At 38.1% G+C, this 72,089-nt stretch overlaps 3 protein-coding genes, 1 long non-coding RNA gene and 1 other non-coding gene across 6 annotated transcripts in view; 3 read left to right on the top strand and 2 right to left on the bottom strand.

The window, feature by feature from the left end:
• Positions 1-2,468, top strand: part of LOC127084947 (tryptophan synthase beta chain 2, chloroplastic) — a 3,961-nt gene extending 1,493 nt beyond the window's left edge. Inside the window, exons 2-5 of the mRNA XM_051025480.1 lie at positions 1-132; positions 1,151-1,593; positions 1,685-1,779; positions 1,982-2,468. The exon at positions 1-132 is cut by the window's left edge and continues 225 nt beyond it. Of these exons, the coding sequence (XP_050881437.1) occupies positions 1-132; positions 1,151-1,593; positions 1,685-1,779; positions 1,982-2,157 (846 nt within the window). The 3' untranslated portion in view covers positions 2,158-2,468. The remainder of the gene's footprint in view (positions 133-1,150; positions 1,594-1,684; positions 1,780-1,981) is intronic.
• Positions 2,469-47,338: 44,870 nt separating this feature from the next.
• LOC127080869 (uncharacterized) lies at positions 47,339-47,848 on the bottom strand. Its single transcript, XM_051021158.1, has one exon. It carries the CDS (start codon positions 47,846-47,848, stop codon positions 47,339-47,341), a length of 510 nt encoding a protein of 169 aa, XP_050877115.1.
• A 654-nt stretch (positions 47,849-48,502) lies between these two features.
• LOC127080868 (uncharacterized) lies at positions 48,503-48,907 on the bottom strand. The gene has a single exon (XM_051021157.1). It carries the CDS (start codon positions 48,905-48,907, stop codon positions 48,503-48,505), a length of 405 nt encoding a protein of 134 aa, XP_050877114.1.
• Positions 48,908-48,962: 55 nt separating this feature from the next.
• On the top strand, positions 48,963-49,069 carry LOC127089703 (small nucleolar RNA R71). The gene has a single exon (XR_007791261.1). It is a non-coding gene; the product is annotated as a small nucleolar RNA R71 (small nucleolar RNA).
• A 10,488-nt stretch (positions 49,070-59,557) lies between these two features.
• LOC127079899 (uncharacterized) lies at positions 59,558-61,577 on the top strand. 2 transcript variants are annotated; one of them, XR_007787991.1, is made up of 3 exons: positions 59,558-59,656; positions 61,024-61,199; positions 61,318-61,575. It is a non-coding gene; the product is annotated as an uncharacterized LOC127079899 (long non-coding RNA). The 2 variants fall into 2 exon arrangements; XR_007787992.1 differs by lacking the exon at positions 59,558-59,656 and adding an exon at positions 60,716-60,803 and having other exon boundaries at positions 61,318-61,577.
• The last annotated feature ends 10,512 nt before the right edge of the window (positions 61,578-72,089 follow it).

The raw sequence follows: 72,089 nt of genomic DNA, 5'->3' as shown, positions 1-72,089 counted from the left end.
GCTGGTCAGCATGGAGTTGCCACGGCAACTGTGTGCGCTCGGTTTGGATTGGATTGTGTTGTTTATATGGGAGCTCTAGATATGGAAAGACAGGCCCTTAATGTGTTCAGAATGCGCCTTCTTGGTGCCGAGGTATGTTGGTTAGCCAATGACTACTTGGTTATAGGTGTTTGTGTGAATGGATAAACGAATGATCTTCTAAATGCCTTGATCTGATAAAGGTGATACGTTTTGTGTCATCTCTTATAATATGAAAATTCATTCGAAACTTTCCTTATGTTCGATGCTTATTGTTCACGGGAATTTTGTCTAAACATTCCTAATTGTCATATGAGGTAAAACATTTGGTTACTAAACATAGGCTTTGTTTGGATAAGAAATTTGATTAAGAGTTTATAGAATAAACAGTTCTAACATCAGTACTTATGTATAATCTATTTCAATAACAAAAGATAAAATAATGTAAAACTGTTTTCATATAAATTATAAGTTATTTTCATAAGATATCATACATTGTTTATGGAAATAAGCTGAAAACAACTTATCAAGATGTTATAAGTTGTTTCCATAAGCTCTATCAAATAATCTTCAAGTGTTGATACCAGTAGATAAATTCAAATAAGTCAGTGTAAACTGACTTTTAGTATTGAGACGGACTTTGATGTATTTACATTGGAAATAGTCCTGGGAAAAGCAGTGTTGTCGACGGCGGATGGCGGAGAGCCAAAATCCCACCATACCGTCTGCTTTGCAGCGCGGTTATAACGGAATATGGCGGATAAACGTGCAATATCGGCCAATATTTACCATTGCGGCGAGACCGAAAACACCATGTATATTTGCCATATCGGCCAATATTTACCATTGCGGCGAGGCCAAAAACCACTGTATATATTTTCCATAGTGGCCATGGTGCCGCTATTTGATAACACTGGGGAAAAGGCATCTTATTAAAAATGCAGGGTTTATCTGTTACTATACACGGTGACTTAAAAATATTTGTTTGGCCATTTTAATATAAACTTGCTTTTGGTAGATTCTAATGGCATTGAGTGATTCATGTAATTAAAATAAAACATTGAGATTAGACTTGGTTGTTCTGTAATGTGTTTATTCGTTGAGCTTGATACTTAAATAAATTGTAATGTAGGTGAGAGCCGTACACTCAGGAACTGCCACGCTGAAAGACGCTACATCAGAAGCTATACGAGATTGGGTGACTAACGTGGAGACAACACATTATATTTTGGGTTCCGTTTGCGGGCCACATCCATATCCCATGATGGTAAGAGAGTTTCAAGCAGTGATAGGGAAAGAAACAAGAAAACAAGCATTGGAAAAATGGGGAGGGAAGCCAGATATTCTGGTAGCATGTGTTGGCGGTGGTTCAAATGCCATTGGTCTTTTCCATGAATTCATCGACGACAAAGATGTTCGGTTGATTGGAGTGGAAGCTTCTGGATTAGGCCTTGAAAGTGGCAAGCATGCCGCCACGTTAACAAAAGGAGAAGTTGGAGTTTTGCATGGAGCAATGAGCTATCTTTTGCAGGATGACGATGGGCAAATAATCGAGCCTCACTCTATTAGTGCAGGGTAATCCATAGTGTTGATATTCGGTTAGCATTTCTCGTTGCCTTTTTAGATTTCGGTATTCCGATTTTCATTTCTTGTTTTCGTTGTATAGGTTGGACTATCCCGGGGTTGGACCAGAGCATAGTTTCTTGAAAGATGTAGGGCGGGCTGAATACTACAGTGTCACTGACGACGAAGCACTCGAAGGTAGGATATTGTCTATCTCAGTTTCTTATGAAAACAGCTTATAGATTATATGAAAACAATTGAGTTTAGTTTTATTATTTTAGTATAGAAATAGCTTATGCATAAGCACAAACACTTTTGCTATAGAAAGTTCTTTTTTCTACTAGCTGCATGCATGTTTGTACGTTGTTTTTGTCTCATTTCGGTACTTCTGTATCTGCAGCTTTTAAGAGATTATCTCAGTTGGAAGGCATAATTCCAGCTTTGGAAACATCTCATGCTCTGGCTTATTTAGAGAAACTATGCCCTACTCTTCCAAATGGAACTAAGGTTGTGGTTAACTGCAGTGGTAGAGGGGATAAGGATGTTCATACTGCTATCAAGTACTTGAAAATTTGAAACTATATATGATTGAGTCTCCACGCGGCATAGTTGAACAGTTCAGCTTTTGATATTGAGATTGTTCTGAAGTTTCATGAGTTTGAAGAGGATCGCTCGTGAAAGAGCTCGTTTAGGAATAGTTCAGTTTGTGGAAACCAGTATATGGCTAGGAATTTTCTAACTGTTGTTACCATTACCAGGCATTGAAGGATACTGTTATTGTTATTTTGTAAGAATAAAAGGTAAAACAATTTCTGTTTTGTTAAAGTATCAGAAAATGTAGAAAATTGTAAATGCATTTTGGTTCAGTTGGTTAGGATTTTTATTCATATTCAAATTCTACTACCTAGGATACATGTGTAAGCTGCATATAGGCTTGTTTGGGGTGATTGAACTTATTTGTTTGCATATAGGCTTGTTTGCTTATCGAAAAATTAAACAAAGGTACGTGATAATAAAGTCACTCAATCCATTCCTTTCCTGCCTTTATCATGTGCTTCTTAGAGACCTTATGGAGAGGAATCTTTTGACTACCTGTTGTGAGCAGTGATAATGGATATTTATGGGCTCGAGTACTACTCTTTCGCCATCCGTCTCGTTGATAAATATGATATTTGTGTGTGATTCATATTTGTGCGAGGATCTATCCGACAAATATCGGTGGATTTTAATATATTCGGGAATATTTATGGGTATCTATAGTTACTATTAGTTAAATAATTAAAAAAATTATTATTAACTAAAATTTGTATAAATATATCAAAATAGTTTTAAATTTGTCACATAATAATATAAAGTTTAAAAGTATTTTTAGTCCCTTTATTTTAAATTTTTTTCGCTTTTAATTTTGCTTTGAAAAAATTCAGTCTTTTGATCTCTCTATTTAATTTTTTATGAGATTTTCTTAGAACATTGTCAATAAATAATTAGACAATGATAATTAATTGAGCTAATAATTTTTTTTTTCAAGGCAGTGCGGTTCGAATCTATACCTTATGTGAAGTTGGCATAAGCAACGACAATGGTGACGGCAAGGACCTACCAGAAATGTGAGTCGTCATGGAGGATTTATGCTGCTCCAACCAGGTGTTTTCGTTCTTTATTCTTTAATTTCTTTATACCGTCATGTTTACTTTTCATTTCTTGGTTAATGGTAAAAACCAACTAGGTCCTGAAAAAACCAGATTTACCAGGAAGGGTGGTATCTTAGGTGGTGGAATTATTTGAATACGAAATCCAATATATGCCCGGAGGAAGCATCAAATCTTAGGTACTGATTGATTTTTTTACATAATTCAATTTGCTAGTAGGCGAGGGGCTTTCCTCACACAAACACTATTAATGGATGACATCTCTAACTTAAAGGAAAGTGGTGTCAAGGACAATATTGGAAGGATTGGATAACTTGTTAATTAAACAATCGTTGAACTTTGAGTTCAAAGCTAGAAACAATAAAGTCGAGTATGAAACCCTCGTCGTCGGCATGGTCCTCACCTTAAAATGGATGCGTCAAATCTAAAGGCTAAAAACAACTCCCAATTTGTGGCAAATCAAGCATCCGGAGAATATCAGGCAAAGGAGCCTTAACTCATCAAATATCTAAAAAATGTATGTGACTTACCAGAATGTTTCAAAACTTTTGAGATAACTAGGGAGTAGAATTTCAGGCCAAACCTTCTTCCAAGCTTGCCAACACGAAAAAGAACAGGGCCAAACCACATTGTAATTTAAGAGACTCTCACCACCCTCAGTATCAAGGCGGATGAGACTGTAGCGGTAAATTCATGATCATCAAGCTATAGATAAGCTAGAGATCAAATAACAAGAGTCGCCACCGCGCTTTTATTGTTTCCAAGGGAAAAGGGAAAAAGTACGAACAAAACCCAAAAGTAAGAAGTTTTCAAATCAAAACTAATAAAATGTCAGAGATTACAGGTAAGGGGGTTGGTTACACAGAGGGAAGGTGTTAGCATCCAAAGTGTCCTAGGTACTCCTAGGGAGCCCTTTTTGTGTGCATATGTATTTTTGTACAAAATGATGTTTACAAACAAATAGAATGGGGGGATGAGAAAAGAATTCATTAATTATATTTTTGTGTTTGACAAGACCTTCGGTCTTGTGCCTACGTACCAACATAAAAAATGAGGGATCAAAACCTTGTAGTTCGTGATACAAATTTCAAAATGGATGCATTATTTTTAATAAAAATTAAGTTTGAAAGGCACAAAGGCCTAAAAATGGTTTGAATGAGTTAGTTCTTTTTTGGTTTTTTGAAAGTTTAAGTCAAGTATAGTTAGGTCTATTTACAAGTTTGATTTAAGAAAAGAAGTTTGAAAATGCAATGGCATAAGGCCAAAGTTTCTATTTTTTTGCAAAAGTGGTCAAAGTTTAGAACAAAAGTAGTTCACACAAAGAAGATTTTAAAAAGGGGAGGGAGATATTTTGAAATTAAAGAAATGAGGAGAAGATGAAGAGATTATCCTATGTACAAAATTAAAAGTTTAGAGTTGAAAAGATCTGACCAAATGGGTAGCAATCCAATAAACAAGAATGTCAATAGAAACCCAGAATTCCCTTGGACTTTTAGAATCAAGCAACACACAAATGCACAAATATATTATCTTGAAGAGCAAGGTATCAAATAAAGATGACCACATCCAAGCTTATCCATTCCATGATCTTCTTCAAAGTAGCCCATGTAATAGATGAATTCCACAAGTCACAGGTTCAAAATAACAGCTTCACAATGATCATATTGCAGATGAACTCAAAAGGTCTTCAAAGATGTATCAGATGAATTTCAAATTGCAAGCACTTGGTTCTTCAACAAGTTGGCATTGGCCAAGTCCATTAGCATAGGAAGGTTGCATAAATTCTAAGGCCATTTGTCCAAGATCAAGCCAACAATCCACACAAAAGTCTTTTAGGGTTTTTGTTGTTATTATGTACATTAATGGTCAAAGACCACACAAACAAGCAAAGTATTCACAAACAAAATATATCACACAATATGGTCCAAATGGACAAAGTAAAAATTGCATTAACATAAACAATTAGAATGATATGAACAATGGCAAATGTATAAAAGCTAGAATTAAATGGCATTAAAGTAAAGGGCTTGAAATTAAAAGTTAGTAGTTAATAGGTTAGAAGTTAGTATTGTTTTGCTTTTGCTTTTTAATTGAAGTCATTCTTTGGAGAACACTCAACCCACTTATCACAAGCATGAATCCTTGAGCCAAAACATCTTCCAAAGGAAGGAAAGAAGACCAAGTTTCCACACAATACCATGAAAGAGAGGAGACTTACAATCTCACTAACTAGAATGCTTATACCTTTTATGTCATAAATTTAGCGCTATGTTAAGCAATCGTAATTGGACTTATGTAGAAGTCGTAACTATTTGAGGTCGGGCAATGAAATTTCGGTGTTAATGCATGTTAGAGACATAGTATAATGGACTATGCTCATGAAACATACCACACACAAAAAGAATATGCAAAAGGTGTGGCCTAATCTCATCCATACTCATGTCAATTTTTCAATCAACTAGCCTTAGGATTATGAGATATCATAGGCCAAATAGAATGAATGAATGAAGAAAGGGAATAAGATGAAGTGGGAGGGGAATGGATCAAAACACAAATTGGTCAAAGGAGGACTTTTACCAAATTAATATCATCCATTCATTTTGGGAGATGGAATGTACATTCCATCAATCCCCTAAATCCAATGATATTAGTTTGACAAAGTCAAATCAACCTTGACCAATGCCCAACAACAAGAGTCAAACATAAACAAGTCATCACAATTGGTCAACAGATTTATTTTGGCATTTATTCAAATTAAAATACTAAAATAGTGCATTTAAATTAAATATGGTTTGTCCAATTCCTAAAATCCCATCAAAACACCAAAGAAATGACCATGAGATTTATCATAGGTCAAACAAGGTCAAAGGACCTTGGAGAAAATATTTCATAATTTTTGGACATTTAAAATTATTTTTAAACAATTAAAAACAAATGCAAAATCAATTAATTCATGAAAAATATTAATAATGATCCAAAAAATAATTTTAATTCAGAATATGAAAGGAAAAAATATTTGAATTTTTTTGGTGAAAGTCCCATATTTTTTGGATCAATATTGAATTTAATATGAATTATTGAAAATAATGCAATTAAAATATCAGAAAAACGTGGACCACTTGATCTCCCTCATTAATTGAGGTGGCAGATCAAGTGGCCAGAAACGCGCTATCCACGATGGGCTCAAGTCAGCGCGCTACATAGTTGGTAATCACAATAGACGCGTGAGATTAAAACAAAATAACAAGATCATGTGGCTGTGAGACATGCCAGCGCATGACCGGAGTTGTATCTCTGGTCTTCTTCTCCGGTGGACCTCACCGGGCTGGTCCACTTTCAACCATCACCAAAATTAAAAACAAGGACATGATTTTAAAGTAAAAATGGTACTGAGTTCGAATCTGGCCTCAATTCACTCTAACTCCAAGTATATTGAGAGATACATGGAGTTGAAATTTGAGATACATGAACTGAGTTGCTTCGATTTGGCCTCTAAGCAACTTAATCTTCTTGCCTACATTGGTAGGACTTCAGACAACCAAAGAATCAATAGAATTGAGCAAGAATTAGAGAGAATCAAAGAGATCAAAATTTATGGAAAATACCTTAAATGGAGGTCTGGATTCAACTGATCTTGCTCTTGCTCGTGCTTGATCTCACTCCAAATGCTTGCATAAGAAGGATTGAATGCTCAAAAGGCTGTGGATTCCTGGAGATTTGAATTTCAAAATAGTGGAAATTCAAACTCAAATTCAAGTGAATTTCTCAGGTTTATCCTTTGCAATGTGAGGGTTAGAGTTAGGGGATCAAAGCTGGCGCGAATGTGTGTCAATTGCTGAGCATATGAGGCTCTATTTATAGCTGAATCCATTGTTTTTTGCACACTTGAATTCACTTTCCAAATTTGGTCATTGATGATGCATGGGTGCATGGGCGCGCATAGGCCCATAAAATCATTGCCATAAGTCTACAAATGAGTGTGAGATGACCTGAATTCAGCTTGGATTGCAAGGCAAGTGTACATTTTGATTTGAAGTTTGATCCTTGCCAAGTGATGACACCATGTTCATGCCATGCGCAGCCTATGCATTCCTTGTCCAAAATGAATGAATTTGAGCTCTTTGGAAAGATGGGATCAAGAGGAATAACTTTCATGTTCAACACTTTCCATTTGGAGTTTGTAACTTGAAGAAATTTGAGGTGGAAGTTTGGAAATTTTTGACATATCAAAATTTTTCTAAGTGTCAAGCCATATGTCTCAATATTCCATCTTGCTTAACTTTTTATATGAGCTTCAAATGAGAAACATGTCTTCATCAAAGTTGTAGCTCTCGCAAAGACCTTCAAAATGGTCACCAATTTCATGTCATTTGGATTAGAAATGATAAAGTTATGCATTTTTGAAGTTTGGAAAAATCATTTGATCAATGGTATAGGTCAAAAGTGACCTATAATGTAACCTCATATCACATGCTCAAAAAAGTTGATTTGGCTCCAAATCCAAACATAAAAGTTTAAGTAGACACATTGAATTTAATTGTGAAACTTGGAAATCTTTCATATCATAAAAATGGAGCAAGTTATGGCCTTGGGAAGTTGACTTTCAAATTAGGGTTTAGACAAAATGACCTATAATGTTTCAACATAGAAAATGATTTTCCAAGCAAAAATAGCTCTAGGTCTCAACATGAAAGTTGTTTGTAATTACATTTAGAGTAAGTTTGCTCTTGGAATAATTTTCATATAGTGAAAAGTGTAGGAGATAGGGTCTAGGGAGACTCAGTTTTGATCAGTGAAATGATAGAATACAAGTATGATACAATCATAAAGTACTTGGTGATCTCTCCCAAAACAAACCCAATGAAAAAGGGGTAAGGACGATGCCAAGGTATGATCCCATGCTAATGCCTACGATGAAGGTGCATGAGGGATCTTAGGGTCAAAATTAGGGTCTTACAGCTGCCCCTATTTAAGGACATTCTAACTGAGGAGGTGAAGGTTAAAATCTTCGGCTCGACTCAGTAGAATGGGCTTAAATAACAACATAGAGAAACAAATTTTGGTCCCTAAGAGACCTCATGATGCATATGACATGAATGCAAAAGTTAATGCTCTGTGGGGAAATATTGCCACAAAGGAAAAAGAAATCAGAGAGACCGAAAATCCGCAGGAGCACAATGCATTCCGAAAGGAAAACTCACTGGGGAGACAGAGATGTGAAAACATGACTTCTCAGATGTTTTGATGACGACAAACTTCGCTACAAAGCTAAAGACTGATTAACAAAAAGATTGATCAAGATTCAAGCTCGTGAATGAAGTTTCCAACCTATGATCAAGTCTTGATGAATCGCATCTTTCAAATGGATAAGGTAACACTTGAACTCTAGATAGTTATACAAGTGTTCATAACATGTTGCATTCATGCCATAATCGTTGAAAGTATTTTTATGCATCAAACAAATCACCACACTTCACTCTGTTAAATATTTTTCAAAGTTGTGACAGAGTAACCGATTACCCACTTTAGAGTAACCGATTACTCTGTGTTATTTTCAAACATTTTTTGAACGTTGGAACCAAGTAATCAATTATCCTCTTTAGGGTAACCGATTACTCTGAGTAAATTTCAAATAATTTTAAACGTTGAATGCATGTAACCGGATATCCAATTTAAGGTAACCGATTACCACTGATCCAGAGTTAAAAATATATGCATCTCTTCATGGAAACTTTTATGTTTTCTTCATCATGAACCATGGCAACCTTTGGATTATTGCATTCATTTGAGGAGGTGTTTAGACATTATATAAACATCATTTTTCAGATTTCAAAATCACCTCCTTGCAAAATTTCAAATCATTTACACACATTCTCTCAAACTTTCTAAGTGTTCATCCAAATTTTCTTAAGAGTGAAACCTTGCATAAACTTTCATTTTCAGCATCATAGTTTCATTTCATATAAAGAACACTTGTATAATTATTGCGAGAATTGAGTGTTACAAATGAGAAGATCAATTGATTAATTGATATACTTCAAATTTCAACTATCCCATCTTATACAAATTATTTAGAATTATATTCTTTGATTATAATTTATTTTTAGGATTGTTAAAAATAAGTTTGTAAGGTGTTATCCTTGTTATCCGGTGTGTGGATACAAGAGGTCCATTTGTGAGAAATTGAGTCTCGATTGGACTTTAAACATTGTAAATCCAAGAGGATTGTTCTTGGTGTGTTAGAATTAGATAGAAAGACCTTAAGGTGTCTTGTCTAGGAATCTAACATTATAATGAAATTCTCTTTCATGTTGAAAGGGGAGTGAAGTACTCTCAATCTATGAGGGGAACCACTATACATCGTGGTGTTCTTTACTTTCCGCACTTTACCGCTTTTCATCACTTAAGCAACTCAGAAAGTAAAAGTCATAAACCGTCAAAAATCCGGAAAATACTCTAAGTGCCTCATTCACCCCCCTCTAAGGCACTTCTTAAACTTACAATTGGCATCAGAGCAGGTTATAGGTAACCTATTCCTAAAAGATCCGCATGGCTTCCGCAAGCATGAATCTGGTTTTTAAAGACGGTGGAAGTAGTAACAAGCCACCACTATTCTCTGGAGAATATTTTGATTTTTGGAAGATCCGTATGAAGGCACATCTAGAAGCCCAAGGAGAAGGCATACATAATTTATAATAAAAGAACTTTAAATATAGAAGAATCCATGCATATTAAGTTTGATGAATCTAACCCCTCGAAAGAGGAAATTGTTGTTTGTGATGATGATGATTTTGTAGAAATTCCTGAAGAAGATACTTCAAATAAGAATCAAGAAGCACCGATTCAACAAGAGTCAAATGAAAATGATCTACCTAAGGAATGGAGGACTCATAGAGATCATCCCATTGATAAAGTAATTGGTGACATTAGTCAAGGTGTTGCTACAAGATTGAATCTCAAGGATGCATGCTTAAACATGGCATTCGTTTCGCAAATAGAACCCTCTAAAATTGATGAAGCTCTAGAAGATGATCAATGGATTGTTGCTATGCAAGAATAATTAAACCAATTCGAGAGAAATCAAGTTTGGGAACTTGTTCCTAGACCAAGTGGTAAGCACATCATTGGAACAAGATGGGTGTTTAAGAACAAGCTTGATGAGAATGGAATAATTGTTCGAAACAAAGCAAGATTGGTTGCTCAAGGGTACAATCAAGAAGAAGGAGTCGACTTTGAAGAAAATTTCACTCCGGTTGCAAGGTTAGAAGCTATTCATTTATTACTTTCTTACGCATGTTCAATGAATTTTCAGCTTTTTCAAATGGACGTCAAAAGCGCCTTCTTAAACGGCTACATCAATGAAGAAGTCTATGTCAAACAACCCACGGGATTTGAAGACTTCAAGCATCCTTCACATGTATACAAATTGAAGAAAGCGCTCTATGGATTAAAATAAGCACCAAGGGCGTGGTATGATCGTCTAAGTAATTTTCTATGTGAAAAAGGTTTTGAAAAAGGCAAAGTAGACAAGACTTTATTTATCAAGAAGATAAAAGAGAATACCTTACTTGTTCAAGTCTACGTAGACGACATAATCTTTGGTTCAACCAACAAAGAACTATGTGAAGAATTTGCGTTGATAATGCAAGGTGAATTTGAAATGTCTATGATGGGAAGGATGAACTACTTCCTTGGATTGCAAATCAAGCAACTAGAAGACAAAATCTTTATCAACCAATCAAAATATTGCAAAGAGCTGCTAAAGAGATTTGAAATGGATGGTTGTAAAGCAATGTCAACACCATTGGGCTCCGGAACCTATGTTGATCAAGATGAATCGGGTGTGTCAATTGATATCACAAAGTATCGAGGTATGATTGGTTCTTTATTATATTTGACGGCAAGCCGTCCTGACATAATGTTTAGCGTGTATTTATGTGCTCGCTTCCAAGCAAATCCAAAGGAGTCACATCTCACGGCGGTCAAAAGAATCATGAAGTATCTCAAGGGAACAACAAGCGTTGGATTATGGTATCCTAAAGGTAGTGTGTGTAAGTTAATTGGTTATTCTGACGCGGATTATGCAGGTTGTAAAACAGATAGAAAAAGCACTAGTGGAACGTGTCACATCCTTGGTAATGCTCTAGTCTCATGGTCCTGTAAGAAACAAGCGCGTGTTGCTCTTAGTACGGCTGAAGCAGAATACATAGCAGCGGGCAGTTGCTGTGCATAAAATCTTTGGCTAAAGCAACAATTAAGTGACTATGGAATCAATCTTGGATGCATACCACTCCAATGCGACAACACAAGTGCGATTAACATGACAAAGAATCCGGTCATGCACTCTAGGACCAAACCCATAGACATTCAACACCATTTCCTTCGTGATCATGTCCTTAAAGGCGATGTCGAAGTTACCTTTGTCGATACTTATAATCAACTGGCAGATATTTTCACAAGACCGCTCGCAAAAGAACCATTCTATAAGATTCGAAGAGAACTTGGCATTTTGGATGAAGGTGATCTATAACCTTATAATGAGGTCGAGTCTATTTTGTTTGCATGCTTGTTACTTATTTCTCTTTTTCACCCTTTTTGTTAATGACAAAGGGGGAAAAGAAAAGAAATTATTACTATGTTATTTCCTTGTTGGTTGTGTCTCTCTAACAAATATGCAGAATTCAAAGACTCCTTAATTCATAAATTAAGGGGGAGCATCATTTAAGGGGGAACATGTGCTAGAGAAACACACATGGATCAAACTGTCATGATTTTGGATTGTTATCATCAAAAAGGGGGAGATTGTGAAGACATGACTTCTCAGATATTTTGATGACGACAAACTTCGCTACAAAGCTAAAGACTCATTAACAAAAAGATTGATCAAGATTCAAGCTCATGAATGAAGTTTCCAACCTATGATCAAGTCTTGATGAATCACATCTTTCAAATGGATAAGGTAACACTTGAACTCTAGATAGTTATACAAGTGTTCATAACATGTTGCATTCATGCCATAATCGTTGAAAGTATTTTTATGCATCAAACAAATCACCACACTTCACTCTGTTAAATATTTTTCAAAGTTGTGACAGAGTAACCGATTACCCACTTTAGAGTAACTGATTATTCTGTGTTATTTTCAAATATTTTTTGAACGTTGGAACTAATTAATCGATTATCCTGTTTAGGGTAACCGATTACTCTGAGTAAATTTCAAATAATTTTAAACGTTGAATGCATGTAACCGGTTATCCAATTTGAGGTAACCGATTACCACTGATCCAGAGTTAAAAATATATGCATCTCTTCATGGAAACTTTTATGTTTTCTTCATCATGAACCATGGCAACCTTTGGATTATTGCATTCATTTGAGGAGGTGTTTAGACATTATATAAACATCATTTTTCAGATTTCAAAATCACCTCCTTGCAAAATTTCAAATCATTTACACACATTCTCTCAAACTTTCTAAGTGTTCATCCAAATTTTCTTAAGAGTGAAACCTTGCATAAACTTTCATTTTCAGCATCATAGTTTCATTTCATATAAAGAACACTTGTATAATTATTGTGAGAATTGAGTGTTACAAAGGAGAAGATCAATTGATTAATTGATATACTTCAAATTTCAACTATCTCATCTTATACAAATTATTCAGAATTATATTCTTTGATTACAACTTATTTTTAGGATTGTTAAGAATAAGTTTGTAAGGTGTTATCCTTGTCATCCGGTGTGTGGATACAAGAGGTCTATTTGTGAGAAATTGAGTCTCGATTGGACTTTAAACATTGTAAATCCAAGAGGATTGTTCTTGGTGTGTTAGAATTAGATAGAAAGACCTTAAGGTGTCTTGTCTAGGAATCTAACATTATAGTGAAATTCTCTTTCGTGTTGAAAGGGGAGTGGAGTACTTTCAATCTGTGAGGGGAACCACTATACATCGTGGTGTTCTTTACTTTCCGCACTTTACCGCTTTTCATCGCTTAAGCAACTTAGAAAGTAAAAGTCATAAACCGTCAAAAATCCGGAAAATACTCTAAGTGCCTCATTCACCCCCCTCTAAGGCACTCCTTAAACTTACAAGAGACTCTGGGGGGGGGGGGGGTAAAAGGGGTTATGCGTAGGCCAGACTACGACTTAAAACTACTGGGGGACTCGAGGAATTCCATATAAAATGGAAAGACTCAGCCAGGGAACAAACAACATCTGCAGGGGACATGAGTAAGTCAGGATAAAACTGAGGTACTCGAATCATGCAGGGGAAAAATGATTTCACTAAGGAAATACGCACTCAACTCAACTGGGGAAGATAAACTTCAACACAGGAGGAGCAGAAATCTATTATCTACTACCTGTTATTGGGTAATGAGATAATAAAGATCTGACAGAGAGAACATCCGTCATCGGTTAAGATGAACATATCAAGGATGACTCGCTGAGGATTCCAGGAGAGGAAATTCATTACCGGTTACTAGGTAAGAATAACCTTGCTGGGAAAAATGTAGAAAAGATAGGATTTACAACTACCAGTTACTGGCCAAAAGACCAAGGGCGAGAGTATCTATCATCGGTTATGATGAACATATCAAGGATAAACTTAACAGGGAAGAAAATCTGTCACCGGTTAAGATGAACATATCAAAGATAGACTTGCCTGGAAATGCCAAGGAGGATACCCATCATCGGTTAGGATGAACATATAAAGGATATACCAACTAAATAAAAAAGGTAGGAATTACATCTATCGAAAGCTGGATAGAAAACCGTCGGAGAGAAAAGTTGTCATCGGTTAGGATGAACATATCAAGGATATACTCTGCGAGGGGAAAAAGTAGGATTTACAACTACCGGTTACTGGGTAGAAAACCACAAGGAGAAGAAAACCCGTCATCGGTTAAGATGAACATATCAAGGATTAACTCTTTGAGGAATAAAATAGGGATTACAACTACCTTTTTACTGGGTAGAATACCAAAAGAATGAGAATATCTGTCACTGGTTAAAGTGAACATATCAAGGATAGACTCAGGCAGGGGAAAGAAAGATATCCGTCCCTGGTTAGGATGAACATATCAAGGATACACTTCCTGGGGAATAGATCCATTGGGGACTCTACTGAGGAGAAAAATAAGGTTACTTTTGTCGGGTATTGAGCAAGAAGTAACAAACTGCAAGATAAGAAGAATATCACCAGTTACTGGGTAATAGACTCTTAGGGGACGAAAGTATCTATCTAGGTAAAATCTAGAAAGAAAACGGTCAATCAAGACTCAACCTAATGAGGACATAATTCAAGGGGAGTAATTCCATCCAGAAAATCCACTAGAGAGGAAACTGAAATAACAACCATCCACGAGGAAACAAACTCAGTGGGGAAACAGAGAAAGGTTAAAGTCTTTCTGCTTAAGGGGCTGACACTCTACAATTGAAGGATGACAAACACCAGATTTGGTATGGGGATAAAATACCGCCATAACAGAGAATAAGAATCTCAAACCAATCAAATATGAGGATGTAGGATATGCAAATTATGAAATTATATGAATGTATATGTATATGTATATATGATGATTATGCTGACAAAACGATCACAAAGGATACAAAGGTGTCAGAAAGAATTTGAACCACCGGTACAGTCCTCGGTCAATCCACAAAATATGGAGACAACTACTAGAGAACAAAGAGATCGACACCCCAAAGGCTCAACCCTAGCTGGGGAAGGAGGAGATCTACTGGGGAGAGAACATCCAATATGTGGGGAATTTTAGGTCAACACCATAAAAATGGGAGACAACCCTACAGAGAAAAATCATAACAAAAGTTGCTCAGAAACCAGGAGAAAACTCTGACTAGGAGCAAGTTGAATGGCGATTGGTGGGGAAACCAAGGCGATCCACTGGGGAAGATCAATCATCTCTGAAGATCAACCCTGCTGAGGAAATACGAACTTCACCGGGGAAGGCAGAAACTCTGTCGGGGAGAACAACACGCCGCAGGGTATCTGAATCAGACAACTCAGCTGGGGATGAGGAAAGGAATTCGACTAAGGATCAAACACTTCGCCGAGGAACCGGATCAACACAAACGTCTAGGGATACCCGAAGGATTAACTGCTTGGGGAACCTCTGATGTCTCGCACTTAAGGATTCGCTATTCGTTGAAATGCTGTTGATATTCATTTTAATTGCTTTGAAAAATTCTTGCTTTTATATATTTAAAAAAAACTGATTTTGATAAAAAAAAATTATTTCAAAATGATCATAATAAAATTTAAAACTATTGGCTGAAGTAAATAAGAGTAGAAATAACTAGATAAAAGCTCAACTTTATTTAATGGAATGGTAGTCTGTAAATGATAAGACTCCATGGATTTTACAAAGTTGAAAATGGTAATTTACAATGGAAAAGGGTTACATTGAATACAAATGATCCTTAATCCTTCTACCAACTCTTGATATCCACTGTGCTCTTGGCCGCTGCTGGGGACGAACTAATGTCAACCCTTGTGCTCAAACAAGTCTTCAAAATCTGAAGATCAGCAGAATGCAGTTACTTGCCATAATCCCTAATTTTTGCATAAGTTTCCCCAAGGTGGGGTACTCAACTTATCAGGAAATTCTTTCTGTTTTATATCTCTAATTTTTGCTTGGACCTCCCTTTCGGGTTTTCAATCCACAGAGACGCTCATTTTTGCCTAAGCCGCCCTTTCGGGTTTTCAACTTAGCGAGTTATTCTTTTCTTTTTTAGGCGAAGTATTTCTTGACTGCATCTACGTTCACGGGACGAGTGAACTCTTCACCATCTATAGTTGTAAGAATTAATGTGCCGCCTGAAAAGGCTCTCTTAACAACATATGGGCCTTCATAATTAGGAGTCCATTTTCCTATGGAATCTGGCTTGAACGTCAAAATCTTCTTGAGCACAAGGTCACCTTCTCTGAACACTCGAGGTCTGACCTTCTTATCAAAAGCTTTCTTCATTCTCTGCTGATACAACTGACCATGACACATGGCAGTTAACCTCTTCTCTTCAATCAAATTCAGCTGATCAAACCTGGTCTGACACCATTCAGCTTCAGTTAACTTGGCTTCCATAAGCACACACAATGAAGGAATCTCAACCTCTACGGGGAGTACTGCTTCCATACCATAAACAAGAGAGAAGGGGGTTGCCCCTGTTGAAGTGCGGATGGATGTACGATACCCATGCAAAGCAAAAGGGAGCATCTCATGCCAATCCTTATACGTGACAACGATCTTCTGGATAATCTTCTTAATGTTCTTATTCGCAGCTTCAATAGCCCCATTCATCTTGGGTCTGTAGGGAGAAGAATTATGTTGTGCAATCTTGAAGTCTTTGCAAAGAGCTTCCACCATATTGTTATTCAAACTCGATCCATTATCAGTAATGATCTTACTTGGCACACCATAATGGCATATGATCTGATTCTTGATAAACCTTACAACAACTTGCTTGGTCATATTTGCATACGATGCCGCTTCAACCTATTTCGTGAAGTAGTCAATTGCCACTAAAATGAAACGATGTCCATTCGAAGCTTTGGGCTCAATCATCCCAATCATATCAATTCCCCACATGGAGAAGGGCCATGGGGAAGATATAACATCCAATAGTGTCGGAGGAACATGAATCTTATCAGCATAAATTTGACACTTGTGGCACTTCTTCACCAATTTGCAACAGTCAGATTCCATTGTCAGCCAATAGTAACCTGCTCGCAACATCTTCTTTGCTATTGCATGTCCATTGGAATGAGTACCAAAGGAACCTTCATGCACTTCAATCATCAACAAGTCTGCTTCGTGTCTATCCACACATCTGAGCAAAACCATGTCGAAGTTTCTCTTGTACAATATATCACCATTCAAGTAGAAATTGTCGGCTAATCTTCTCAAAGTCTTCTTATCTTTCAAAGATGCCCCAGGCGGGTAAATCTGACTTTGGAGGAAACATTTAATGTTGTAATACCATGGCTTTTCGTCTTTAATCTCTTCAACAACAAACACATGAGTTGGCCTATCAAGACGCATCACAGATAAATTGGGAACTTCATTCCAATATTTTACTACTATCATTGACGCCAAAATTGCAAGAGAATCTGCAATCCGGTTCTCATCTCGAGGGATGATGAAATTCAACCTTTGTAAAGAAAGTTGAAATCCTTCTCGCATAATCTCTATATGGTACTAAACCAGGTTGATTTGTCTTCCATTCCCCTTTGATTTGATTCACAACCAAAGCGGAATCACCGAAGACATCTAAATACTTGATTCTGAGATTCATGGCTTCTTCAAGCCCCATAATGCAAACTTCATATTCTGCCATGTTGTTTGTACACTTGAAAGTCAATCTAGCTGTAAATGGTAGATATGTGCCTTGAGGAGTAATAATCACTGCCCCAATGCCATTTCCATATTGATTAACAACTCCATCAAATACCATGCCCCAACGGGAACCATGTTCTGGCCTTTCTTCAAGCAATGGTTCATCACAATCTTTCATTTTCAAGTACAAAATCTTTTCATCAGGAAAATCATACTACACTGACTGGTAATCTTCAATTGGTTGGTGAGCTAAATGGTCAGCCAAGATACTACCTTTGATCACTTTCTGAGATTGGTATTCGATATCATACTCTAACAACAACATCTACCAACGGGCAATCCCCCCAGTTAAAGCAGGCTTCTCAAATATATACTTGATTGGATCCATTTTGGATATCAACCAAGTGGCATGATTCAACATATACTGACGCAGACGCTTAGCAGCCCAAGCCAATGCGCAACAAGTTTTCTCAAGCATAGAATACCGAGTCTCACAGTCGGTGAACTTCTTACTGAGGTAGTAAATTGCAAATTCTTTCTTTCCAGTCTCATCTTGTTGACCAAGAACACAACCCATACTATCTTCGAGCATAGTCAAATACATGATCAACGGTTTTCCTTCAACAGGGGGAGACAAAATCAGAGGTTCAAGCAAATATTCTTTAATACTGTCAAAAGCTTTCTGGCAGTCTTCGGTCCAATCACAAGACTGATCTTTCCGAAGAAGCTTGAATATACGTGCACATGTGGAAGTCATGTGGGAAATGAATCTAGAAATATAATTCAAGCGGCCGAGAAAGCCTCTGATTTGCTTCTCAATTTTGGGCACAGGCATCTCCTGTATTGCTTTGACCTTGGTAGGATCAACTTCAATACCCTTCTCGCTGACAATAAAGCCCAACAACTTACCAAAACGAACACCAAAAGTACACTTATTGGGATTCAAGCGGAGTTTATACTTCCTCAAACGCTGGAATAGCTTCAACAAATGCTCAACATGTTCCTCTTCATCAATTGATTTAGCAATCATGTCATCGACATAAACTTCAATCTCTTTATGCATCATATCATGAAAAGGAGTAGTCATTGCTCTCTAGTAGGTCGCACCCGCATTCTGTAAACCGAAAGGCATCACTCTATAACAGAATGTTCCCCAGGGTGTAATGAATATGGTCTTCTCCATATCTTCGGGTGCCATCTTGATCTGATTATATCCGGAAAATCCATTCATAAACGAAAAGACTTTGAATTTAGCAGTATTGTCTACCAACATATCAATGTGTGGCAGAGGAAAATCATCTTTCGGACTGACTTTATTCAAATCTCTATAGTCGACACACATGCAGACTTTTCCATCTTTCTTCGGCACAAGCACAATATTGGCCACCCATTGCGGATACTCAGCGGTCACAAGCAAACCGACATCAATTTGCTTCTGCACTTCCTCTTTGATCTTCATAGCCATATCAGGATGCGTTCTTCTCAACTTTTGTTTGACTGGCGGGCATTCTGGCTTCAACGGCAATCTATGCTCCACAATCTCAGAATCCAAACCAGGCATGTCTTGATAGGACCAAGCAAACACATCTGAATACTCTCGAAGAAGATCAATCAACCCCTTCTTAGCATCTGGACACAGTCGAGACCCAATCTTGACTTCCTTCACATCATCTTCGGAACCCAAGTTAACTAGCTCAATCTGCTCTTCGAACGGATGAATGGTCTTCTCATCTTGCTCAAGAAGACGAGATAATTCATCACTCACTTCTACATCACTTTCCTCTTCGGCTTCAAACACGGGGAATTCAAAATTTGGAGAAGGAGAAGGATCATTGTATTCAATGGGGTTAGAAACCAACCTGCATAATGATTTGATATTTTGATTTTAGAGAAGTGAATTTGTGACCAAATATTATGCAGATAGACAATTATATTGTTTATTTATGTTTTTTGTGGTTACCATTTTCAGAATAAAGCAAAAAGTAAAACAAACATCAAAGATGTGGATGAATATAATTAATTTTATTAATGATCAATTTAAAATGCCCAAACAATCTTCACTTCTCCCTTAGGCATATGAGAAGGATTTTTAAAATATAAAAGCAATTATTTAGATCAATGCAAAATAACAGGAATATCAACAGCAGTCCAATTGTTGCACGTCTTTCCATGCGTAACAAAGTTGGTGCAGTCTTCCTCTTTGCTATCCTCTAGCACAGCAGCTAAGTGTTGTTCATTGCCATGAATGAACCCTCTGCTACGGAAGCTGAGTTGCATATCTTCAGATCTCACAATTGATGAGCATTTTTGGAACCCCAAACCGGTTCTGCCCTTGTTGTCGGAGACCTCTACCATGTGCCCCCACTGATCAACAGTACCTTCTTCAATAATCTTCTGAGCATCTTTCAGCGAGGACATAGGTGCCCCAACTCTCTTTTCAGCAGCAATAGATAAGGCTTGGAACGGAGTTCCAACCTCATCCTCAGCTTCAACATAAGAGAAAGATGACAGATGGCTAACCAACATCGCCTTCTCTCCTCCAACAATCACAAGCTTGCCATTCTTGACAAATTTCAATTTCTGATGCAGAGTGGAGGTAACAGCCCCTGCCTCATGAATCCATGGCCTTCCCAATAAACATCTGTAGGCCGAGTGGATATCCATTACTTGAAAAGTAATCTGAAAATCACTCGGACCTATCTTGACTGGAAGGTCTACTTCACCAATTATTGTCTTGCGCGAACCATCAAAGGCTTTGACGATTACACCGTTATATCTCATAGGCGCTCCTTGGTAAGATAGCTTTGACAAAGTTGACTTCGGAAGCACATTCAGCGACGACCCGGTGTCAACAAGCACGTTTGACAAAGCATCTTCCTTACAGTTCATTGAAATACGCAAAGCCAGGTTATGATTTCTTCCCTCCTCAGGGAGTTCTTCGTCGCAGAAGCTCAGATTATTGCATTAAGTGATATTAGACACGATGTGATCAAACTGATCCATAGTAACATCATGCTCTATGTATGCTTGTTCAAGAACTCTATGTAGTGCTTCTCTGTGCGCTTCGGAATTCATCAACAGAGACAACACTGAGATTTTTGAGGGGGTTTGGAGCAGCTGCTCAACCATATTAAACTCGCTCCTCTTTATCAATCGGAGTACCTCATTATCATCATTGGCTTTCAATTTGCTGGATTCACCAGACTTATCTTTCGAACAACCAACCGGATCTACATTAGGCACCTCCATCTTCTTACCAACAATCGTTTCTTCTTTGTTTTTTAGGAACCCCGACCCAAACACTCGACCACTGCGGGTCACGTTTGTAACATCAGCAATGCTCACTACTGTACTAGTCGTAGGTAACGGGACCTCTTGACTATTCTTTATCATTGTAGCATTGTACTGGTACGGTACAGCCTTATCAGATGAATACGGGACTTGGCCCGCTAACCGTATTACCAACGATGATACTGATCTTTGAATGGCATTATTATTGTTGTTGCTGTCATATTGAATTACCAACCGCTCTTGTTGTTTGAAAATGGGCACTATGACATTGACGTCGTCATCTACATGACGAGATTGAACAATTTGGATCATGCCTTCATCCATCAGAAGTTGGTTGTCCCTTTTCACTACAACACACCCTCTTGGGTTCATACTACAAACAACACAACCATCATGGTCATGTTCACAGTCACTCACCATACAGATATCCTTGTGCATCTGCACCAAGGATCTTCGGATAAACCAAACATCATAAACCTTGAATTCTCCAGGACAACCGTCCACCATATTCACTGAAGAGTTCCCATGAGCGGGCAAAGGGTTTGCTTTCACATTTGGCGCGCGGTCCTCAAAGGACACCATACCACTCTTCATAAGCTTTTGAACCTCATACTTCAATGGATAGCAGTTTTCAATATCGTGTCCAGGTGCTCCTTGATGAAAAGCACAACGGAGCTCATGTTTATACCACCAGGGAAGTGGTTCTGGGATCTGCGGTGGGTTCCTCGGTTGAATTAAGTTCTTGAGAACTAGCGAGGGATACAACTCTGCATATGACATAGGAATCGGGTCAAAAGAGACCTTCTTCCTCTCAAAGTTCTGCTGATGATGATTGTTGTTGGTATTGTTGTTGTTGTTGTAGGTGTTCGTTCTTTGTTGCGGTTGTTGTTGTTGACGTTGTTGTTGTTGTTAAATTGGTGTTGCTTGTTGATTAGAAAATACCGGAATTACTGATGACACTTGATGATGATGATGTTAACAGGGTGATGGATTTCTTCTGATCTGAGGCCTCCTCTGCCTCCCACTGATTATTGTGTTGGTCTCACTATCCTTCTTCTTACCAAAGTTGCTACCATATCTCTTGCTTGTTGATGCCTCATCTCTTGACAATCGTCCCTCACGGACTCCTTCCTCAAGTCTCATCCCCATGTTTACCATTTCGGTAAAATCACTGGGGGCACTAGCGATCATGCGTTCATAATAAAATGAACTCAGAGTTTTCAAGAAGATCTTCGTCATTTCTTTCTCCTCCAAAGGAGGAGTGATCTGGGCGGCCAACTCCCTCCATCTTTGCGCGTATTCTTTAAATGTCTCTTTGTCTTTCTGAGACATAGACCTCAACTGGTCTCTATCCGGCGCCATGTCCACATTATACTTGTATTGCTTCACAAAAGCCTCTCCCAAGTCGTTGAAAGTGTGAATGCTTGCACTATCCAACCCCATGTACCAACAGAGTGCAGCACCAGTCAGACTATCTTGGAAGTAGTGAATAAGAAATTGATCATTGTCGGTCTGAGTAGACATCTTGCGGGCATACATCACAAGATGACTGAGCGGGCAAGAGTTTCCCTTATACTTTTCAAAGTCAGGCACTTTGAACTTCACTGGGATCTTGACGTTAGGCACTAAGCACAACTCAACATCACTCTTTCCAAACAAATCTTTACCTCTCAGCGTCTTCAATTCCTTTTGCAGCTCAAGAAACTGATCTTTCATTTCGTCCATCTTCTCATAAACATCCGGACCATCAGACGACTCGGAATGATAGATGGTATCCTCTATGAGAGGCAAGGTGTGCACAACGAGAGGTGGCACGGACATGACCGGGCTAGATGTCGGCATGGAAGCAAATGTAGGCGCAAAGCCTTCGGGCACAAAGTTGGGCGGCATTCCCTACGAGAATCCGGCAGGCATATTCAGCGCGAAATGGGCGGTAGCAGCAGGCATGGTAGAGGTAGTCACCTCTGAAGTAACAATCCTCGCGGGAGGAGTTGCAGGTGTTGGAGAAGCTTGATTCTGAGCAGCAAGAACTGACTCCATCATGGCAGTCAGGCGGGCGATCTCATCCTTCAACTCTATTTTCTCTTGCTCCAAATGTTCCATGATTTTCAGATGATTGGCTCGGGTATTGTACCGGTGAGTCAGCTTGGCTAAAGCACAGAAGAAACACCAATCAGACATCTGGCGATAACCTGCTTATGCAAATGATGCATGAAATGCAATGCTTGATTATTTTTATTTTCAAGGAACTTACTATATCATTTGCAAACATATAATATTTAAATGGTTATTGCAACAATTTGATATGACCAAAAATCTCTTTTTATTTATATAAATTAGAAGGATTACACTGAGTACAATTTCAGAAACCAAAATAAAAAGATACAAGAGAAAAGGAGACTAGTCATCCTAAGGATCCCTAACAACAATGTTAGAAGATCTGGCTGAAGGCGCGTACTTCCTTCGAATGCGACGGATGTCGGTCTCAAAAGAAGCCTTCATCTGAGTCTTCTCGAGGACAAGCTGATCAACAATCTTCTTGCAAGCAACGGAAGGCTAAGGCATGCCAGAAGATGAAACCTCTGGCTCTCTCTGTCTCTTCGTCACTCGGTCTTCAAGTAGCTCAATAAGTGCATCTTTGTCCTTAGACTCCAACTGCAACTCTTCATGCTTTTTGCTCAAAGCATGGAAATACTCTTCCCACATGTCCTTCTCTTCCTTCATCTTGATGAGCGCGGCTTCCAACTCCTCTACATCTTGGTTAGGGAGAGTTAATGGCTCAACCACAACCATAGACATAGGTCTTTCGTAAGGATAAGGCATCTTCAACTCCATAGCTCTCTTCTTTACCCAAATAGTGTAAGCTTCCAAAGCCACACAATTGCACGGACCAAGCTCGGATCTTCCTTTCCTATGCACATTATGCCAAGCATGAACAATTTTCTGCTTCAAATGTTGGGGATCTTTACCCTCTTGATAGAAAAGACCTTCTAACAACATGTTATTAGGTTTGTCTCTTAAGGGGAACCCAAGTTGACGACGAGCCAAAGCAGGGTTCTAGTTAATTCCTCCTTGTGTACCAATGAGAGGCACATTAGAGAATTCACCACAACTATCAATAATCTCCAAACTGCTTAAAGACTAATCATACCAAACTATATCATCATTAGTGAGAGACATAAGTCTTTGGGACCACCTTAGACATTGTTTGTTCTCCACAAAAGCAGGGGTCTGAGGCTAGTGCGAAATAAACCACTTGCACATAAGAGGAATACAACAGACAATCGTTCCACCACCTTTAGAATTCCTTAGATGTAATGAGAAATACATATCACCCAACAAAGTAGGCACATGATTCCCAATCAAGAAAAGTCTAATGGCGTTAACATCAACAAAATCGTCAATGTTAAGGAACAAAGCTAATCCATAGATGAGCAACACAAAGATAGCTTCAAAAGCATCCACACTACCATCTAGAGCAAAAGTAGTAGCTTCCTTGATGAGGAAAACAGATGGTAACCCAAATAACCCTCTTTTCTCCACCCAATGAGCCTCTATCTCAGACTTCTTCAAGTGCAGAGCTTCAGCAATAATACTAGATCGGGGAATCTCCTCCAATCCATTAAAAGGCACTCTACTAGAAATAGGTATCCCCAAAAGATGAGAATACTCCTCCAAGGTAGGAACAAGCTGAAAATCTGGGAAAGTGAAACAATGGTAAAGAGGATCATAGAACTGCACTAGCACACTCAAGAGTCCTTCACCCACATCAGCAGACAAGATGGACAAAAGCTTCCCATGATGTTGTATGAAGTCCAAGGGATCCAATACAAAAGATGATAGCTTCCTTAACTCTTTCAAGTCGGGACATCTGAAACTGTACTTCTTAGTGTTCCTTCGTCCATAATCCATGGTCTGAAAATATTTGCAAATGATACCTTAGTTCCTTGAAATTTTCGTGTGATGAATGTTATGATGCGCATGAATGCATGAATGCAACAATCACAAATAAGGGATCACACACGAGGCAATCAAACAAAGGTCAAGGGATGAATCAAATCTTTTTCAAGATCAATCATCCATTTTGGTGGATTATGGTTTTCACCATATCAACACCCAAGTTCCATTGATATTGACAAGACTTGATTGGATCAACCAAGAATCAAGGGTTTGTTGTAAGTCACGAGCATGGAGTCTAGGTAAGAACCATCCCAAAGGAGTGAACTAAGGATAAAAACCTGTAGATCATGTTCTAAAAAGTTCCCAGAGTCTTAATTCCATCTATCAGATATTACAGGTTAAGATGACTGACTCATCGACCCATAATATTCTCAAGAGAAACTCGTCTAAGTGTAGTATTGCGTAACAACTGTTATCAAGTCTACACTTGAACAGTTTCCGCACTACGTCTTAAATAGGCCAAGATGGGTTAAATGTTCTAAGGTCCTCAGCTTCTCGTACCCAATTAGAAATAGTAATGCCTAACCACAAATACTTGTGTGACATTTCCAAATCCAAAAGAGTCTCCACTGAGCAGATGGATCTCAAGCCAACTTGTTAAGGACTACTCCACACAAGTCGAACATGACTATACCATCCTCCTATCTTAATTGCACTCAAGTTCGGGTTAGAACTTATCTCACCACTCAAATATCACCAAGCACAACAAACAAATTATATCACACATACATATATACAAACATCACATATATACAAATATATACACACAAAAAGTAGGCTAAACCCACTGGAGACTACTCTTCAAAAGAGTCGCCACTTAATTTCTGTAGCGGTAAATTCATGATCATCAGGCTATAGATAAGCTAGAGATCAAATAACAAGAGTCACTATCGCGCTTTTATTGTTTCCAAGGGAAAAGGGAAAAAGTACGAACAAAACCCACAAGTAAGAAGTTTTCGAATCAAAACTAATAAAATGTCAGAAGTTACAGGTAAGGGGGTTGGTTACAGAGAGGGAAGGTGTTAGCACCCAAAGTGTCCTAGGTACTCCTAGGGAGCCCTTTTTGTGTCCATATGTATTTTGTACAAAATGAAGTTTACAAAAAAATAGAATGGGGGGATGAGAAAAGAATTCATTAATTATATTTTTGTGTTTGACAAGACCTTCGGTCTTGTGCCTACGTACCAACATAAAAAATGAGGGATCAAAACCTCGAAGTTCGTGATACAAATTTCAAAATGGATGCATTGTTTTTAACAAAAATTAAGTTTGAAAGGCACAAAGGCCTAAAAATGGTTTTAATGAGTTAGTTCTTTTTTGGTTTTTTGAAAGTTTAAGTCAAGTATAGTTAGTTCTATTTACAAGTTTGATTTAAGAAAAGAAGTTTGAAAATGCAATGGCATAAGGCCAAAGTTTCTATCTTTTTGCAAAAGTGGTCAAAGTTTAGAACAAAAGTAGTTCACACAAAGAAGATTTTAAAAAGGGGAGGGAGAGATTTTGAAATTAAAGAAATGGGGAGAAGATGAAGATACTATCCTATGTACAAAATTAAAAGTTTAGAGTTGAAAATATCTGACCAAATGGGTAGCAATCCAATAGACAAGAATGTCAATAGAAACCCAAAATTCCCTTGGACTTTTAGAATCAAGCAACACACAAATGCACAATTATATTATCTTGAAGAGCAAGGCATCAAATAAATATGGACACATCCAAGCTTATCCATTCTATGATCTTCTTCAAAGTAGCCCATCTAACAGATGAATTCCACAAGTCACGGGTTCAAAATAACAGCTTCGCAATGATCATGTTGCAGATGAACTTAAAAGGTCTTCAAAGATGTATCAGATGAATTTCAAATTGCAAGCACTTGGTTCTTCAACAAGTTGGAATTGGCCAAGTCCATTAGCATAGGAAGGTTTCCTAGATTCTAAGTCTATTTGTCCAAGATCAAGCCAACAATCCACACAAAAGTCTTTTAGGGTTTTTGTTGTTATTATGTACATTAATGGTCAAAGACCACACAAACAAGCAAAGTATTAACAAACAAAATATATCACACAATATGGTCCAAATGGACAAAGTAAAAATTGCATTAACATAAACAATTAGAATGATATGAACAATGGCAAATGTATAAAAGCTAGAATTAAATGGCATTAAAGTAAAGGGCTTGAAATTAAAATTTAGTAGTTAATAGGTTAGAAGTTAGTATTGTTTTGCTTTTGCTTTTTAATTGAAGTCATTCTTTGGAGAACACTCAACCCACTTATCTCAAGCATGAATCCTTGAGCCAAAACATCTTCCAAAGGAAGGAAAGAAGGCCAGGTTTCCACACCATATCATGAAAGAGGGGAGACTTACAATCTCACTAACTAGAATGCTTATACCTTTTATGTCACAAATTTAGCGCTATGTTAAGCAATCGTAATTGAACTTATGTAGAAGTCACAACTATTTGAGGTCGGGCAATGAAATTTGGGTGATAATGCATGTTAAAGACATAGTATAATGGACTATGCTCATGAAACATACCATACACCAAAAGAATATGCAAAAGGTGTGGCCTAATCTCATCCATACTCATGTCAATTTTTTAATCAACTAGCCTTAGGATTATGAGATATCATAGGCCAAATGGAATGAATGAATGAAGAAAGGGAATAAGATGAAGTGGGAGGGGAATTCATCAAAACACAAATTGGTCAAAGGAGGACTTTTACCAAATTAATATCATCCATTCATTTTGGGAGATGGAATTTACATTCCATCAATCCCCTAAATCCAATTATATTAGTTTGACAAAGTCAAATCAACCTTGACCAAGGCCCAACAACAAGAGTCAAACATAAACAAGTCATCACAATTGGTCAACAAATTTATTTTGGCATTTATTCAAATTAAAATACTAAAATAGTGCATTTAAATTAAATATGGTTTGTCCAATTCCTAAAATCCCATCAAAACACCAAAGAAATGACCATGAGATTTATCATAGGTCAAACAAGGTCAAAGGACCTTGGAGAAAATATTTCATAATTTTTGGACATTTAAAAATATTTTTAAACAATTAAAAACAAATGCAAAATCAATTAATTCATGAAAAATATTAATAATGATCCAAAAAATAATTTTAATTCAGAATATGAAAGGAAAAAATATTTGATTTTTTTTGGTGAAAGTCACATATTTTTTGGATCAATATTGAATTTAATATGAATTATTGAAAATAATGCAATTAAAATGAAAATTAAAATATCAGAAAAAACGTGGACCACTTGATCTCCCTCATTAATTGAGGTGGCAGATCAAGTGGCCAGAAACGCGCTATCCACCATGGACTCAAGCCAGCGTGCTACACAGTTGGTAATTACAATAGACGCGTGAGATTAAAATAAAATAACAAGATCATGTGGCTGTGAGACATGCCAGCGCATGGCCGGAGCTGTAGCTCCGGTCTTCTTCTCTGGTGGACCTCACCGGACTGGTCCACTTTCATCCATCACCAAAATTAAAAACAAGGACATGATTTCAAAGTAAAAATGACACTGAGTTCGAATCTGGCCTCAATTCACTCTAACTCCAAGTATATTGAGAGATACATGGAGTTGAAATTTGAGGTACATGAACTGAGTTGCTTCGATTTGGCCTTTAAGCAACTCAATCCTCTTGCCTACATTGGTAGGACTTCAGACAACCAAAGAATCAATAGAATTGAGCAAGATTTAGAGAGAATCGAAGAGATCAAAATTTATGGAAAATACCTTCAATGGAGGTCTGGATTCAACTGACCTTGCTCTTGCTCATGCTTGATCTCACTCCAAATGCTTGCAAAAGAAGGATTAAATGCTCAAAAGGTCGTGGATTCCTGGAGATTTGAATTTCAAAACAGTGGAAATTCAAACTCAAATTCAAGTGAATTTCTCAGGTTTATCCTTTGCAATGTGAGGGTTAGAGTTAGGGGATCAAAGCTGGCGCGAATGTGTGTCAATTGCTGAGCATATGAGGCTCTATTTATAGCTGAATCCATTGCGTTTTTCACACTTGAATTCACTTTCCAAATTTGGTCATTTGTGACGCATGGTTGCATGGGCGCGCATAGGCCCATAAAATCATTTCCATAAGTCCACAAATGAGTGTGAGATGATTTGAATTCAACTTGGATTGCAAGGCAAGTGTACATTTTGATTTGATGTTTGATCCTTGCTAAGTGATGACACCATGTTCATGCCATGCGCAACCTATGGATTCCTTGTCCAAAATGAATGAATTTGAGCTCTTTGGAAAGGTGAGATCAAGAGGAATAACTTCCATGTTCAACACTTTTCCATTTGGAGTTTGTAACTTGGAGAAATTTGAGGTGGAAGTTTGGAAATGTTTGACATATCAAAAATTTTCTAAGTGTCAAGCCATATGTCTCAATATTCCACCTTACTTAACTTTTTATATGAGCTTCAAATGAGAAAGGTGTCTTCATCAAAGTTGTAGCTCTCTCAAAGACCTTAAAAATGGTCACCAATTTCATGTCATTTGGAATTTAAATGATAGAGTTATGCAATTTTGAAGTTTGGAAAAATCACTTGATCAATGGTATAGGTCAAAAGTGACCTATAATGTAACCTCATATCACATGCTCAAAAAAGTTGAATTGGCTCCCACTACAAACATCAAAGTTTAAGTAGACACATTTAATTTGATTTTGCAACTTGGAAATCTTTCATCTCATAAAAATTTAGCAAGTTATGGCCTTGGGAAGTTGACTTTCAAATTAGGGTTTAGACAAAATGACCTATAATGTTTCAACATAGAAAATGATTTTCCAAGCAAAACTAGCTCTATGTCTCAACATGAAAGTTGTTTTTAATGTCATTTAGAGTATGTTTTCTCTTGGAATCATTTTCATATAGTGAAAATTGTAGGATATAGGGTCTAGGGAGACCCAGTTTTGATCAGATGAATTCATTTGGCCAACCATCATCAACCAACTTGCTAACTTCCAATTCTGTTGACTTTTTAGGCTCAAGGTAGATCATATATGCATAATATGATGATGTTTGAAGTGTACCTTGAGAAATTTGATCAAATGGTGAGATAGCTTGTTGGAGAAGTTACTCAAGATACCCAGTCAAACTAGGGTTTCCAAGGCAAATCACCCTTAAACTCTTGAAGAAAACTTGATCAATATAACATATAGAGAACATTGGGACTCATATATGATGCTCATAAACATTATTGGATCAATTCTTGGTTGTGCTCTTTGTTCATGAGGGTCTCAAACCCTAGATGTGAACTTGATAGATCAATGGAGATCATGTCCTTCCTACAAAAGAGTTAGGCAAATGCAAAGACATATTTTTGTATTTTGGTTAGTGAAATGATAGAATAAAAGTATGATACAATCACAAAGTACTTGGTGATCTCTCCCAAAACAAACCCAATGAAAAAGGGGTAAGGAGGATGCCAAGGTATGATCCCATGCTAATGCCTATGATGAAGATGCATGAGGGATCTTAGGGTCAAAATTGGGGTCTTATAGAGACCAATGCTCTTGAAGTCGCCCACGCCACTAGCCACGTCCATAATACACTTCCTAAAATCAGATGAACTTCCACTAGACGAGTTAGAGGTGAAGAAGATTTGTAAGTGCACAACAAAGTACAACATGGTATCTATGAATCTATACAAAATAGGAAGGGCTCCCCCATGTTAAGATGCATAGGTGAACATGAAATCGCTCTAGTCCTCGCCGAGGTTCACCAAGAGGCCTGTGGTAGTCACACTTGAGCTCGAGTGTTGGCCTATAAGCTACTCAAGACAGGCTATTATTGGCCCACTCTAATGAAGGATAATACAATGTTCACCAGAAAATGCAAAAAAATTCAAAAGCATGCCAATTTGCATCATGCACTAGCTAAGCTCATTCATTCCGTCACAACGACACAATGCTTTGGCCATTTTACCAATGCGGCGTGGAGATTTTAGGCCATTTCCCCTGGCGCCGAGTTAATAAAAGTTTCAGATCGTTGGAGTATACTATTTCACAAAGCGGATAGAAGTTATAGTCATCTCCAATATCATAATAGAAATGGTCTACCATTTTTATTGGTAACGACTCATGTTCATGTTTAGTTTGCGACGCGTCATCATTTCAAATAATGGAACTTAGTTCTATACTATCGTGGTCGAATTCTGTCACGACTTAAGATTGCAAACAAAATTTATCTCTGTTATCCATCCCTAGGAAAACGAGCAGGCTGAATAAGCAAACAAGATTATATGGGGATCAAGAAGAAGTTAGATGACGTTAAAGGACCATGGGCTGAACAACTTCATGAAGTGATATGGTCATATCATATCGCCCACCATTCGACCACCAAGGAGACTCCATTCACAATAGTGTATGGAACAAATGTCATGTTGCCTATTAAAATCGAGACGCCCACTAGTGGGCGACACTCTTAGTTTAATATGGAGGAAAACAAGGCAGGGCTAAGATGCACTGCTGATCTAATTGACGAGACAAAAGATGTCGCCTACATCCGAGAATTAGACGGTAAGCAAATGACGACCAAAAGATATAACTCGAAGGTGGTTCAAAGAGAAATGCAAGAAGGCTACCTAGTGCTAAGGAAGATTTTCATACCCGCTCAATAGGGAAAACTACAACCCAACTTGGAAGGGCCATGCCACATGTATTAGAAACTACCTCACAGAGCCTACAAACTTAAGGAACTATTGGACGAGTCATCCCCAGAATGTAGAACTCAGTTAACCTAAGATATTATTATGGTTAATTTTTTTTGGTTGTGTAATTAAAGGTGAAAGGCAGTTTTCCTATTCAGTGTATGAATATCTTCGAAATTGTTTTATTTATGGAAGATTATTCTTTCTTCAGTCGACATAAATTCTATACTTTCATAGGAAGATCCTTGTTGACCTAAAAGGGAAATATAAATAGTAGACTTCCATAGGAAGATCTTTTCCGCCAAAAAAGACAATATAAATGCTAGACTTCTACATGAAGATTATTGTCTTCCTAAAATAGAACGAAGAATGAGTCGGGAAGAAGTTAATCATATATCCTGAATAATATGGGATTAATTGCCCATTTCCCATGCTCTTAGAAGTGATTGTTACTTCCTGGGAGCCTGAGGTCATGGCCAAGGATTTGTATAAATACCTCAAACATATTTACGCAGATACCACATACAGAGCTTCTTACCTCCCTGCGTGAGTTAGCTATGCACCTCACAACAAAACCTAAAAACCCCTGACAGACTTAATCACTAGAGGTTGCCAAGTATTGTACTTTTAACAAGTACAAATAATAATAATAATAATAATTTTAGATTTAACAAAATAATATTTAAGTAATTTTAATATTTATTAATAGATACGAATACCCACAGACAGATGTACCATCAAATCTTTATCCGTACACGTGAACAAATGGATAATTAAATATCCATTAATTTTATTTGTAGATACCCAATAAGAAGATTAAAGAATTGGAACAATCATACCAATTAAGATGACCTAGAACATGATTTGTTGTACAAGTAAAGTTAGTAAACAACAAAACTTATATAACAAAAGAACAATACAATCAAATATGATTTACGTCTTCGTTCACTTATCTTGATGATCCACTAACAAGTAACACTTGTATTATTTAAGATTCTCAAACATTTGAGCATTAGAATGTAAATAAGATTTAAAGATTTTAATTCATGACAAAAAAAGAAGACAACAGTTGAATGATGCTACAAATATTATTTTCAAAAACGTTTTTTATAACATCAATTAGGTAAACAATATCTTAACTTTTATTTTAATCTAAAAATATATTCTATATTGTCATTTGTTTTATATTTATTAAAATTACCTACGATGTTGAAATTTGTCGAACATGTCTTGCACTGAGTTCTAAAGAAAATACTATATTAGATAACTTTATTATGTACATTTTTTAATTATGTCTTCAATAATGGGGGGAGAATGGAGGGAACTCTCACTACTTCTTTTTTTTTTCTTTTCAATCGTACGTTAATGTGTGCGGCACAAGGTAAAGTAACTCCCATCACCTCTCTGTTACTAATCATCAGATAATACTTGTTGTTAGGTTTATTCTTAACAAGGCGTATGCTACGGCAGTAATCAAAGTCTGCAAAAGGAGTCTGGCTCAAGTGTAGCCAACTCTGTGCTCAGGTCTAACGCAAGGGCTATGGATGTAATGAACCCTCCAACACAAATATGACCTCCTATCCTAACACTAGTAGACTGAAGGTGTGCTAATAAGAAATGTGTTGGGTTAACTTTTGTCGCAGATAGTGCACAACAAATGAGAAAAAGATCCCTAGAATTTACGTTCCTAGTGTTTTCCCGGCCAAAGATAGTGGTGGCCAGAATGCGGTGCGAGTACCTAATGGTTGTGTTCTGAATAGCAGTGGCTTTAAGACCTTCCCATTCAGTGGTGGTTTTTCCTGTTAGTTGCCGCCAAAAGTCAAGAGCAATGGATTCCTATTTTCTCTCTAGAGGTCCTTGGCATGTATATTCATCTCCATGAGGGAATGAAAATATATTGGCCATATGGTCTTGGCTAAAGGTGTAGTCTCTATTGAACATTCTAAAATAAACAGTGTTTGTGGTGCGTGAACCTCCTACGAAGGTGGCATATCTAAAAGAACTTAGAAACTCTTAGGTAAGCCTAATGTATGTAGGACTAGTTAAAGAACAGAAGTAAGACATACCTAGGTTGCTAAACATCCAATTAACATTGTTGATTAATCCTAAATCACGAAGAGTAGCCTTATCAGGACACCTCGTTGCTAAGACATTCCTCTTGAAGAGCTTGTAATAACTGCTCATTTGATTCTCGTATACGATACCCTCTGCGAATATGATACCCATGTAATCAATCTTTCTTCTTGGCCTTGCTATTCTAGGAGGCATGGTGAATGAATGAGAATGAGAAAGTCGGAAAGAAAGGGGTATGGATATTGTGAAAAGGGAAGAATGAAGGAATATGAATTTGAGATGGGAAAAAGGATTGTAATATGTTTTATGATGATTGGAAGGAAGTTGGATGGTTAGTGGTTGAGGAATATTAATAAATGGTGGTTAGAGTAGAAAGTTAAGTGATTTGAATGAGAAATTTTCGGAATTCGCGTAGGAGGGAAATGAAAAAATGGAAAACCTTCTGTTTTCCTGATATGGCAAACACCATTAGGTATATGGCGATTTCCATATGCCTAAAACGTAGGGGTTTTTTCAAAGAGGTTAATGGCGAACGCCAAGTGCCTAAAATGCATAAATTTGGAATTTTGGCTTAAAAATAAGGAAGTTTTATGCTCTTAAGGGCATACTACTGCTAGTTGAAATAATAGTTGCATAAGGTCTTAATCAGAAACATAAAAATGCACGAAAGTAAAGGGATTTACGATATAAAAATAAAAATAAACAACTGAAAGGGAAATTACATTAATTGAAATAACAGTAACATATGTTCTCGTCGATATTTCGACAGTAAAGTAAACATAAACTAAAAAACAATAACAAAGGGAAAATACTGATGAAACATAAACATTCTAAACTAGAAAGCAGGGAAACAACAGTATAATCAATAATACTAGCCATCACGACGTCTAATATTAAGCTCGGAGGAACATCGCAAGGAATAAACTTGCTGGAACATATGGTCGAACTGCTCATTAGCAACGTCCATAAATCCAAGGAGATTAACTCGAAGAGAAGTAAGTCCTCCTCTAAGAAAATCAACTTCAGACTGTAGAGCATGGATAGAGGTTTCGAAATCAATGAAAGGATCAATACGATGAGCACAAGAGACGTGTGAAGCAACATCAAAGAGATTGGTGTTTCGGTTTTCATAAGGCTGAGGACTGTCAGGTGGTGTAGGAGACTCACTTTGACCCTCCAAATTATACAACCAATTATCCCAGTTGTAAACATTTGTTTCTCATGGTTTGGTAGTGTAAAGTTAAGGACCACTTGGTTATCAATTAATAGCTTAAATTCAGCAGGTCCTAAATTAACAATGATGTCACGGTTAAAGCAAAAGTTCAGGTGCATGGGACAAATACCTCCAAAGGCATGTATGAGGTTAAATGGGTATCTTAGGCCAATGACATCGGTAATCATAGTGACTAACCCTCCAATGAGAATAGTACCTTGGGTCTCTCAGGCAATTCTGTCTAAGTTTGCTAACATAAAAGTAGCAGCATTCACGGGTCTACCTTGAGAGGCATAATACATGATGAACAACTCATCTCTGGAAACAGAGGTAATGTTTTCTTCCTTACCAAACAGAGTGTGGGCTAGGATTTTATGGAAGTAGCAGATAGCAAGGTTGTGAATATTTTCGGAAAATATAGTGTTTGGCTCAGGGTTGTAGTTTCTGGTTATGGTTCCCCAGAAATAGTCAAGGTAAAGGTTGGTAAAGGCATCATCTGGAGTCACGGTAAAAGCATATGGGCCATTAGAAAATCCTAAAAGGTCAGCCATCTCATCGTGGGTGAAACAGTATTTGGTCCCAAAAAGTCTAAAGGTAGTCAGGACTCTCCCAAATCCAAGTCCTCTATTAGGATCATAGTAAAGGGAACTCAGAAACTCAAGGATAAGCTTACGGTATAGGCTAAACCTCTTTCTCACAACAAAGTTGTCCCAACCTATCTGGTCAAGAAGGTACATCACACTGTCTCAGATCCCTAAGGTGGTCATGGTGAGTCCATCAGGATAAATAGATAATGCCACATCTCTCTGAGCTAAAACTTCGAAATGTATCCTCTGAGCTTCATTCCTAAAGACAACTTCCATGTCATCAACATGATGCAGTCTCCTAAGTTAGTATCAAGCTATCCTAAGTTATGTTATCCTGAAAGTAGGCGAAGATTATGTTATTAGTTAATTGAATGGCAAGTAGTGCTAAAGGATATAATAATAGTAATAATAAAAAAAATAAGAATAAAAGTAAAAATAAAAATAAAAATAAAATATACTAGTAACAACTATAATAAGTAAAAATAAAAACTTAAGATCGTGGGTTGCCTCCCATTTAGTGCTTCGTTTAATGTCGAGAGCTCGACATAAATCAGAATGGGACTATTCTTTTGAAAGATCGGGTAGCTCTTCTAATTTGTAACTCATGTAGATATCCTTGTTTTCCACGCTTTGGTAATGCTTAAGTCACTGCCCGTTTACGACGAATGTCTCATTGAATTTACCTTTTATTTCTACTGCTCCACTTTGGAAAAGTCTTATGACCTCAAAAGGGCCAGACCATCTAGAACGAAGTTTTCCTAGAAATAATTTAAGTTGAGAATTAAAGAGAAGGACTATGTCACCCTCGTTGAATTCTCTCCTTGTTATTCGTCTATCATGCCAACGTTTGGTTCTTTCCTTGTAAATCCGGGCACTTTCATATGCATCTAATCTAAGTTCTTCTAGTTCATGGATATCTAAGATTCTTTTCTCTCATGGGGCTGTGTAATTCATGTTTAGGGTCTTAATGGTCCAATAATATTTATGCTCGAGTTCTAGAGGCAGGTGACATGATTTACCATAAACTAGTTTAAATGGAGTGGTTCCTATCGGAGTTTTATAAGCTGTCCTATATGCCCACAGAGCTTCATGAAGTTTTGCAGACCAATCTTTCCTAGAAGTTGCAACGATTTTCTCTAATATTTTCTTAATTTCTCTATTTGAAACCTCAACTTGCCCACTTGTTTGAGGGTGGTAAGGAGTTGCTACTCGGTGTCGGACTCCATATTTAAGCAACAATCTTTCAAATATGTTTGAAATGAAATGGGAGCCACCTTCGCTAATGACGATCCTCGGTACATCGAATCTAGGAAAAATCACATTCTTGAAAAGTTTGATGACTACTCGTGCATCATTAGTAGGATAGGCTATTGCCTCGATCCATTTTGATACGTAATCAACTGCAACGAGTATGTATTTGTTACCAAAAGAAGATGGGAAAGGGCCCATGAAATCTATACCCCAAACATCAAATACTTCTACTTCTAAGATACCTTTCAGTGGCATCTCATTGCGTCTAGAGATATTGCCAGTGCGTTGGCACCAGTCGCAATTTATAACCACGGTGTTGACATCTTTCCAAAGATTAGGCCAAAAGAGACCAGATTGTAAGATCTTACACAATTCTTTGAGGTACTTGCATGCCCTCCATAGGATGTAGAGTGGCAATGAGATATGATATAATTTACTTCCGATTCAGGGACACAATGATGGAAAATACCATCGGCGCCTATCTTGAAGAGTAGGGGTTCATCCCTATAGTAATGTTTAAGATCATGGGAGAATTTCTTCTTTTGCTGGTAAGTTAAGTTTGGTGGAAGTACTCCAGCTGCTAAGTAGTTGACAAAGTCAACATACCATGCAGCGTGGTTTTGGTGCAAAATGATTCCACAACTTCATTAGTTTTCGCGTCATTATACATCAAAGAACATTCGACTATTTCACTCTCACTTTCCAACTGGGCTACATGTCGATCATAGGGGAAATCTTCATTCGTGGACACTTGTTCGGGTTTTAGGTCCTCAATCCTAGAGAGATGATCTGCTACCACATTTTCGATGCCCTTCTTATCTTTGATTTCTATATCAAATTCTTGTAAAAGTAGAATCCATCTTAAGAGTCTTGGTTTAGCATCCTTCTTACTTAACATGTACTTAATTACAGCGTGGTCGGTATAGACAATTATTTTTGCTCCCACTAAGTAGGAATAAAATTTATCCAAAGCGAACACAACTGCTAGGAGTTCCTTTTCTATAGTGGCGTAGTTCATCTGCGTGTTGTCTAAGGTTCTACTCGCGTAGTAAATCGCATGAAGCCTTTTATCCTTTCTTTGTCCTAAGACAACGCCAACGACATAATCACTAGCGTCACACATTATCTCAAATGACTTACTCCAATCAGGTGGTTGCATAATGGGTGCGATAATAAAAGCATTTTTCAGATGTTCGAACTCTTTTAAGCAGTCTTCATCAAATATGAATTCATCATCTTTCATTATTAAGACCGTTAGTGGTTTGGTTATTTTAGAGAAATATTTAATGAATCGTCGGTAGAAACCGGCGTGTCCTAAGAAATTGCGAATTTCTCTAACGATTTTTGGAGGTTGAAGATTTTCTATAATTTCTATTTTTGATTTATCTACTTCAATTCCTCGGTCGGATACAACATGTCCAAGTACGATTCCTTGTCAGACCATGAAATGACATTTTTCCCAATTTAATACGAGATTGACTTTAACGCATCTTTCAAGTACCATTTCTAGGTTCGGAAGACATCCTTCAAAAAATTTCCCACAAACAGAGAAGTCGTCCATAAACACTTCCATTATGTCGTCTATAAAATCAACAAAGATCGACATCATACATCTCTGAAATGTTGTAGGAGCATTACACAGTCCAAACGAAATTCATCGATGAGCGAACGTACTATTAGGACAAGTGAAGGTAGTCTTATCTTGGTTATCAGAATGAATAGGAATTTGGAAGAATCCTGAGTATCCGTCTAAATAACAGAAATGAGAATGTTTAGCCAGTCGTTCAAGCATTTGATCGATGAAAGGCAATGGAAAATTATCTTTACGAGTGGCTTTATTCAATTTTCTATAGTCTATGCACATCCTCCATCCGTTTTGAATTCGTTTAGCTATGGATTCACCATTTTTGTTACTAACAACTGTAACATCTCCCTTCTTTGGTACGCGATGTACTGGGCTGACCCAGTTACTGTCGGATATCGGGTATTGTAGGTGTTTAATTGGCTGCATTGTATGGTAAAACACTAATGTCTTGACTGATGTCATGACATGTAAATGTAACTACATAATAGTTACTGCAGGACTAGCTAACACAGGATTATTGAATGCTGTGACATTCATACCTGTCAACAGATACTAAGGAATAGAACATCAGGAGTTCTGTTAGAACTTAGTATTCACTTGCAGTCTGGTTATCAAGGAAGAACCAGACCTGGCATAAGGCCTACTGATTGAATGTCAAACTGGATGTTGTGACATTCATCATTGACAGCAGCTACTGAAGATTGGGCAGAGTGGTGTTCTGCTATACTTCAGCACTTTACTTAGTTTGTTATTCAAGAGAATAGCAGAACTAACTTAAGGCCAATTGTGTAAATGTTAAGTTGGACACTTTGACATTTACTAATGTAAGCTGGTACTGTAGTATGGTCATATTGATCATGTACAGGTCAGCAGATTTGTACAGTCTGTTTTCTGGGAAAACAGACTCAGCATATGGACCTTGATGTCAAGCTGAATGTCGTGACATTCATGCCTGACAGCATATGCTAAATTGTAGGTTGTTCAGTTTTCTGTTACAGCTTTCTCAGGCTATTCTTTAGGAAGTCAACAGCTTAGAGAAAATCCAGGAAATCAACAACCAAGCTACATTCAATGAACCTAACAAATAGCCTATTTGTTAGCAACCTAAATATTGAATTTGAGGGAACGTATGTGACCTAAAATTCAGGAAAATACAGGTGCAAAAGCCCAGGTGCTGCAATATAAAAAGGAAGGCATTCCTCCATTCAGTTTCAGGGATTTTGAGGCGTGAAGATTTAGTGTGTCCATCTTACTTCACTGCTGTATTTTTGTGAGTCTAGAATTAGACGTATCTTGTAAGCCAAGTCATTATCAAATAGATGATTGCTTTGGCATAGGGTGTTCATTGAGTTGTAAGTGTTGTGTCACTCGAAGCTTTTAAGCGTGAGTGCTGTGTATCTTGGTTTAAGCTGTGAAGCATAACCAAGAGTTGTTTTTGAAGTGTGACTTCAAAGTGTTTTTAATATCACTGAGGTGATTGAGGGGGAGTGAGTAGGAACTCTGATCTTAGATTAAGATTGAAATTGCATTGGGTAGGGATTAAGTGATAAGTTGTAAACGGGTGAGTTTAGCTTTGAATTGATACTACTAATAGTGGATTTCCTCCCTGGCTTGGTAGCCCCCAGATGTAGGTCATGTTGGACTGAACTGGGTGAACAATTACTTGTGTTATTTACTGCACTTACATTTAAGTTCTGCATAATCCCTGTCTGTGCAGAATTGGATGTCATAACAACCAGTGTGACATCCAAAGTCTGATAACTAGAATTTCAATTGGTATCAGAGCAGGCACCCTGCCTGTGAAGTTCTGGGTGAGATCTAGGGAAGTTACTTTCTAGTACCATGGACAAGGATTTAGGACACTCAAACAGACCACCCATGTTGGATGGATCTAATTATGATGACTGGAAGCCTCGCATGATAGCCTTCTTAAGGTCTCTAGACAGCAAAGTCTGGAGAGCTGTCAACAAGGGATGGGAACATCCAACGAGGACTGATGAAGATGGAGTCAGTGTGCAGATTCCTGAAGAAGATTGGGACAAGGAACAAGAGGCATTAGCTCTTGGAAATTCCAAAGCCTTGAATGCACTGTTCAATGGAATCACTAAAAACATCTTCAGGCTGGTGCACCATTGTGAACTAGCTAAGGAAGTTTGGGATACCCTCAAGGTAACTCACGAAGGTACTTCCAAGGTGAAGATGTCAAAACTTCAGATGCTGACAACCAAGTTTGAAAATCTGAGGATGAAAGAGGATGAGACTATTCATGATTTCCACATGAATATTCTTGAAATTGCAAACACCTCTGGTGGACTAGGTGAGAAAATGACCGAAGAGAAACTTGTAAGAAAGATTCTCAGGTCCTTGCCTAAGAGGTTTGCTATGAAGGTCACTGCCATAGAGGAGGCTCAGGACATCAACAATATGAAGGTAGATGAGCTCATCGGTTCTCTCCAAACCTTTGAAATGGGCTTAAGTGAGTATGCTGAGAAGAAGAAAAGCATAGCCTTTGTATCTAATGCTGAAGAGGAGGCAGAAGAAGGATATACTGGAGGTGATGAAAGTATATCAGAAGCCTTAGCCATGCTTGGAAGGCAATTCAACAAGTTCATGAAGAGGATTGATCAAAGAGGTAGACCCAATGTCAAGAACATCCCGTCTGACATTAAGAAAAGATCAACTTCTGAAGAAAAGTTCAACCATGGAAAGGGAATCCAGTGTCATGGTTGTGAAGGGTATGGACACGTCAGAGTTGAATGTCCTACTTACCTCAAAGTGCAAAATAAGGGGCTAGCTATCACATGGTCTGAAGGAGACTCTGAAAGTGAATCTGAAGGAGAATCTGCCAAACATGTCACTGCACTAACTAGTGTGTGTGTCTCTGAAGATGACACAAGTGAAGATGAGCTGACCTTTGATGAACTTGCTGCAGCATATAAGAAGATGTGTACCACCAGTGCAGAAGTGCGTGCACAAGGTGAAAAGCAGAAGAAACTCATCAAGGAACTGGAAGATGAGAGACAGAAACAACTGTCTGCCATAGCAGGGCTGAATGATGAGATAGCCCTGCTGACCTCCAAGCTGAACCAGATGACCAAATCCATCAGAATGATGAACAAGGGAACTGACACCTTGGAAGAAATCCTAAAGGTGGGACAGCAGTCTGGAACCAAATCTGGGCTAGGATTTGGAAAAAGAGCTGAACACAAACGCCCAAAGGCTAAAGTTCAGAAGTTCAAGCAGATGTCAAAACCGATGTCTCAACATCGAGGAGCTAGGATGAATGATCATCAGAAGAGAATATTCCAGAATTGGAGGTGTCACCACTGTGGCAGGCTTGGACATATAAAAGCCTTCTGCTATTGGATTCATGGCTTCCCTAACAGAGCCTCACCTGTCAGACCTAAGCATAACACACGCAAGCGATGTGTTCCCATTAAGAAGCAACAATGGTATGCTAGGATAGCACACACTGCCCTAAGGGCTTCTTCCAGAGAAGACTGGTACTTTGACAGTGGATGCTCAAGACATATGACTGGTATGGAAAATCTACTGGTAGACATTCAACCTCACACCACCAGCTATGTGACTTTTGGTGATGGTGCCAAAGGAAAAATCAGAGGTGTGGGCAAACTGGACTGTTCTGGAGTACCAAACCTGAACAATGTGCTGTTAGTAAGAGGACTAACTGCAAACCTCATCAGCATAAGCCAGCTGTGTGATCAAGGTTTTCATGTCCAGTTTACTAAGGAGCAGTGCATTGTGACAAATGGTGACAATCAGGAAGTTATGAGAGGAACCAGGTCCAAAGACAACTGCTATCTGTGGGAACCTGACCTCTCTAACTTTTCCACAACTTGCTCCTCAGCCAAGGAAGAACAGGAAGTGAAGCTGTGGCATAGAAGACTTGGCCATCTCCACCTACGTGGAATGAAAAAGATCATATCCAAGGAAGCAGTCAGAGGAATGCCAAAGCTTATGATTGATGAAGGAAGAGTCTGTGGAGAATGCCAAGTGGGCAAGCAAACCAAGATGTCACACCCGAAGCTGGGACATTCCACAACCTCCAGAGTTCTAGAACTGCTGCACATGGACCTAATGGGACCTATGCAGGTTGAAAGTCTTGGTGGGAAGAAGTATGCCTACGTGGTGGTTGATGACCATTCCAGATACACGTGGATAAACTTCATCAGAGAGAAGTCAGATACATTTGATGTCTTCAAGGATCTGTGCATAAGACTTCAAAGGGAAAAGGACAGTTGTGTGGTCCGGATTAGAAGTGATCATGGCACTGAATTCAAGAATTCCAAGTTTGATGAGTTCTGCTCATCTGAAGGAATAAGCCATGAGTTCTCCTCCCCTATAACTCCTCAGCAGAATGGAATAGTTGAAAGAAAAAATAGAACTATTCAAGAATCTGCCAGAGCAATGATTCATGCAAAGAAGCTCCCTATGCACTTTTGGGCTGAAGCAATGAATACAGCGTGCTATGTTCACAACAGAGTCACCTTGAGAAAAGGAACCTCCTCCACTCTGTATGAAATATGGAAGGGTAGAAAACCCACTGTGAAGTACTTTCATATTTTTGGAAGTAAATGCTACATTCTCACAGATCGTGAACAGAGAAGGAAGCTAGATCCCAAAAGTGATGAAGGCGTATTTCTGGGATACTCCACGAACAGCAGAGCCTATAGAGTGTTCAACTACAGGACCAATGTCCTGATGGAATCCATAAATGTCATTGTGGATGATAAAGAGGAAGGAACCGATGTCATGGAGGATGTTGAAACATACCTTGATAGTCCAACTGACAGTCCAGTCAAGCCTGAAGAAGTACAGGAACCTCCTCCTGAATGTGAAGTAGAAGCACCTACCAAAGTGCCATCTATCAGAATTCAGAAAGACCACCCTAAGGATCTTATCATAGGGGATCCCACCAGGGGTGTAACTACCAGGTCAAGAGGAATAAACTCAAATTCCTACTTTGTTTCCAAGGTTGAACCAAAGAATGTGAAAGAAGCCCTGACTGATGAATACTGGATCATTGCCATGCAAGAGGAACTCGAGCAGTTCACAAGGCATGAAGTATGGGAGCTGGTTCCAAGACCTGAAGGGTCCAACATCATTGGTACCAAGTGGATCTACAAAAACAAATCTGATGAGAAAGGAGTAATTACTAGAAATAAAGCAAGACTAGTAGCTCAAGGATACACTCAAGTTGAAGGAGTAGACTTTGATGAGACATTTGCTCCTGTGGCTAGACTTGAGTCCATCAGATTGCTGTTGGGGGTAACATGCATCCTGAAGTTTAAGCTATTTCAAATGGATGTGAAGAGTGCATTCTTGAATGGCTACCTGAATGAAGAAGTCTATGTGGAACAACCCAAAGGGTTTTGTGATCCTAACCAACCTGAGCATGTATACAAGCTGAAGAAAGCCTTGTATGGGTTGAAGCAAGCACCCAGAGCTTGGTATGAAAGGTTAACCGAATTTCTGACCACAAATGGATACAGAAAGGGTGGCATAGATAAAACCTTGTTTGTGAAGGATGAGGAAGGCAAAATCATGATAGCTCAAATCTATGTGGATGATATAGTCTTTGGTGGAATGTCAGAACAAATGGTTAAAAATTTGTTCACCAGATGCAATCTGAGTTTGAAATGAGTCTAGTGGGAGAACTGACCTATTTCCTTGGAATGCAAGTAAACCAAATGGAGGACTCTATGTTTCTCTCCCAAAGCAAGTATGCCAAGAACATAGTTAAGAAGTTTGGTATGGATCATGCCAGGCACAAGAGGACTCCAGCTCCTACTCATCTGAAGTTAACCAAAGATGATGGAGGACCCAGTGTTGATCAATGCCTGTACAGAAGCATGATAGGTAGTCTGCTGTATCTAACTGCAAGCAGACCTGACATTTCCTATGCAGTTGGAGTGTGTGCCAGATATCAAGCAGAGCCCAAGGTGAGTCACTTGAATCAAGTCAAAAGGATCCTCAAGTACATCAATGGGACATGTGACTATGGGATGCTGTACTCACATGGGTCTGAGCCTGTCCTATCTGGGTACTGTGATGCTGATTGGGCTGGAAGTGCTGATGACAGAAAAAGCACATCAGGTGGATGTTTCTTCTTAGGAGAAAACCTCATATCGTGGTTCAGCAAGAAGCAGAACTGTGTCTCTCTGTCCACTGCAGAGGCTGAATACATAGCGGCTGGAAGCAGTTGCTCCCAACTGGTTTGGATGAAACAAATGCTCACTGAGTACAATGTCACTCAAAATGTCATGACATTGTTCTGTGATAATCTCAGTGCCATCAACATCTCCAAGAATCCCATCCAACACAGCAGGACCAAACATATTGACATTAGGCACCACTTCATCAGAGATCTGGTGGAAGACAAGGTGATCACTTTGGAACATGTAGCCACGGATCTTCAACTGGCTGACATATTTACAAAGGCTCTGGATGCTACTCAGTTTGAAAACTTAAGGAGCAAACTGGGAATATGTCTCTCTGAGACATTATAGCAACCACTGATGTTTGGGATAAATTGTTTAATATCTCCGCCTATTAAACGATTTGTACAAGACTATGATTGGTCAACATATCATAGCTATGCTGCGCGCAACAAGGGTGAATACAAGAGGGTAAGGAGACACCCTACAGAGAGAAGGCCTCTGTACCTGCAGGAGTTCAAGGATGCTGTTCATGCAGGAGTGGTTCTGGATGTCAGAAACAACATCATGGCATCTGATATGGTGGTACCTACTGTAAAGCAAAAGTGGGTGATCACTTGATCGAAGCTGTGAAGCAAGATCAAGTGGATGTGAACTTGGTTGAAACTGTGAAGTAAAACCAAGTCTGGAACTCTGTCATTGTGCTCTGCCTATGTTGTTGACTTTGGCAACATTTGTGACAAAAAGGGGGAGTAATAACCACCAATACCCCTGACAAACAGAGTGGGTCTCTACAACAGACTCTCATGACAGATCTGAAGATTCCCCCCTGCAGCTGATGTTGAAGTTTAGGTGCAACTTCTAATATATATGTGCTGCTATGAGAAGTTTTTATTTAACTTCCATGTGTGTGAGTGTGCTGCCACTCTGAATGTATTAGCTAGTATTATTCCGCTGCCATGAACTCTGTTATGGGGATCAAAGTGTTTTAGCCAAAAATTTGCCAAAGGGGGAGTTTGTAGGTGTTTAATTGGCTGCATTGTATGGTAAAACACTAATGTCTTGACTGATGTCATGACATGTAAATGTAACTACATAATAGTTACTGCAGGACTAGCTAACACAGGATTATTGAATGCTGTGACATTCATACCTGTCAACAGATACTAAGGAATAGAACATCAGGAGTTCTGTTAGAACTTAATATTCACTTGCAGTCTGGTTATCAAGGAAGAACCAGACCTGGCATAAGGCCTACTGATTGAATGTCAAACTGGATGTTGTGACATTCATCATTGACAGCAGCTACTGAAGATTGGGCAGAGTGGTGTTCTGCTATACTTCAGCACTTTACTTAGTTTGTTATTCAAGAGAATAGCAGAACTAACTTAAGGCCAATTGTGTAAATGTTAAGTTGGACACTTTGACATTTACTAATGTAAGCTGGTACTGTAGTATGGTCATATTGATCATGTACAGGTCAGCAGATTTGTACAGTCTGTTTTCTGGGAAAACAGACTCAGCATATGGACCTTGATGTCAAGCTGAATGTCGTGACATTCATGCCTGACAGCATATGCTAAATTGTAGGTTGTTCAGTTTTCTGTTACAGCTTTCTCAGGCTATTCTTTAGGAAGTCAACAGCTTAGAGAAAATCCAGGAAATCAACAACCAAGCTACATTCAATGAACCTAACAAATAGCCTATTTGTTAGCAACCTAAATATTGAATTTGAGGGAACGTATGTGACCTAAAATTCAGGAAAATACAGGTGCAAAAGCCCAGGTGCTGCAATATAAAAAGGAAGGCATTCCTCCATTCAGTTTCAGGGATTTTGAGGCGTGAAGATTTAGTGTGTCCATCTTAATTCACTGCTGTATTTTTGTGAGTCTAGAATTAGACGTATCTTGTAAGCCAAGTCATTATCAAATAGATGATTGCTTTGGCATAGGGTGTTCATTGAGTTGTAAGTGTTGTGTCACTCGAAGCTTTTAAGCGTGAGTGCTGTGTATCTTGGTTTAAGCTGTGAAGCATAACCAAGAGTTGTTTTTGAAGTGTGACTTCAAAGTGTTTTTAATATCACTGAGGTGATTGAGGGGGAGTGAGTAGGAACTCTGATCTTAGATTAAGATTGAAATTGCATTGGGTAGGGATTAAGTGATAAGTTGTAAACGGGTGAGTTTAGCTTTGAATTGATACTACTAATAGTGGATTTCCTCCCTGGCTTGGTAGCCCCCAGATGTAGGTCATGTTGGACTGAACTGGGTGAACAATTACTTGTGTTATTTACTGCACTTACATTTAAGTTCTGCATAATCCCTGTCTGTGCAGAATTGGATGTCATAACAACCAGTGTGACATCCAAAGTCTGATAACTAGAATTTCAGGTATATAATTCCTGCTTCTAATAGGTTTTGTACCTTCTTTTTGCCTACATCACTCAAGATAGGATTTATTCTTCTCTGATGTTCTCTAGAGGTTTTACAGTTCTCCTCTAGCATAATGTGATGCATACATATAGAGGGACGTATTCCTTTTAGGTTAGAGATGTTATGGCCTAAAATTGTTGGATACTTTCTTAAGACATGAAGTAATTTTTCAGTTTCTATCTGTCCTAAGTTAGCGTTGACTATTACTGGTCGTTCAATCTAGGTGTCTAGGAATTCATACCTTAGGTCTTTGGGTAGTGTTTTAAGTTCTAAAGCATGTTTCTTTGGGCATGGTATTGGATTGGGTGTTAGTGCTAGACATTCCCTCAGACTGTCATCTACGTATGGCTCATGCAATTATCGTCTTCGAATATAGGAGGAGATGGAATATTTAGTACTTCAGTATACTTAGATGGTTCCCTCTCCATTTCTTTCACACATTTGTCGATGACGTCTAAGAGAAAACATGAATCTTCTATAGCTGGCGCATGTAAAAATTGAGCTTAAATAAATTCGACTTTTTCTTCCCCAACTTCAAAAGTTAGATTTCCTTTCTTGACATCTATGATGGCTCCAACTGTGGCTAAAAAGGGTCTTCCTAAAATAATAGGGATGTGAGAATCCTCCTTTATATCCATTATTACAAAGTCGGTGGGAATATTGAATTGACCTATACGAACGAGAATGTTCTCTAGCATACCTATTAGAAATTTAATAGAATGGTCAGCTAGTTGTAGAGACATCTTCGTTGGTCTTAGTTCTCCTAAATTGAGTTTCTTGCATGTAGATAAAGGCATTAAACTAACACTGGCTCCTAAATCGCACATAGCTTTATCTATGATAAACTTTCCGATTGCACATGGTATGGAAAAACTACCAGGGTCTTTCGGCTTAGGAGGCATGTTGCTTTGAATAATAGTGCCACACTCAACAGTAAGCATAACAGTTTCATTATCCTCAAGCTTTTTCTTATTAGATAATATTTCTTTAAGGAATTTAGCATATAAAGGCATTTACGTAATGACTTATGTGAATGGTATAGTGATATTAAGCTGCTTCAGAAGTTCTACGAGTTTCTTAAATTGTCCTTCATTTTTAGACTTAGCAAGTCTTTGAGGGTAAGGCATATGTGGTTTGTATGGCGGCGGAGGCACATAAGGTGTTTCTTTATTTTCTGCCTCTCCATTTTTGTCTTCCTTTCCATTTTCGGTTGGTTCGTTTACCTTTTCAGTTCCTTTACCAGAGTTTTGATACATGGTTGGGTTTTTAAGTCTTGGGTCAACCATTTCATCTAATTATGTCCCATTTCATAGTGTAATAGCATTAGCATGACCTTTTGGGTTTGATTGTGGTTGACCAGGAAATGCTCCAGCTGGGGTTGCTATTGTTACTTGTTGTTTGGCTACTTGGGAAATTTGGGTTTCTAACGTTTTATTATGGGTAGCCATAAGATCAAGATTACTTGACATTTGCTTCATCAGTTCGCTAGAATGAGCATTCTGATTTGCGAAATCCTTATCTTGTTGAGCTTGAACATTCATAAAGTTTTCCATCATGATCTCTAAATTTGACTTTCTAGTTGTTTATGGAGAAACATGGGCTCCTTTATGATAACCAGGTGGAATAGCAGATGCTAGGTTTGGAGGAAATAAAGCATTGCTATTTTTTTAAGAAAAGTTCGGATGATTTCGCCATCCAGGGTTGTAGGTGTTGGAATATGGGTTTCCTTGAGCGTAATTTACTTTGCCGGTAGGAATACCAGCCAATAACTGACAATCAACATTAGTATGCTCAGGGGTTCCACACAATTCATAGTTTGGTGTTACAGCAGTTACGGTAGCTGCTGGTGTTATGGCTAAGCTTTCGATCTTTTGAGTAAGTGCATCCACTTTAGCATTGACACGGTCTATACCATTAACTTCGTACATTCCGCCTTTCGGAGTTGGTTTTTCTACAGTAACACGTTCACCTCCCCATTGGAAATGATTTTGAGCCATGCTCTCGATGAGTTCATAGGCTTCATCATATGGTTTGTCCATTAAAGCACCACCAACTGCAGCGCTCAAATTCATTTTAGTGTTGTACAAAAGACCATTGTAGAAAGTATGGACAATCAGCCATTGCTCAAGTCCACGGTGTGGACAAAGTCTCATCATGTCCTTGTATCTTTCCCAAGCGTCAAAAAGAGATTCGTTGTCTTTTTGCTTAACTCCGTTGATTTGAGCTCTTAGTATAGTGTCTTGCTTGGTGGGAAGTATCGGGCTAAGAAGACTTTCTTTAACTCGTCCCACGTGGTTACAGAGTTCGAAGGTAGAGACTGGAGCCAAGCTCAAGCTCTATCTCTCAAGGAGAAAGGGAAAATACGTAATCTAATTGCTTCGGGACTGACACCATTGGCTTTTACTGTGTCTGAGTACTGCACAAACACTGACAAACGTAAGTTTGGATTGTCTGTAGGACTACCTGAAAATTGGATTTGTTGAACGATTGATAACATCGAAGGTTTCAACTCGAAATCATTTCGGTTAATGGCAGGGGCAGCAATGTTGTTGTGTGGTTCCTCCTCTGAAGGAACAACATAATATTTCAGAGGACGGTTTTGTGGTCCTTCAACCATTACTGGTTTAGATTTTGATTTTTGTTTTGGAAAAGGAAGATTATACCTAATTCGGAAATTATGAACTCGGCGTTGTAAATTAATAAAACACTCGACTTCGTCAACTGGTTGTTCTAGCTATTCACTTTTTGAGAGAGTGCTTGGCATACAATTGACAATTTAGAAGGGTAAATAAAATAAAATTTGCCTTAGTCTATACTGCGCAACAATAGAATCACAATATTGACTAAATTAGTCCCCGACAGTGGCGCCAAAAACTTGATCGTGACGGACGTGTCTGTCGGATAATAATTGCAAGTATACAGTTTACCGGGTAGTTTTAAATGATTATCGAACCCACAAAGACTAATAATCAAACTAATATTATTTATCATTGCAATTTGAAGCTAAGGTTAAAGGTTAAAGGAATATGAGCGGAGATATAAATGCTAATTGTTAGAGGTTTGAAAATGATGATAAAACGAGCCCGGAATATGGATTCCGTGTTCCTAAGGGATTAGGTAGAATTCGGGTACTAATTATGACTTTATTGCATTATGTAGAAAATATTGATTTAAAGACTCCGTCTCACACTCTCGCGCTATTGACTAAAACCACACCTCCTAACCACAGGATTTTGCTCTCGCTCGCCCGTTTCAATTAGAAAACATATTTTGAAAACCAATGAGATCCTAAACGATGGCTAAAGCGATCTCGTTGTTTTTAGGATCGATGCCTAGTTTCCACTATCTGGTTCCTTCCTCACACTCTCGCACTATCGGCTAGAACCTTACACTACGCCAAAAAGGTTTTTTAACAGCGCATCTTAGACAGCGCTTTTAAAAGAAAGCGCTGTCTAAGGTTAAAATAAAAATAAAACACGGAAAATGTTCTAAAAAAATAATGAAAGCGCTGTCTAAGGGGGGGTCTTAGACAGCGCTTTTAGAAAGCGATGTCTAAGACCCCCCCTTAGACAGCGCTTTTAGAAAGCGCTTTTAAATATAGACCTTAGTCAGCGCTTTTGAGAAAGCGCTGTTTAAACTGATTTTAATTTTTAACGATGTAAGAGAAAAGTAGCTGAAGAAAATAACACCAGTTTAGTCAGCGAGTGACTGAGTGATGAGCATGAAGATGAAAATGGAGGAGCAAGAAAATCTAAACCTAATCCCCCCAACAACAACCCTAGAAATAGACAAAGACCTCACTCTCCTACCACGCATCAAACTCAACCTCACCGTACACCCTTCCACACCTTAATCCTCCATAACAAACCAAATCGACGAATGGAAAACCAAACGAGCCTTACTCGATTTTCTCCAAACCTCTCATTCTCTTCCCTTTCCTCTCCCCGAAGAAGATCTTCAATTCAAACGCTTCAACAAAGACCTCAAAAAGCATAAACGCGAAGATCCCGTCGTTTACGGTACACTCCACATCTGGGACCTGTCGTTTTTGAGTGAGAAGAATGAAAACGACGTTGTGAAATGGAGGAATGGTCTTGTTGAAAAATTGAACGGCGTTGAGTTGAATCTTCAAGGGGTTAGGTTTAGGCTCGAGGTTGATGTTCCTGAGTGTGATGATTTTGATGGGATGAAGAAGAATTGGGAAGAGTTTTATGCTTTTCGGAATGTCAATCGGAGTTCCAGGCGCGAACCGGATACGGTTGTTGTAACACCCTTCTAAATACCCCAATTATTTAATTAAAATAACAACATATATAAATCAGAGTAATTATGCATCCAAGGGTGTCACACAATATTTCACACTATTCATCAAAGTAGCTTGTCATGCTCATTTATTTATCAAATAAAACAGTTGCATAATACGCAGCGGATAGAGATCAAATTATCATTTAAAACATGTAACATATTACATGTAAAATGGTTCACAACCAATCAATAAAATATTCAAAACATCCCATCCCGATGTTACATCTATCAGAGCATGACCCACTAAGGAGACTACACTAGACTCCAAGTATTAGCTTCTACTCAACTCATTGCTCGTTACCTGAAAAATAGTTGTAAGGGTGAGTTCCTCAATCGATATAATAAGCATTATAGAATATAATGTTATGTTAAGTAATTTAACACATTAATCACCCTAATCGTATTCGTACATTCAGTAACGGCACACCAACTCAACATCATATTCAACACCAATACAACTCATATTCATACTCAATAGCAACACCGCACACGTATAATATTGGAATACATCCATTCATATTATACGCCATACATAATTTATGCAATGAGACTCCACACATGCGGTACCGACTATCCTTGAACATATAGTTCAAGCTCACCGATCAATCCAGATACGGCTACTAAGCTCACTAGTCCCACTCATTTGAGACCTAGTGACTCACTCACTAATTCCTCACCATGGGAATTAGCTACAGCCCCAAAGGCTATGCTATGCACACTAATCATCTAGCATGCAAACATCAACAACAAATCCACAATGATTCACTCACTAATTCCTCACCATGGGAATTAGCTACAGCCCCGAAGGCTATGCTATGCACGCTAATCATCTAGCAATGCAACATCAACAACAATCCACAATGGACATATGCTCACACTCTAAGCCATACAACAGTCCATTCACAAATACATGCATAATATATATATTTACAGCATTATGCATATCATCATACATCATCAACACATGTATCAACACATCATATCATGTCAAATAATTAAACACAGTATTAGCACACTCTACTAATACCTATACTGCTCAAAACAGCGGGAAATAATCCCTACTATATCACACACCGATATAGGCAACCACCAATTAGGCACACAACATTTAAATTAACAATTTTTCCACTCTGCAACAGTGTTAACCGGTTAACGCCCTGGGTTAACCGGTTAACGCAGGCAAAACACGCTTACTGCCCAAAACTTAACAGTGTTAACCGGTTAACGCCCTGGGTTAACCGGTTAACGCAGGCAAAACAGCACTAATTCTCAATTCGTAACAGTGTTAACCGGTTAACACCCTGGGTTAACCGGTTAACGCAGACAAAACAGCAGTTCCTGCGCTAACACAAAGCAGAATGCAGAATTCTCCGCATTTTCCGCCGTTAGAGGACTTCCGGACCTCCGATTCCAATTCCGTAAAAAGCTATACGTCCAGTAGATTACGACACACACCATTATCGATTCAATTACAGTTTTTAACACAGTTTATCCAACATCATTTTCAGCATTCACAATCCCAATTAGGGTCAATTCAAGGTTTATCACTACCCATTACATGCTAACCCATAATACCCATTAAACGACGATAAACCCCCCTTACCTGAGTTAATCCGGCGAATCTTCAAGCTCCAAGCTCTTCTCTTCTTCAACCCTCTTCCTCTTGCTCTGCCTCTTGCCCTTTTCCTCTTTCAGCCGCTTCTCTGAGTTTCACGTGAAAACCTTATTTTCCAAATGAAACTCTTTTTCCTTATTCCAACTTATATATTTTCCAAATTATATTATTATTCCAATAATAATAATAATTCAATAATTCCAAAATAATAATAATAATAATAATCCAATTATCTAATTAAATTAAATATATTATTAACTTAATTTAATTAATTATCATATTATTATCGGGGTGTTACAACTCTCCCCCACTAAAAGAGTTTTCGTCCTCGAAAACATACCTCAAGAGAACAACTCTGGGTAAGACTCCTTCATCTTACTCTCAAGTTCCCAAGTCACATTGCCACCTGCTGGTCCTCCCCAAGCTACCTTCACCAAGGCAATCTCTTTACCCCGCAACTGCTTCAACTCTCGATCCTCGATCCTCATAGGTGATGTTTCAACAGTCAGGTTATCTCTCACCTGTACATCATCTACTTGGACTACATGCGACGGATCATGAATGTACCTCCTCAACTGAGACACATGAAAAACCTCATGCAAATTCGCAAGCGACGGCGGTAAAGCGACACGATAGGCTACCTCCCCTATCCTCTCCAAAATCTGATAAGGACCAATAAATCGAGGTGTCAACTTCTTCGACTTCAAAGCTCGACCAACACCAGTTATCGGAGTAACACGAAGAAACACATGATCTCCCTCTTGGAACTCAAGTGACTTCCTCCTCTTATCATGATAACTCTTCTGACGACTCTGAGCAATTCTCATCTTCTCCTGAATCATCTTAATCTTTTCTGTAGTCTGTTGAACAATCTCCGGTCCAACCACAGCACTCTCACCGGACTCATACCAACATAAAGGTGTCCGACATCTCCTACCATACAAAGCTTCAAACGGTGCCATACCAATGCTCGAATGAAAACTATTGTTGTAGGTAAACTCAATCAAAGGTAAATAACAATCCCAAGCACCTCTCTTTTCCAAAACACAAGCTCTCAAAAGATCCTCTAATGACTGAATCGTCCTCTCAGTCTGACCATCAGTCTGCGGATGATATGCAGAACTCAATCTCAGCTTAGTTCCCAAAGCCCTCTGCAAACCTTCCCAAAACTTCGATGTAAATCTAGGATCTCTGTCCGAAACAATACTAGACGGAATACCATGCAAACTTACAATCTTCTCAATATACAACTCGGCTAATCTCTCTAACGGATAATCCATTCTGATCGGAATGAAATGAGCCGACTTCGTCAATCTATCCACAATCACCCAAATAGCTTCAAAATTCTTACTTGTCCTCGGCAAACCAGAAACAAAATCCATACTGATACTATCCCACTTCCACTCTGGAATAGCCAACGGTTGCATTAGCCCAGACGGCTTCTGATGCTCAATCTTTGACTTCTGACAAGTCAAACAGGAATAAACAAAACTCGCAATTTCTCTTTTCATTCCCGGCCACCAAAATAACTTTTTCAAATCATGATACATCTTCGTAGCTCCAGGATGAATACTCAGACCACTACGATGTCCTTCCTCCAGAATCCTCTTCTTAAGTTCGGTAACATCCGGAATACACACCCGATTACCAAATTTCAAAACACCATTCTCATCAACTCTGAATTCACCACCTTGACCTTGATTCACTAAAGTCAATTTATCGACCAAAAGCACATCGGATTTCTGACCTTCTCTAATCTCATCCAAAATATTACTCGTTAACTTCAACATCCCCAATTTAACACTATTGTGAGTACTCTCACACACCAAACTCAAGTCTCTAAACTGCTCAATTAAATCCAATTCTTTAACCATTAACATAGACATATGCAATGATTTCCGACTCAACGCATCAGCCACTACATTTGCTTTACCCGGATGGTAATTCAAACCAAAGTCATAATCCTTCAGAAATTCTAACCATCTCCTCTGTCTCATATTCAGTTCTTTCTGATCAAACAAATACTTTAAACTTTTATGGTCACTGAAAACCTCAAATCTCGACCCGTACAAGTAATGCCTCCATAACTTCAGAACAAACACTACAGCTGCTAACTCTAAATCGTGTGTCGGATAGTTCTTCTCATGAACTCTCAGTTGTCTCGAAGCATAAGCTATAACCTGCTTATTCTGCATCAACACACCACCCAAGCCCAACAATGAAGCATCACAGTAAACCTCAAATGATTCCGACGAACTCGGTAATATCAGAATAGGAGCACTAGTTAACCTTCTCTTTAACTCTTGGAAACCTTCTTCACATTTGGAGTCCCAAACAAACGCTTGTCCCTTTCTAGTCAACATCGTCAACGGTAACGCCAACTTAGAAAATCCCTCAATGAACTTCCTATAATAACCTGCAAGTCCAAGAAAACTCCTTATCTCAGAAACTGACTTCGGAGCTTCCCACTTAGATACCGCTTCTATCTTAGAAGGATCAACAGCAACACCACCTCTTGAAATCACATGACCAAGAAAACTAACCTCTTCTAACCAAAAATTCACATTTAGAGAGTTTAGCAAATAACTTCTTTTCTCGTAGAACTTCTAAAACCACTCTCAAATGCTCAGCATGCTCTTCTTCAGATTTCGAATACACCAAAATGTCATCAATAAACACCACAACAAACTGGTCTAGGTACGGATGGAAAATCCTATTCATATACTCCATGAATACTCCAGGCGCATTAGTCACACCAAAAGGCATTACAGAATACTCATAATGTCCATACCTTGTCCTGAAAGCAGTCTTCTGAATATCCTCAGTTTTCACACGTATCTGATGATACCCAGATCTCAAATCTATCTTGCTGAACACACTCGCACCAACCAACTGATCCATCAAATCATCAATCCTCGGCAAAGGATACCGATTCTTGATCGTCACTTTATTCAGTTGCCTGTAGTCCACACACAACCTCATAGTACCTTCTTTCTTCTTAACCAATAACACTGGTGCACCCCACGGTGACACACTCGGACGAATAAACTTCTTATCCAACAGATCTTCCAACTGACTCTTCAATTCAGTTAACTCAACAGCAGACATACGGTACGGAGCCATCGATATTGGTCTAGTACCAGGTACCAAATCAATCGAGAACTCAACTTCACGCTCTGGCGGCAATTCATTCACTTCTTCAGGAAACACATCAGGAAAATCACACACCACTGCTAGATCGCCAATCACCAGTCTATCTTTAGCCTCCAGAGTCGCTAACAGCATAAACAACTCCGCCCCATCTGCTACTTCCTCATTCACCTGCCTGGCTGATAGAAACAAACTCTTTCCTTCTTCGATCTCAGGAAATATCACAGTCTTATCAAAACAGTTAATAGAAACTCGGTTAAACACCAACCAGTTCATTCCCAAGATAACATCAATCTGCACTAGTGGAAGACACACAAGGTCTATCCCAAAGTCTCTACCAAAAATACTCAAAGGACAACTCAAGCAAACTGAAGTAGTAGTCACTGAACCCTTTGCAGGAGTATCAATCACCATACTACCATACATCTCAGATATCTCTAACTTAAGTTTCACAGCACAATCCAAAGATATAAAGGAATGAGTAGCACCTGTGTCGATAATAGCTACAAGAGGAAAGCCATTAATATAACACGTACCTCTGATCAAACGATCATCTGCAGAAGTCTCAGAACCCGATAAAGCAAAGACCTTGCCTCCCGACTGGTTCTCTCTCTTCGGCTTAGGACACTGTGGACTGATATGACCCACCTCTCCACAGTTGAAACAAGTTACAGTCTTCAACCGGCACTCTGCAGCCAAATGACCACCTTTGCCACACTTGAAACACTTCATCTCAGCACTGGTACACTCATGGACACGATGTCCAGCCCGACCACATCTATAACACTTAGCAGGGGCACTAGAGTCTCCCCCACTAGGTCTCTTCATCCCACTCTGCTTCTGGAAACCTTTGCCAGCTGCATACGGTTTTCCACGATCATTCTGATTCTTGCCTTTCCTATCAACTCTCTGTTGATAGCTCTCTGCTCTGGCTTTGGAATCCTGTTCAAAAATCCTGCAACAGTCAACCAAGTCAGAAAACACTCTGATCCGCTGATATCCAATAGCCTGTTTGATCTCGGGACGCAACCCGTTCTCAAACTTCACACATTTCGAAAATTCTCCAGCAGCCTCACTATAGGGAGTGTAATACTTCGACAGCTCTGTGAACTTAGCAGCATACTCAGTAACAGACTTGTTACCCTGCTTCAATTCCAAGAACTCTATCTCTTTCTTTCCTCTGACATCCTCTGGAAAATACTTCCTCAGAAATCTCTCTCTGAACACCGCCCAAGTGATCTCAGCATTCCCAGCAGATTCCAACTCAGTGCGGGTAGCAACCCACCAATCATCAGCTTCCTCTGACAGCATATGCGTACCGAACCTGACCTTCTGGTTATCGGCACACTCAGTTACTCGGAAGATCCTCTCGATCTCCTTCAACCACTTCTGAGCGCCATCTGGATCGTATGCTCCCTTGAACATTGGAGGATTATTCTTCTGGAACTCACTCAATTGACGAGCAGCTCCCATTCCCACAACATTCGGATTCCCTCCAAGTACTCCAGCTAGCATACCAAGAGCCTCAGCAATCGCAGCATCATCTATACCTCTTCCAGCCATCTCTATTCTGAAAACCCAAACAAACTAAAACAATGAGTACTGATAGGGTTACACAACACCTATCCCGTACAGGGAAACAGAATAATTACGACTCGACTCGACCGACTATGCTCTGATACCACTAATGTAACACCCTTCTAAATACCCCAATTATTTAATTAAAATAACAACATATATAAATCAGAGTAATTATGCATCCAAGGGTGTCACACAACATTTCACACTATTCATCAAAGTAGCTTGTCATGCTCATTTATTTATCAAATAAAACAGTTGCATAATACGCAGCGGATAGAGATCAAATTATCATTTAAAACATGTAACATATTACATGTAAAATGGTTCACAACCAATCAATAAAATATTCAAAACATCCCATCCCGATGTTACATCTATCAGAGCATGACCCACTAAGGAGACTACACTAGACTCCAAGTATTAGCTTCTACTCAACTCATTGCTCGTTACCTGAAAAATAGTTGTAAGGGTGAGTTCCTCAATCGATATAATAAGCATTATAGAATATAATGTTATGTTAAGTAATTTAACACATTAATCACCCTAATCGTATTCGTACATTCAGTAACGGCACACCAACTCAACATCATATTCAACACCAATACAACTCATATTCATACTCAATAGCAACACCACACACGTATAATATTGGAATACATCCATTCATATTATACGCCATACATAATTTATGCAATGAGACTCCACACATGCGGTACCGACTATCCTTGAACATATAGTTCAAGCTCACCGATCAATCCAGATACGGCTACTAAGCTCACTAGTCCCACTCATTTGAGACCTAGTGACTCACTCACTAATTCCTCACCATGGGAATTAGCTACAACCCCAAAGGCTATGCTATGCACACTAATCATCTAGCATGCAAACATCAACAACAAATCCACAATGATTCACTCACTAATTCCTCACCATGGGAATTAGCTACAGCCCCGAAGGCTATGCTATGCACGCTAATCATCTAGCAATGCAACATCAACAACAATCCACAATGGACATATGCTCACACTCTAAGCCATACAACAGTCCATTCACAAATACATGCATAATATATATATTTACAGCATTATGCATATCATCATACATCATCAACACATGTATCAACACATCATATCATGTCAAATAATTAAACACAGTATTAGCACACTCTACTAATACCTATACTGCTCAAAACAGCGGGAAATAATCCCTACTATATCACACACCGATATAGGCAACCACCAATTAGGCACACAACATTTAAATTAACAATTTTTCCACTCTGCAACAGTGTTAACCGGTTAACGCCCTGGGTTAACCGGTTAACGCAGGCAAAACACGCTTACTGCCCAAAACTTAACAGTGTTAACCGGTTAACGCCCTGGGTTAACCGGTTAACGCAGGCAAAACAGCACTAATTCTCAATTCGTAACAGTGTTAACCGGTTAACACCCTGGGTTAACCGGTTAACGCAGACAAAACAGCAGTTCCTGCGCTAACACAAAGCAGAATGCAGAATTCTCCGCATTTTCCGCCGTTAGAGGACTTCCGGACCTCCGATTCCAATTCCGTAAAAAGCTATACGTCCAGTAGATTACGACACACACCATTATCGATTCAATTACAGTTTTTAACACAGTTTATCCAACATCATTTTCAGCATTCACAATCCCAATTAGGGTCAATTCAAGGTTTATCACTACCCATTACATGCTAACCCATAATACCCATTAAACGACGATAAACCCCCCTTACCTGAGTTAATCCGGCGAATCTTCAAGCTCCAAGCTCTTCTCTTCTTCAACCCTCTTCCTCTTGCTCTGCCTCTTGCCCTTTTCCTCTTTCAGCCGCTTCTCTGAGTTTCACGTGAAAACCTTATTTTCCAAATGAAACTCTTTTTCCTTATTCCAACTTATATATTTTCCAAATTATATTATTATTCCAATAATAATAATAATTCAATAATTCCAAAATAATAATAATAATAATAATCCAATTATCTAATTAAATTAAATATATTATTAACTTAATTTAATTAATTATCATATTATTATCGGGGTGTTACAGTTGTTGTTAGTGGTGTGCCGTCGCGGTGGTTCGCGGAGACTAGGGTTTCTTCTAAACCTTCTATGCTTGTTACTCATACCATTTTTTCAAAGTTTGGCAAGATAAGGTTTGTTTTGAATACAATTTATAGCTTTTATGTGGAAACTGTTTGATTTGTATTATCATTTCTTATAAAAATAGCTAATAGCTAAACAACTTCTATGATATAAGCACTTAATTTAACTGTTTATCCAAATAGGCATTAATTTGCTTAGTTAGTATGTTTGAACTTGTTAATAGCTAGTTAGTTAATTCTTTAATAAGCTTTATATATCGATGTTTTTGAACGGGTGAGATCTTTGGGTCATGGTTTTGAATAACTTGAGCTTAGGTGAAAGTGTGATTGATCCGGTCAAATAGTCGAAGTGTAAACAATGCAGTTCACAATTCTACTGGTTGAATGGCTCGCGGTTTAGTCTTTGAAACATTGCGAGCTTCTTGTATGCATCTTTTCAATATGATTCCTGATGAGATTTCACCTATAGCGTTCAAGCTTGCAAGCTTACCGTTTTACTCCCTTTGATCTCCAACATGATAAGCATAGGTAGATAACTAATGCATTAGGAGCATTTGGATTAGCTTATGAGTTATAGCTTTTGTGTGCTTATAAATTTAAAATTCTTCACTTATGGAAGTGTTTTTAATAGTGTTTATATAGAGGTTGAATGAGAAGGTTTTTGAAAAAATGAAATGCAGAAGTTGATTTCAACTTATCTATGAACGTTGTGGCTTAGCTCAAGCAAAATTGAAGCTTCAAGGTGAAGCTTCAATGGCTTTTTTGTGAGAGAGTGAGAGCTTTGGTGAGGGTGAGGGAAAAGATTGCAGAGAGAATTCACACAAATGCCAAGGGTGTGAAAATGAGAGAGGTGAATCTCTTAAATAGATTTTTGGTTCGGGCCTTTCTAGCTTGGGACTTAGGTATGGAATTAGTTAAACATGGTTTGGAGTTAGTTGGACTCAACTCATTGAGTTAGTTGAAAAAATCAATTAGTTAGAAACGACTCAATTAGTTAAGTGAGTTGATGTTGGTTAGTGAATGAGTGAATTGAAACTTGACTCGCTGCTGCAGGTTATGGTTAAGTTGCAGTTATGTTGAGATCATTTTGGGTGACCTGTTATTCAAGTTACAAGTTAAGTTTAAGTGACCCTGGCCTTGGCTTGGAATAATGAAGAATACATGTTAGTAGCCTTGGTGCACCAACTGGCTGTAGCAGGTAGCATGAAATTACATTCATGTTGACATGATTTTAGTGACCTGCTATCCATGTTGCAGGTTACGGTTAAGTGGCTTTACTTTTCCCCCTTTGAATTGTTGAATAGCTTGATATGTGGATGTTAATAACTTTGATACATAGGCTTAGTTCAGTGCTTCACAAGTTTTATCCCACAACTGGTATTCAATTCCTTTGCCCTTACCCGTTTCTTTTGCTGCAGCAAGCTTGAGTAGATTTGGCCTATCATCTCAACTCAAGGTTTAGCCATGGTAGACTTATTGATGCAAGCTTGGGGAATGTTTGGCCTTGAGGTGTGCATGCATCACTGCCTCAACAACTGGTTTTTCAATGCACATGGATGAATCCTATTGAACCCTTCTTCCAGTTCAGCATATGGTAGGTTGTTAGGTTTGATTTTCTTATTGAAATGCTTGGGTTGGCATTGATTGGTTATGTCCTACTGTACAAGGGAATGGTTGTGAGCTCATGTTGTGCTCTTGCTTATGGCTAGCAGGATGTAGGACCAATGTACTTCCTTTGTATCTCACTTTCAAACTCATGCCTAAAGGACTTGCAGCTCATGGTGACAAGTACTGCAAACCCAATGCATTGGTGTGGTTCCATTTGGCTTGTTGCAGGCTTTGGGGTATGTCTTATTTTAGTGACTTTGTAGCAGCAGTCATGAGTTCAGTTGGCTAGGTCCATATGTTATGCAATGATGGCTCATACTTGGTGGTTGTTGCATTATTGGTTGCAGGAATTGTTGCTGCAGGAATCATCCATGTTATGATGAGTTTCAAATGGCTGGATGTATGACTTTATCAAATAGGTCAGGCCAGGTTTGTAGTATGTAATGTATGGTTGGTTTTTATTTTTTGATTGATGGCTCTTGATGACTGTTGTGTTTGCCACAGGCTTTGGAGGTTTGGCTTGGCCCTTGCAAGTTTGGTATGAAGTTAGGACATGTTTGTTGCAGATTCATAGGCTGCCTTAGGTTTGCAACCATTTCCTTGCTGCAAGTTGACTTGATGTTTATTAATGGTGAATGGTTGTATGCCGCTTTGAAGCACCAGTCTGTTGCCAATTCTTGTGTTCATGACATGTTGTAGCATGTAGTCTTGTAAATTACTACCACGTGACTCATATGCTGCAACAAAAGGGGTTCTACAGTGGGATGCTTTGCTCATTAGAAATGGCTTCTGATGCTTCCCTGTTCATGGCTTCCAGTTTGTACTTAGAGAGTGGTGGTGTTCAGGAGTTAAGTCAAATGCTTGTCATGCTGAACCTGCTGCTGCATCAAGGTGATGCACTCACTCTGCTAATGGTTCCTTATGTCTCACTGTTGTTTTGTTGCAGTAGAGTCACATTCTATTGATATGATCATGACCTTTGCCAATGCTTTATGTGGGATCTGGCTACAAACAATTGCATATAGGTTGAGTCTCAATAGTTATGAACATGGTTCAGCCCGAGTTGGAGACAGGTTTTGGGGTTTAGCTTCATGTTTTCGTATACCTTAGACAGCGCTTTTGTAAAAAGCGCTGTCTAAGGGGGGGATTAGAAAGCGCTTTAGGCAAAAGCGCTGTCTAAGGGGGGGGCGACCCTCCTATTTTAATTTTTTTAGGTATACCTTAGACAGCGCTTTTCAAAAAGCGCTGTCTAAGGTATACCTAAAAAATTTAAAATAAGAGGGTCTTATAAAGCGCTTTTGGCCAAAGCGCTGTCTAAGGGGGGGAGGGGGTTAGACAACGCTTTTAAGATTTAAAAAAGCGCTGTCTAAACCTTTAGCAGCGGAGGTTTAGACAGCGCTTTAAAGCGCTGTCTAAGGCTAAAAAAAGCGTTGTCTAAGGTCTTGTTTGTTGTAGTGTTAGTTTGTTCTTCACTCTCGTGTCAAAACAATGAAACATACAATTGGAAACTAAAACCAAAACAAAATTTAACCATAATTTTTCACCTATTATTTCTACCGAGTCCCGTCGGTAACGACGGTCCTCATACGTCGGACTCAAGGATATTTAGCAAGACATTATTTTAATTAAAAACAACATGATCAAAGAAACTAGACTTGAAAACAACATGGCATGTAATATAGTAAAGGTAATAACAAGTATAAATAATAAAGCAGTAAAAACCTGAAACTAAAGAAAAATGGAAACTTGAATTGAATTGAAAATTCCGGCAAGCTTGTTCTTGATCCAAGAGTACAATGAAATTTAAAAGAAAATAAATGTGACAATCCCTCGATGTGAGTTATTGTCACTTTTACAGGTGGATATATGCTTAATACTAAAATGTGATTTGGCTGAGCTTCCGCACAACTTGGATGCCATGAAACACCTCAAAGAGTCCTATTTATAGAGGTTTGCATCCTTGTAACTTCCCTTGATCGTGCAAGCAAATAGGAGGGAAAATACATTGGAGAAAATTGCACAAAACTGCCCACTTTCGTAGAACTGCTTCAGCATGATAATGGCGAACGCCATTGCCTTGGTCATTAAATGATGTGGCAAGAAGGACAATGGCGAACACCATATACACATGGCGAACACCATTAGGACAAAATGGGCAGAATCTTGCTCTTTTGCTGCTCTTTTGCTCCTTTTTCGATTTACTTTCGAATCCGCACCGAAACTCGCTAACAACTACAAAACGAATAAAAATGAACTAAAAGGTGATAAAACATATTGAAATAAATACGAATAACATGCGATATAAGCCAAAAAACCTGATACAATTTCTCGTTATCAACAACATCATACACGAACCCCTATAACTCATGCTTATACCCTAACTTTTTGTTTTGAAGGGGATTAAGAAGAAGTTAGATGATGCCAAAGGACACTAGACTAAACAGATTTACGAAGTTTTGTAGTCATATCATATCACTCATCACTTGGCCACCAAGGAGAATCCATTCAAAATGGTGTATGTAGCGAATCTCATGCTACCGGTTAAAATCGAGACGCTCTCTTTGCGGCCTCTCAGTTTAATATGGAGGAAAACTGCTGGTGCACAAGGTTGATGATGAAGAAGATGATGGAAGAGAAAGAAGAAAGAGAATATGTAACTGAGTTGTAACTAACTTTTAAAACAGAATTGATTACAAAATTCTATATCAAACTGAACTAAGCCTTAGCTTATATACACAAGCCCAAGCCAAATGTAATCTAAATGCAAAACCAAATTAACTCTAAATGAAACATAATCTAAATTTGGATTACATTCTAACACCATCCCTTAATCCGCATTCAAGACTAAAATCAACAACACCAATTCCATCCCTCAAATGGATAAAGTGTTTAGTCTTGATTGCTTTGGTCAGAACATCTGCCAGTTGTTTGAGTGTTGTAGTGAATAACTTCAAGAACTCCACTATGAACTTGATTTTTGAGAAAGTGAAACTTTGTGTCAATGTGCTTACTCCTTCCATGAAGATATGCATTCTTGGAAAGACTTATAGTTGATTTGTTGTCAATCATCAACTTCACATGCTTGCTCACCTTGATCTTCAGATCCTGCAACAAGTTCAGAATCAAAATAGCTTGACAAGCAGACAAAGCACCTGCAATATACTCAACTTCACAGGTTGACAATGCAACCAATGGTTGATTCATGGAGCACCAAGAAATAGGACCTCCTAGATACTTGTAGAAATATCCAGAAGTACTTCTTATGTTAAGTCTGTCTTCACACCAATCAGAGTCTGAATAACATATCTGCTCTGAATCAAATTTAGCATCAGAGGGGAAGAAAACTCCATACTTCAGAGTCCCCTTTGTAACACCTTAATCCCCGACTCAATGTTTAATAAAATATTTCAAATGAAAATCACATATTAGAGTGTCACGCATGCTTCACCAACGCATAAAAGTCTCAAATACCAAATAGTCATGCAAAATAAGCAGCAAAAACTAAACGAGTCTGACATAAAGTCTGATAAACAAACTCTAACATAAAAATAAACCATAACACAAATGACATAAGACATTCCATCCCCAGTGCTACATATCAGAGAAAATCCTACAATACCCAATGATAAAATCTAAAAAGGGGCATTGACGCCATCCCCTAACTTAGCAGCTACTCATATACCTCATTGCCTGTACTCTCGATAAGCACAAATGCCATAACAAACAAGGGTGAGAGTACATCTAACAAATATTAACGATAAAAATCAGCAAGACAAAATAGTAATAACGAATATAACAATATTCTCATTCACACTCAAAACACAATCAAACATATCATAATGCAAATGCAATGCAATGCCACCATCTCTATCTCAAATGCACGTGGTACCAAAATCATTAGGATCAAAGGTATGTTATTAATATTCCCATGTCTCTGGTTCCTCTCTAAATCGTGTCCCTCTCTAGACGTGACACCACCATAGTCCCTCACTGAACTAGGCCATCACTATACCAAAATCCTACCTATCTCTGAAATACATGAATGCATGATTCTAAACAACACAATATACCACATCATCATCATCTCAAAAATCATAACAAAAGCACAAGTCTCAACATTCTAAAAAAGGTTCCACTCTTGAACCTATAAGTTGTCAACCACATGCCTCATTATAATCCCTTTATGAATTACTATACTAAAAACGCCAATCAACATCGTCACTATAATATCTCTCTAGATTACTCTACTCAAAATTATGTTTGGATACGTGTAAGACCCCAATTTTGTCCCTAAGATCCCTCATGGCATCATATCATATCATTCATTGCCTCAAGGATCATTGTGCACCTTGCCTCCTTCTTTGTGGGTTGGTTATCCTTTTGAGAGTGATTCTTGATCACCAAGCATGTTTTGTATTGGTATATCATTGCTTTTCTTGTTACTACTAACTAAAAGTACAAAAATATGTCATCTAACCTTTGTCTTGCAGATGAAGCAATCAACAGTCAAAGCAGTCAAAGGCAGTCATTGAGCAATAGATGGTGGCCATTCTGAGAATTTGGACACCACAATCATTCACAAGAGCTTACATGAGCTATGATATCATTTTGAATCAAAATCCCAAGTGGTAGAGGCTTGAACTTCATCAGAACATTGCCAGATCAACTGGAGGCCTAGAAAGTCAACAGCCAAGTCAACAGTGGATTTGGAGGTGGGAAGTGATTAGAAATACTTCATTCATGTTCAAACAAGTCTCATTTGACATTTCAAACATCAACATTGAAGAAAATAAAGTCAGGTCAAAACTTTCCAAAAATAGAAAGTGACCTATAATTCAAATTTGCCAAAAATGGAAAGGTTTTAACGTAACTTCAACTTCAAATTACATCACCAAAAAAGCTTCAAATGAAATTTTGTTGAACATGAAAGTTGTAGATATTTCTCTCCCATTTCCAAAAAGTCCAGGATCATCAATTTCTCATGTGTGGTTAAGAAGATATGATCAAAACATGGCAAAGTGTACATTGAACTTCAAATGTGCATAACTTCTCAACCAAAGCTCCAATTCAAGTGGTTCTTTTTGCTAAATTCTCATTTTGACCTCTAGTTTCCAAAACATACATTGCATTGCATAATTTGTCATCACATAATCATTTGCATTTCACTTGATTTTTGGAGGGAAAAATTGAAATTTAAAATTGGTGAATTATTTGAACATTTGGCAATTACCATTGATTTTAAAATGTGGTTTTAAGTGAAATTCAATCTAATCCGTGTACTGTTCACCATGCATTTTCATGCATAGGGTGAAATTGCTAATTTGCACATACACCACATTTTTGCTAATCCATTTACCATTTGCTTAAACATGATTAAGAGCATGATTAGGAGGGAGTATATAACACAAACCCTAACTGTTTTCAGCTAACAACAATTCATTTTCAGATCTAGATCCAAATTCTTGAAAATTTTCTCTCACTTTTTTCTTGCAAATTCTTCAAACACAAGCCACTTTTCTTGATCCATTCATCATCTGGTAGCATTTGTGAGCGAGTTTGAAGGAAGATCCAAAGGAAATCGTGCAGCATTGAAGCACATGAAGCTTGGAAGCAACAATGGCAAATTGAAATTCTGGTGGAATCAAGCACAATTAAGCTTCAATCCTCTTCCCAAACACTTGTACAAGCATCATAGAAGGACTGTTTGAGCATTGCAAGGCGTGAATCCATCAATTCCAGTTCTGCTTCTTCAAGAGGTCATTAAATCGAATCTCTTATTTCTTAAAATTCTTGTGCTATTGTTGTTGATCTTTGAACACTGATGATGCTGAGCTTTAAATCGTGCAATTCCATGCAAAATTGAGTTAGCTAGGTCGATTTAAAGTTTTGTGCATGAATGATGATTGCTTCGATTTGATCTTGTCTTGATGAATTATGCTTAGCCATGCGTTGATTTGTGATCTACATGAGATAACCTACATGATGATGTATTCAATTTGGATTTCTGGGATTTTTGTTCTTGATGATTGATGAATGTCCACTGTTCATGCATGCGCATTTAAGAAGATGATTTCCAGTTTTTAGAGAATGGTTTTGATCTGTTTAGGCCATGCTATACCGTTGCCTTAGGTGTTTGTTAGGGTTAATTCTGATTGGTCATGAACATTTCCCATGCGCGTATCCCATTGGCTGTCTGCGTGTTGACTTGTGTTGACCTGGACAGCGCATAAATAAAACGGCTGCGTTTCATGCAGCCTGGCGCCATATTTCAAAATGCTACTCACTTCGATTCTGGCTTGCAACATATTTTCAAATGCCATGCTTATTTTTCCTTTTCCCTCCATGTGTTCATGTACATACTTCACATGCTTTTTTTTTATTTTGTCATCAACTTTAAAAATTCATATTAAATTGAATAATGATCCAAAAAATATGTGGTTTTTTGCATTGCATCACATTTTCTGTCTAGTATTTTATGAACATTTTTCCATAAATTTTGCACGGCTGGAAATTGTTTTTGTGCTAGAGACTTGAACACATGTCCATTTTGTATCTTGCCTTGCCATATCTTTTGTGAAATGCTGAGATTTTATCCAATGAATCTGAAATTTTACATGTTGAAACTAGACACTTTGATTGGAATTATGGTGTTGATTTGATATTTTTATCATGTGTCTTTGCTGTTTTATGATCATGTTAAGGTAGGTGTGACAATTTGTGTCACACCTTTGCTTGTTCATCTTATGTGATGTGTCTGCCTTGCCAAATGAATTCCAATTGCTCTGATTTTTTGTGTGATGCTTGATATGAATGTTGTGAATGAACATGAATTTTCTTGGAATTATTTGATTGATTTCTGATTTAATTGATATTTTTCATTCTGGTTGGTCACATTTGAGCTTTAAAATTGCCTTGAACCTCAATTGATCATGAAATGCTTTTGGTATATGATATTGATGTGAGACCTTTTGGATTGTTTCAAGATGTGTTTGAAGTTGATTCATGTTAATTTTCAGCTTCTGTTTTGAATTTTTTTCTCCATCTTTGACCCTAGGCTTTGACCTAGTGGTTTGCCTCTCATGTTTGAGCTTTGATTTCAGGTTGAACATCCAAGTTATATGGTTCATGATGCTCCATCATTTGAGAATTTGATGTTTGCCTTTGACTACTAACATTGTGTGTTTTGTAGGGTTGTTAATTCATTTGAGCTTGACTTGTGGCTTATGCCCTCTGCTTATTGGGTTTGACTGTTGATATTAACTGTTGGTTGTTTGTCTGTATAGTTGTACTGATTTGTTTGATGTTTCCACAGGTACATAAGTTGCTTAAGTTCATTTTGAACTTGCTTTTGCTTGGTTGCTTAACCACTTAGGTATAACCTCTCTTCTTCATGTAGTCTGGAAGACCTGTCCTGTTATGTGGGCAGGCACCTGTCTGAAGTCCTCCTTAAGAGGCAATGCTTGTGATTGTTTATCTTTTATGCCAAGCAGGAAAAGTCCTCTTATGAGGCAATTGGTAGATAAAAGAGATGTGTAGTCCATCTCCTACTATTCAGTGTGTCATCCACTTTGCTCACATAACATGTTGATGCATTGTGGATATTAACCCAAGATCTTATAGAGTCAAATCACTTGTGGAGAAGAGTTCCAACTTTCTGAACTCCCACACATTCTATTGTTTAAAGCTCTCCCAGGCCAGGGATAAGAGCTATGAGGCACACCCCTCATCTCCATTTCATCTGCTTCACCCTAACTCTCAATGTTAGGGTTAAGAGCACAATTACCCCATTCCAGTTGACTTTAAAGTCTAACCTTGCTTGAGCCTAATTGATTGTATATAGTGTGTGCTAATTGACTTGTTTGTCTGCTTACTTGATTCATCTGTGCATATCTACTTGAGTGTGCCTTAATGCATTTATCATCATCATTTGTATATCATTTCATAAACTTTGCTTTATAGCATTTTTGCTTTGTCCATGGAGGAGACAAGCATAAGTCCATTACTTGGTAGTTGTTCCTATGATATGGTGGGAGACTAGTATAAGTCCATTGATTGGCATCTGGTATCCTTGTTATTTTGTTGTGTGAGACTAGTATAAGTCCATTGATTGACATCTGGTATCATTTGTTTTGTTTTAGGAGATTGGTGTAAATCCATTGATTGGTATCCGGTATCCACCTTTGTTTGTGAGATTAGTGTAAGTCCATTGATTGGCATCTGGTATCATTTGTTTTGTTTTAGGAGATTGGTGTAAATCCATTGATTGGTATCCGGTATCCACCTTTGTTTGTGAGATTGGTGTAAGTCCATTGATTGGTATCCGGTATCCATTTGCTTTGTTTATTTGCTTATTTGCTCATTGCCTATTCCAAAGGAATCACTTGGATCATCTACATATGATCTCAAGAGGTGAACATCTAAGAAGTTTTACACTCCCTCACCCTCCCACCTTTTGTTTCTTTAAACCTCCATTTGCATGTTAACCCCAAACTTGAAAAATATTGTGCAAACATTTTCACCTCTTTTCAAATTAGAAACCTAGGCTTTAGGCCTTTGATTTTTCAAACTTCATTTTCACAATACTTCTTTTGAATTGAATTCTAATCATACTTTGACCATCTTTTGTGAATAAACTCTAACTGGTTAATCCAACTCATTCAATTGTTTTGTGGCTTTGTCCATTCTTGTTAAGTTTTCATACAATAGCCATAGGTTTGATTTATCCTAGTTGGTTGATGTTAATCTCACCTATTGTCCTTAGTGATTGAATTGTAAGACTTCCTTGCTTATTATAGGGTTAACCCCTCACTAGCAAGTTGAAGCTCTTCTCACATGGTGGACTTGTTGTTTGTATAAGGTTGAGTTTTCTCCCGTGGATAACGAAAGACCTTAGGGCTTTTGTTTAAAATAAACTCACTCATATTTTGGAAATCTTTTAGCCGAACTACGGCGTTTTGATCCTTACCTTCCATGGAAAGGTACGTAGGCAACGGGTTCATCCGTTCAAACACAAAAATAATAACTTGTGTATTCTTTTCTCATCCCTTCAATCCATGTTTGCACAATAAATATTTCATAAACAAATAACATTTCGTACAACAAGTGTGAAAAGGTCTCCCTAGGAGTACCTAGGACGTTTTGGGTGCCTAACACCTTCCCATTGCGTAATTAACCCCTTACCCAGATCTCTGATCTTTTCATTGGTTTTCTATGTGTAAAACTTCTTAGGCTTTTGTTCGCTTTTTAGCCATTCCTTTGGATAAATAAAAGTGCGGTGGCGACTCGATTCTTTGTATACTTTGCTTTTGATTTAGTCCATAAATCATAAAGTGACGAATACACCGCTACAATACGCTAAAATAAACAGAGTGGAATTGAGCGGAACGAAGTGGAATGAAGCGGAGTGGAACATAATGGAATAAATATGTCATTCCATTGTTTGGATATTTCATAACGGAATATATCAATTTTCTCATTCCGCCCAAATCGGAAGGTATAAAAAGTGATGGAATGGGATGGAATGTATTCCATCATGTTCCACTCCACTCCATCCATTTTTAATTAAACCAAACAATGGAATATGAGTTTATACCATTTCATTCCAATCCACTCCATCATGTTCCATCAATCCAAACATAGCCTAAAAGGTAAAGTTATGTCATTACTAATTATTCTCAACTCATCAATTTGCTCAAAACAACTCAAAAAGTCCCAAGACTCATAGTTTCTCAAAAACTAATTATTTTCTCAAAAACTCTCAAATATTCATATTTTCTCGAAAACTCTTAAAAACTCATATTTTCTCAAAATTCTCAAAAACTCATCTTTTTTCAAAATTCTCAAAAACTCATATTTTCTCAAAATTCTCAAAAACCCATATTTTCTCAAAATTCTCAAAAACTCATCAAATAGTCCCAAAAGCATGCTTCCTACTAGTCATGCATCATATTCGAATAATTATTTAAAATATCAATCGGAGTCAAAATCAAGCAAATGAATATGTTCCTGAAAGCTTAGAGAGTCTATTTTAAGAATATTATTTTTATTCCAGGACTTAATACACTAATTTGTTCAGTTTAATCAAACAACAAGAACAAGTACTCGCTTCGGGTAGAATGTTTCGCGTGACTTCAAAATGGCGCCAAAAATTGCAACTTTGGAGAAAATTAGGAAAATTTCCATTTGAAAAGATTATTTAAACCTGTTTCTAACGCAACTGGCGATATCCTAAAAAGACTTACAAAACTCAAGTTATGCCTGAACCATGATGACCAATGTAGGACTGAAAATGACTACGCCCCTGATATAAAAACCAGCGAACCGCTACTGTTGTAGCACCCCTAGACCAAATTTCTCTAACTCAAAAGAAATATTATCGCGTTAGCTTTCTAACGCTTTAAACTGCGTCTCAATCCGAGTCCTGAAACTCAAGATATGCATGAAATAAGGCAGTCAATCCCTTTATAAGTTTACCTAAGATTTTTCTGCATTTTTGTCCATGTTGAACATATTTTAGATTTTTTTAAATGTTCCGATTTTTTCGAATATTTCCCAAAAATTAGATTTTTTTTCAAAAATCACTTTTCCAATTTTGAAGTTTTTGCCAAAAAATGATTTTCCTTAAAACAACTTAAGAATTAAGTTTTTCTTGAAATTGGGAAAATTTACAGAAAATCAATCGACTCAGGAAAATTTGGGAAAATATTTCAGATTCTAAAATCACAAATCTAGGGAATCAAACGACCCTAACGAGGTCGTTCGAATCCCCGGAGGTAAGTTTCAACACAACAACAACCAAATCAACAAAAATATGTATTCATGTAATCAAGTCATATCTCACAAGGTTATCGCCTCCAACAATGAGGTATAAAGACAT

This window comes from Lathyrus oleraceus, chromosome 5, assembly GCF_024323335.1.
Source record: "Lathyrus oleraceus cultivar Zhongwan6 chromosome 5, CAAS_Psat_ZW6_1.0, whole genome shotgun sequence".
Lineage (NCBI taxonomy): Eukaryota > Viridiplantae > Streptophyta > Magnoliopsida > Fabales > Fabaceae > Lathyrus > Lathyrus oleraceus.
The sequence above is the reverse complement of the archived record's forward strand: the minus strand, read 5'-3'. Positions and strand labels throughout refer to the sequence as shown.

What these genes read in the sequence shown, in the direction of transcription:
- LOC127080869 (XM_051021158.1), bottom strand. Translation starts at nt 47,848, where the DNA reads ATGCCTTTATATGCTAAATTCCTTAAAGAAATATTATCTAATAAGAAA.
- LOC127080868 (XM_051021157.1), bottom strand. Translation starts at nt 48,907, where the DNA reads ATGAATTTGAGCGCTGCAGTTGGTGGTGCTTTAATGGACAAACCATAT.